We start from the raw sequence: 72,089 nt of genomic DNA on the forward strand, positions 1-72,089 counted from the left end.
GCGCCATTGGTTGAGAAGGAATATCTTCCTTCTTGACTAAATCTTGAGCCGCACCTACCAGATCTCCCCAATCGTTTTTAGCGCACAACTATACATTTCAATTGAGCGTTGATCCCCGACGGCAATTAGTCTGTATCGGCTCCGATACCTGCCTGCATTGTCACAAATTGGAGGAGTCCCACGAAATTCCGCAAGGACATCGGAGTATACAGATTACAGTCCATTGACTATTCCACTCCAATTATCCCGTGGAGGATACCCTCGTTCGCCTTGGCAATTCCCAGGACACCAATGCTTCCGGGAAATCAGTCCAACACTACGTCATGAGCCCGTTCAGAGCTCCCAAACACTCCTCCACTCACTTCGACTTCATCGTCCTTGAATTCAAGGCTTTGGGGCCGCCATTAGCCACATGTTTTCTAAGTTCCTAAGGTGGTTGGTCCATTCTCCAGATCTCCTTTACGAACGACGTAATGGCACAGACCTCTGCCTGAAAGATCGTGCACTTGTTCGGCAGTCTAACTGACGTACCGATTTCAATTGTCTCCGAGTTAACCACTAGTCCCGTCTCTGACTCCATCATGAAGCCGGCAGTGAAGACCGAGGTCTCATCCAACTCGAACACTGCATCCGCTTCCCACTGCTCTCTTCCGGGAAAGCGAATCCGGAACTCCATCTCCTGAATCGGTCTGGGGACTGGTAGTCTGAGACACTGCTCAGCATACCTCCGCCTTTTCCCAGCATGCCAAGTACCCTCAGCCTAAGCGTTACATTAACGTAACGGCCCCTAATATATACCTCAACATGTCGTTAATTCAACATCGCCTCCAGACTCTTCTGCGGTGTGGATCTTAACGCCCAGGTGATCCTAACGTAGGCCTGTCTATGTACCTATCGAAGTTCTTTGGCCCTTGTCGACTTCTCCACAGCCTTACATCATACTTGTGCCCCATATGCCTGCACTAGGCTCGGAATGGCCGCATACATCCAGTATCTTATACATATGGTATTGGGTTGAACCTCAACCTATTTCTCGTAGCTCATCTCAATAGCCTCCACAGTAAACTTTCCATAATTTCGCTGACCGTCGACAGAAATCTGCATCGAATCAATAGCACGACGTCGTCCGCATATGCAATTATTTTTACGCCTTCTTCTGTTGAGATCCAACAGGACTTCGTTTATCACAAGGTTCCAGAGAATCGGCGACAACACTCCGCCTTGAGGTGTTCCCCTTGTCACCTGCCTTCTGACCACACTCTCTCCAAGTACGAATTAATAATCCTGCCACGAAGCATATTATCCGGCAGCCGTAAGACACGAAGGTGGACCCCGTGCGGTTCAGGGCGAAGACTATTGACCCTGTATCCATGTTATGTCATTATGCCCCCTCAATATAGAGGAAAGCCGCCATCGTGTACTCCTTTTGTTGGAGAGACATTTTGACCTCTCACACAAATTCATGTAGAGATGTCTTCCCCGACCTCCCCTTTAAAGTATGCATGTTGAACTACATCCATATGGCAGCTTATCCATCTGGCAGCTATATCCATCTGGCAGCTATATCCATCTGGCAGCTATATCCATCTGTGCCATGTCAAAGAGATTAGCAAAACTCGCTGTGCCAAATTTCAGCGAAATCGGGTAATAAACACTGCTTTTATGGGCCCAAAAACTTAAATCGGGAGATCAGTAGGTATGGAAGCTATAAACATACAGCCCGTTCTAGACCATACTCGATACGAATGTCGAGGGGCCTGACGCAACACAAAATTTTAGCGAAATCGGCTAATTGGCTTTAATGGGCCTAAAAATTTAATTAGCCACATCAGTCTGCATGGGAGCTAGGAACAGCAGGGATACTGGCCTTCTATTAATGAACCCTCTCCGATGTAATCTTAAACACAATGGCAAGGTGCCATTGTGTCCAAATGTCGTGTCGCAGAGCGCCACCACTTGGTACAGAATTTTTGCATGCCCGAATACCTTACTAATGTCGCCAGCATTAATGAGGGGATAACAGCCGCCGTCTTTTTGTGATTTTGTTTGAAATAATTTTCCCATCTTTGGAATCATTGACAGCCTTTTCCTTGTCACCTGAACCAAAAATTCTTCATGGCTCCTTTTTATCACTTAATTAACATTTGAACTGTAAAAAGACATTTCTATTTTATGCGAACAAGTGGGGTGCGGGAATGACATAAATACATAGACTGGATAACTGTGTCAATTACCTGTCTAATGAAATTTAATTCATATCCCTTTCAGTCATTTCATCGTCCGGTTTCATTCTATCTAATGCGATTACATCTGCCAATGGCCGGAGGGTGGTGTGGTGGGGTAATAAAATAAAAGTACGATGTGTGACGTTCGTATTATGCATTAAATGGGAGCAAAAACAAAGTCAGGGGAAAGTCAATATTTTAGCTGGAAAATAAAATTATAATTTCTTCTGCTTCTTTAGCCACCGCTCACATACACTAGCACTAAGAGCCATATAAATTCACGTATACGATTTAATCCTTTTCAATTAAATTTCCATTTTAAATTTAATTATTTTCTACTTCCTTTTGCTTTATGTGTTAACAGTAGCTCCATCGGTGTGTGTGTGTGTGTGTGTGCGTGTCTGTATTATGCTGGTTTTGTCAGTAGAAAACAAAAATATGTTACACCTATACACTAATCACCCACATACAGACGAGAGAGAGATAGAGAGAGAATGATTCCCTCTTTTTATGTTGGTGTAGGCACTAAACTACAAGTGCTCTTTCTAGCTCATTGTTCATATCTTAGATTTTATACTAGAGCCACAAATTCTATGGGTGTATAATTTACTGGCAAGTCATATAAATGAGAATATTACAAATGTATACAGTCGAGTGGGTCGAAAATAAATTGGTATTGTAAAAAACTACAAAATAGGACTAAGGGTTAATTTGAAATTTGAAATTTATCCATGGATTTGAAATTTATCCCCTCACTAAACCTGGCGACATATGTGAGTTATTCAGCCATGCAAAGCCTTTCTACGAAGAACTATACCATGTTCCTTTATGGGAACATGGTACATACCATGTTCCTTTAAAAGGATAATTTGTGTGATCACTGAAGGCTTTAAAGATTTTTGACATGCCTACTAAATGACAGATGTCAATAAAATCTTTCATTTCTCCAACTAGATCTGTAACTGGTTATTTTTACTTACTTCCTTTACTTTACTTACCTTTTTTACGAGGTCTTATCAAAAAATAATCGTTATTTGAAAATTTTTCAAAAAGAAATTATTTAATCACCAATGACTATCTTGACCGCTTCAAAGTAATCCCCCTCGTATATATTTCTGATCGTCATAAAATTTTAAGACGGTTTAACGATTTCCGTGTGTCTATCCGTCCGTCTGGCCGTCTGTCAGCTGTTCTCACGCAACAGACTTCAAAAATTAAGAGTTCGGGCTCCAATTTTTTAGATCGGTATTTTTTTAATACGCAGGTTATGTTCTTAAACGGATAAAATCGGATCCTTTTTGGATATAAGGGGCATATGGACCCATCCGCCAATTAGGGGTCTGAAGCCCACTAAAGGTGCATTCATTATCCGATTTCGCTGAAATTTAAAACATTGAATTTTGCTAAGCCTCGCATCATCCCACCAGAATATAGTCCAGAGCGGACCATATCTAGATATAGCTGCCATAAAGATCGATCTGCCGATTTAGGGTTTAAACCCATAAAAACCGGATTTATTACCTGATTTTGGGGAAATTTGAAATAGTGAGTTGCTTTGAGCCTCCCGTCATCCTACCTGAATATCGTTCAGAACGGACAATATTTAGATGTATCTGAAATTTAGACCGATCTGCCGATTTGGTGTCTTTATTCGACAAAAGCCGCATTTTTTTACAAGATTTCGCTGAAATTTGAAACATTGAGTTTTATTAAGCCTCCTTCCCGAATATGGTCCAGATCTGACCATATTTAGATATAGCTGTCATAGACCGATCTGCCGATTTAGGGTCTTTATCCGGTAAAAGCCAGATTTATTACCTGACTTCGCTTAAATTGTTAACAGTGGGTTGTTTGGGGCTCCCGTCATCCTATCCGAATATGGTCCACATCGGTCCATATTTAAATATAGTTGTCAAAGACACTGATCTGCCGATTTAGGGTCTTGAGCCCTTATATGCTCCATTAACTAACCGAATTCTCCGATATCCAAACTAAAAATGATCCATATATAGCCAATTTCGCTGAAATTTAGAACAGTGGGATGGACTAAGCCTCCCGTTGTTTAATTCGGAAATGCTCCATATGGGATTATATTTCGATTTAGCTGCCATATACAAAAATTGACGTCATAGGATCTAAACCCCGTAAAATGCGCATTTATTTTCCGATTTCGCTGAAACTATAAACAGTGGGTCGTAATAAAACTCCCTTATTGTAAACCACCGAAAAAATTTATGTCCCAATGTGATAAATTTTGCAACTTTTTAAGGAAACACTCCCTTTAGTGAAAAATATCTTCTTTCGTATTGGGGATGTTTTATGTTAAATGGTAGGTTAATAAGTGCCGCATTAAGGAGTGTATTGAGAAGTCTCACGGATGTTGGGCACTATGTATACGGCTAGGAATGGGGCCTGAATCGGAGGATAGTCCACTGGCTCTACAGGAGAGTGATCAGACCATGCTGTCTTGGAATAAGCGGAGCGATGAGGACCACGCCCACTAGGGCACTGGAGACTCCACTAGATATCCGACCCATTGACATATAGATTATGTGTGAGGCAGCCACTGCGACTTTGAGACTTAAGGCGATGGGAGAATGGATTGAGCATGGGAGCAGCTCATACCATAGCGGTATAATCGAGGCGACGATAGAAAACCTGAAAGGAAGGGAAGAAGTTTCCGATCGGATACCTGAGATGAACCTTGAAGTCGAGTGCGAGGCACTGCAGCGACAGCACCGATTGGATTGGATTGGATTGCCATCCGGAAGATCATGTTACACGGATGGATCATCTAGAAGAAAGAGTGGTGCTGGGAGTCTACATTGAGAACCCAGGTACTGAGATCTGTTTTAGACTGGGTGCCGGGCCATAATGGAGTAAGGGGAAATGAAAGGGCGGACGCTTTGGCGGTGTAGGCCAAAGGACTGCGGTCAATAAATTTGGTTAACCCGAAGACTTTCAGGTCGACGCAGTCCGAGTTAAGGGAGTGGGCGATGAATGCGCATGCAATTCTGTGGAGCAGCGAAACGGTTGGAGGACGGCGAAAATCCTTTAGGGGGATCCAGATCGTCGGAAGACAATGCTATTACTGAAAGGAGGTAAGAAGGAGGTCGTATAGTTATTAGAATGATAACGGGACACACAGGACTACGAGCTCACTTATGTAATTGTCATTGCCCGGATTTCGCGTCTAACAGATACCCACACTTTGGTCAAAATTGCAAATTTTGCCCATTAACATTCCACTAAGGAACAAGGGCAAACTTCTCACATATCATTGAGTGCAGTCCGATCCAAGTTTAAGCTCAATAATAATGGGCCTACTTTTTTTTTTTTCTGATAGTCTCTGATAGTCTCGCCAGGATTCAACCCAGGCGCTCAGCGTCGTAGGTGGACATGCTTACCTTTGCGCCACTTAGGTGGGGACACAATACCAGCCATAAACCAACATAGGTGCGTGGCATGGAAAACAACTAAGGATTTTTTAAGTAGTACGGAATTCTTAACTTAAATATTTTCTTTTTCGAGGTTACTTTTTAGAGCGCATAATAAGGGTGAGGTGTATGTCTATATTAGCATAGGGCAGATTAAAATCTCCACCGTCTTTTCAACTTAACCTAACCCAATCCAGGTTAATAAATCCTTAATTTTTGCTTGTTATTAAAGACTAAAATCTAAAATGAAGTTCAAAATATCGTTGAAAGTAAAGATTTGGCCTTGAGACAAGACAATAGGAATTGCAGTTAAAGACGCAAACTAGCCTTAAAAATAGGAGCGTCTTAAAATTTTTAATTTTTTTGTAGTTTAATATGGTAAGTTTAAAAAAAGAATTTTTTAAAATATTATAATTGGTCAGTCAACTATGAAGTAAAATAAGAATCAATCAGCGATTAAAATTTGAAACGGATTGTTATGCCCGTTAGTAAGTAAGAAATTAAATTTAAAGACAGCATCTTCACTTTTGATTCGTTGACTCGCTATTCATCCTACTCATAAAGAAAAATCTTAAATTTTGAGCCAACTTTTTTTCAGTGTATATAGACCTAACTGCCGATTAAGTCTATAGCCTTTATTTTTAGTCTTTATCGTCCGATATCGCAGAAACTTGAAACAGTCTGTTGTCCGTCATCTATCCAGAATTGTATACTACCGACTGTTCTTCCAATTTAGGGTATTAAATTCGTAAAAAGCTGATGTATTTCCCGATTTCGTTGAAACTGTGACTCGTGTAGGAGTTCTCGGCACCTGAATCAAATATGATAAGACCAGCCGCTATTTAGATATAACTATGGATGTGGTAGTGGAGTAGCAGTAAACAAGTAAAAGCCTGAATCTTATACACCCTTATAAGAATTGCGCCCTCTAGAGGCTCAAGAAGTAAAGACCCAAGATCGGTTTATACGGTTTATGTGGCAGCTATATTAAAACATGAACCGATATGGCCCATTTAAAATCCCAACCGAACTACACTAATAATAAGTATTTGTGCAAAATTTCAAGCTGCTAGCTTTATTCCTTCGAAAGTTAGCGTGCTTTCGACAGTCAGACGGACGGACGTGCCTAGATCGACGTAAAATGTCACGACGATCAAGAATATATATACTCTATGGGGTCTCAGATGAATATTTCGAGTAGTTACAAACAGAATGACGGAATTAGTATACCCCCATACTATGGTGGATGGTATAAAAAGGATGATAAATATACCCATGGTTGTTGGTATCCAAAGTCCGCCACGGCTGAACTTAATACGTTTTTTTTATACCCTCTACCATAAGATGGGGGGTATACTAATTTCGTCATTCTGTTTGTAACTACTCGAAATATTCGTCTGAGACCCCATAAAGTATATATATTCTTGATTGTCGTGACATTTTATGTCGATCTAGCCATGTCCGTCCGTCTGTCCGTCCGTCCGTCTGTCCGTCCGTCCGTCTGTCTGTCGAAAGCACGCTAACTTCCGAAGGAGTAAAGCTAGCCGCTTTAAATTTTGCACAAATACTTCTTATTAGTGTAGGTCGGTTGGTATTGTAAATGGGCCATATCGGTCCATGTTTTGATATAGCTGCCATATAAACCGATCTTGGGTCTTGACTTCTTGAGCCTCTGGAGTGCGCAATTCTTATCCGATTGGAATGAAATTTTGTACGGTGTGTTTTTTTATGATATCCAACAACTGTGTCAGGTATGGTTCAAATCGGTCCATAACCTGATATAGCTGCCATATAAACCGATCTTGGGTCTTGACTTCTTGAGCCTCTAGAGGGCGCAAGAAGTAACCGATTGAAATGGAATTTCGCACGACGTGTTTTGTTATGATATCAAACAACTGTGCCAAGTATGGTTCAAATCGGTCCATAACCTGATATAGCTGCCATATAAACCGATCTTGGGTCTTGACTTCTTGAGCCTCTAGAGGGCGCAATTCTATCCGATTGAAATGGAATTTTTGGCACCAAGTATTTCGTTATGGATTCTAACAACTGTGCTAAGTATGGTTGAAATCGGTCCATAACCTGATATAGCTGTCATATAAACAGATCTGGGGATTTGACTTCTTGAGCTTCTAGAGGGCGCAATTCCTATCCGATTTGGCTGAAATTTTGCATGACATATTTTATTTTTACTTTCAACAACTGTGTCAAATAAAGTTCAAATCGGTTCATAACCTGATATAGCTGCCATATAAACCGATCTGGGATCTTGACTTCTTGACCCCTAGAAGTCGCAATTATTATCCGATATGCCTGAAATTTTGTACGACGGATCCTCTCATGACCATCAACAAACGTGTTTATTATGGTCTGAATCGGTCTATAGCCCGATACAGATCCCATATAAATCGTTCTCTCTATTTTACTTCGTGAGCCCCAATGGGCGCAATTCTTATACGAATTGGCTGAAATTTTACACAGGTCTCCAACATATAATTTAATTGTGGTCCGAACCGGACCATATCTTGATATCGTTTTAATAGCAGAGCAACTCTTTTCTTATATCCTTTTTTGCCTAAGAAGAGATGCCGGGAAAAGAACTCGACAAATGCGATCCATGGTGGAGGGTATATAAGATTCGACCCGGCCGAACTTAGCACGCTTTTACTTGTTTTGCTTTAAAATAATTTCTTCAAGTTTTCTGGGTGATTGGTTACTAACCCGACGCCCAACCATCTTTTTTTAGTTTTACGGGTAAACTCGTGGCACGTTTTAGCTCACTACATTTAGCGCATATTAAAGATTACTAACCGGGTAACACCGCGAGAATATTTGTATCCACATTTGAGTTGAAGGAAGACCAATATAAGCCTTGATTACGCCAACTTAAAAGCAATCAGAACCATTGTTGGGTTTCCAACAACCCCAAGTCATCCTTCAATGTTTTTATTGGCGCAAGAATTGTTAACTCTGATATTTCTCAGATTCCAAAATCACACCTATCTTGTTTTAAAGTATTATGCCATCAGAATCAAGAAAAAAAGAGAAAGGCAAACATCAGATATGTAAAGAAAATGATTTTTGTTCAATCTTGGCCGAGAGTGTAACATACTGTAACTATATAGATTACTATGATCCAGTCTGTTAGCACCATGCAAAAAGAAGAAATCTCTCATAATCTCAAAAAACAAAAGGAAAGGAGATTAATTCTTTAAATTTTACTAAAAATTAGATTTTTTCCCTTTTACTTGCTTTATTTCTTTCTTGCTGCGCCACAAAAGGAAAATACTCTTGAGAAAATAGTTTCAGCCATTTCTTTTTCAGTGATTTGTCGAAGAGAAAAAGGCATGTGTCCATTTTGACAGATCCCACCAATCGCAATCTAGGAAACCAATCAATGTTATTAACAGCAACACATTTTCTACCTAACTAAAATTTTTTTTTTTTGTTTTTCGATTTGTAGTAGAAACAGAAAAACTTACGATCTGCAGCCGGATAATATCAGATTGTAGGAAATTTTTAAAATTATTTATAAGTCTGTCTTCTTGATTGTTCTAACCCCACTTATTACACATACTTCGATATGTCTGCGGTAGATGCCAAAGGTAAAATTTTCCCTTTGCTCTACTGGTTTCCACTTTTATCCTCTGCAAAAGGTTCATTCCGCTTGTTACGTTTGGCAACTGTGCCATTTGAAACCAAACATAGACACATAGCAATGGCCCCTTAGGGAAGACCAGAAAGATAGACATGTTCCAAACAACAACATCAACATCTTTACAAACAATTCTCCCTTACACACACTTGCCATACACACACAATTCTAGCAATGACAGTAATTATTCTTCAGTGCATCAGATTTCAATAGAAATGCGCAACATATCATCGTCCGTACATTCGTATCCCCCATCTGAAGTGTATGTTGGCTGTTAGCATCACAGATAGATACCCCATCTAAAATACACCACAAAGTCTAGAGTTGCTTTTTCATTTTTGGTTTTTCGTATTTAGTATCCTTGCCATTCTATGTATTCTGTAAAACGCTTAGAGTACATTTAAGTCTTTTATGGCACATTTAGTTTGACTTTCTCCCCATGGTTAAAACTCTTGCTGTAATTCTTTGAATGGCAAAACATATTTTAATTGAAGGATTTTAGCCATTGCTTTTGTGAATTAAAAGCTAAAATATTTTGAAAGTTGAACATACTGAGTAGAAGGAAATTGCCTTGTTTTAAGTATAAGAGAGGTTGATGTATTAACAAAACCGTATGGCTTATTTGCTATCAATGTAAGCGGAAAATATTTTGGGTTTCAGTGGTATCAAAAAAAGAAAAGTATCTTTGTATTTAAAAAAACACTTAAAAAAATGTCAATGTCTTTTGCTCCCTGGAACAAGACAAATTTCAGAGATGTTTTCAAAAGCAATCTGTCTGGCGTAGTTGTTGTGCATTGAAGAGGATTGCGTAACGCCATGAGGAACCGAAAATTCTTGGGAGATTTTTCTATTCCCCATATATAGTAAGCGATCTGCACTCTCTGGTGGACTGGTGCAATGTTTATCTTAAGAAGTGCAAGAAGTTATTTCTTTTCAGAGTTAGACATATTCTAGGTGACTATTATACAGGTTCTTATTAATGCGATAACGTAGATTCCTTCACTTATCATGGTGTTATTTTGGATGGGAGATTACATTTTAATTTGCATATTTACTCGTGCATCAATAAGGGAAAGTCTTTATTGAATTTTATAAAACGGTGGTCCAGGGAGTTTAATGATCCTTATGAGACCAAGCGTTTGTTTATAAGTTAAGTCCGGCCTACATTGGAATACGGTTGTGTGGTTTGGAATCCATTCTACAAGTGATACTCAGATACGATTGAATCAGTCCAGGTACAATTTCTTCTTTTTGTGCTTAAGGGCTTACCATGGAGTTCGACTAAATTTCTTTCCTCTACGAGAATCGCTTGAAATTTATTGACTTACCAACGCTCAAAAGGAGGCGCTTGATCCTTAGGGCCGCATTTATTGTGAAAATATTGCGTGGTCAGATTGATCCCCAATTCTTAACTTGCGAATAAAGTTTTAATATTCCTCTCCGAACTACTCGGCATTATATACCTCTTAGACACCTATAGTGAGATCTAATTCCGAATTAAACAATCCGTTTCGCTCTTTGTGTGATGTATATAACAAATTGTATAGTAGTATATCCTTGACCGATCCTATTCTTGTAATAAATAATTTTATGCTTCTCCTGTAGTTTGTTGTAGAAGTTGGCAGAGAAGATTGTTCATCTTATTGTCCTTTCAGTGTTGTGTAATATCTATGTTGCCTTAGATGTTGATGTTTGACTGGCTGTGAAATTTCTGTAACTAGTATTATCCTAACCCTCTACTGAACCCTCCATAGTTCGAACTATGGGATGTACGCATCCCTACGTAATGGGAGGTGGCCCCCTCGTTCGGCCGGATCGAATCTTGGTTTCCTACCACCATAGACTCGGTTAAAAATGTACTTATAAAGGGTGATTTTGAATGAGTTTGCCCCTGTTCCTTAGTGGAATGTTCATGGACAAAATTTGCATTTGTGATTTTGATTAGTGATTGGTGATTTTTGAGCTATTATCTTATTGGCCACACTGATTTAACCAGCTCACGCATGTTTCGTGTTTTGTTTCACTGTCAAACATCTTCAGTTTAGTCTATAATATAACCATGAATCGTCTTACAAAAGAACCACACTTGAAAATGTTTTGAAATTTGTTATAAAAAAGCGTGCTCTGTTAAGAAAGTTCATCGCGCGCTTCTTCCATTTTACGACAAGGCTCATGGGCTCATTGGATACATAAATAAGCAGAATTGTCGATTTTGGAATGAAGATCAGCCAGTGGCATTGCAAGAGCTACCAATGCATCCAGAAAAGTCACAGTTTGGTGCGGTTTATGGGGTGGTGGCATCATTGGACCGTACTTCTTCAAAGATGATGCGAATCGTAACGTAGCTGTGAATGGTGAACGCTACCGAGAGATGATATCCATCTTTTTTTTTTTTTGCCCAAAATGCAAGAGCTTTGCTTGCATGACATGTGGTTTCAGCAAGACGGTGCCACATGCCATACAGTACGGATTTATTGAGAGGCGAGTTCGGTGAACATTTTATTTCACGTTCGGGACCGGTCAATTGGCCGCCTAGATCATGCGATTTAACGCCTTTAGACTATTTTTTTGGGGGGCTATGTTTAAGCTCATGTCTATACAGACAAGCCCGCTTCAAGTGACGCATTGGAAGACAACATTGATGTATTTATTCGTGATATACCAGCCGAAATGTTGGAAAAAGTATGCCAAAATTGGATTAAACGGATGGACCATTTGAGGCGCAGTCACTGTCGATATTTGCATGGAATAATCTTCAAACATTAAATTATATGGACCCTACTATCGATTCAAATAAAAATTTCATGAATTTTTCTGAATTTTAAGTTGTTTTTTTTTTTTTTTTGAAAACTTTCCTATAGTTCAAAAAAAAATCATCCTTTACTAACTCAGTTCGTATTTGAATGATTTTGCATTCGTATTTGAATACACCTTGCTAATGGCAATCGAATGGCTAAATATCTGAAAATACCCCGTGAAGGATGCTAAATATTTTGAAAAGCGAGATCAAGACTAAGCCTTACAAAGTGCAAATATCAGCAATATCATACGTCGCACTGTAGAATGGAATCAAAAAGGCATTAAGTTTGGCCAGGCCGAACTTTGGATACCCACCACCATGGATATATTTATCATCTTATTTTATTACAACTCCACTTCCATATCCAAAGTTATATCCAAATATAAGCTGCTCCGATCTCCGACTTTAGGAAAACTGCTCGACTCCGACTCCGGTCACTTAAACATGCTATATATTATACCTACTACTAAAGAGTGTTGGTAATACCCAACCTAGTCAATATTGGTATCACATGAAAGGTATTGGCGAGTAGATTACGAATGTGTAAAAACAAAAAATTAAAATTGGACCTGCGAAAGACCAATGGAATCTTGATGATTTTGAGCCCTCTTTACCCCTAGGCAATAAGTGTACCAAAAGAAAGCTATTGGGTTGCCCAAAAAATAATTGCGGATTTTTAAAAGAAAGTAGATACATTTTTAATAAAACTTAGAATGGACTTTAATCAAATATACTTTTTTTACAGTTTTTTTTTCTAAAGCAAGCTAAAAGTAACAGCTAATAACTGACAGAAGAAAAAATGCAATTGCAGTCACAAGCTGTGAAAAAATTTGTCAACGCCGACTATATGAAAAATCCGCAATTACTTTTTGGGCAACCCAATATTATGCAGTAGATAATGAAACCACAATTTTCATTTTTATTCAAAGTTTAGGATGAAGAGGAGGAGAAGGATGATGATGAGTATGAAGACATAACATCGTGGGTATTAAGGGAGTCCACTATAAATTTACCCCTGAGCTCATTAAAATGTGAACACCACATTCACATGGAAATCCCTGGGTAGGTTAGGTTAGTTTTAAGTTGCAGCCTGCCATCAGACTCACTTGAACGTTTTCGTCCATTGTGATATCACAGGAACAGAAGAAGGAAGATGGCTTCTAGTTTCTATCTTTGAACTATCCAGTTCGCTTTAAAAAGCGCTAGAACTTGCAAATGTTGACATCCGATAAATCAAGCAGGTTCTCCTAAAGTGGAACTCCTTCTGACTGGCAGTGCGGGACACACACACAGAAGGTGTTCCATAGTTTCCTCTTCTTGAATGTCTTCACAGCTTCTGCAAAAGTCGTTACTGGCAACCTTCAGTCTGTCAGCGATTAGACAGTGACCTATCATGACTGACATAATGACGGAGGAGACCACTTCAAGTCTAGTTTAGACCACATAGTTTTGGAATGCTCACAGCCCCACTTTGTGAGCATCTATCATTCGTTATCCTTCTGACCTGGTTTTGAAAACTTAGCTAGAGGCAAACCCTGGAATGTAAGGTAGTTCCTAGTCTGGAAAGCTCGTCCGCTTTACAATTCCCAGGGATATCTCTGTGGCCCAGCACCCAGAAGACGTGAATTTTGAACTATTCAGCCATCTCGTTGAGAGATCTGTGACAGTCGAGGGCGATTTTGTGTCCAGAAATACGTTTTGCCGAGATTTAATGGCTACCTGTCTGTCTGAGAAGATATTTATGCCAATCGTCGTAATGACATTATATCTAGGCCATTCCACCACTACTTAATTGCAAGAATTTCTGCTTGATACACACTGCAGTGGTCGGGTAACCTTTTCGATATGACCAGTTCTAGATCTTTCGAGTACACCTCAAAGCCCAGCTGGTCGTTTAGTTTAGAACCATCCGTATAGAAGTTACATAGACTTCTATACGGATGGTTCTGTTACCAGGGATATCGTAGTTCCAATCGGTTCTATCTGGAATAGTGGTACAGTACTTTTCATCAAAAAGCGGCTCAGGTAGGGTATAATCCACACTGCCTGGAAGATCGGATATTGTATCAAGAATAACACAGTGTCCGTAGCCGCCACATGACCAAGGAGAAAACTCCCTTCGCCTCACGGCAGTGTTTGCAGCAATTTGTTTAGCCACAATGTCCAGGACTTTAAATGTAGCATTAAATTCATTGCATCAGATAGTGTCGTCCTCTGTGCGGCTGTGATGTACAAACAAGCTATCATTTGGATCCGATTTACTATTGAACAGTAGGTGGACTTTTGAAGTGCCGTCCACTAGACCATAACACCATATAGCATTATAGGTCTGACAACTGCAGTATATACCCAGTTCATGATGCGCGGTCTAAACCTCCAACTTTTATCAATGGCTCTCTTGCGGGTGTAAAGGGCAAGAGTTGCCTTTCTTGCCTTTCCAAAATGTTGGATTTGAAGTTCAATTTCCTATTCAACAAAACACCCAGGTATTTTTCGCATTCTGTGAATGGAACATTCTCTCCTCCTAAGGAGACAGGTACCACTGTAGGTAAATAGTATCTCCTTCTAAAAAGAACTACTTCTGTTATCTCTGTTGCACATAGAGCATCCTGAACTATATATCTTAGAGTGCTAGAAAAGTTTCCTCTAACCGTCGAAATATGGTTGAGTGTGAATCATTTCCGGTAAAAAGGGCAATAATTGAGGCTTTTTGAGGCTTAACAGTCTAGAAGTAAAATTGGAAGTTTGATGTATATGGAAGCTATTTAGGTTGGCTCGATTTGGACCGTACTTGGCAGGAATATTGTAAGTCAAATGTCTTGATAGATATAAAGAAGAAGGTTTGCCCATGTTATTTCAATGTACTGAATTTGACTATGTAATTCAAATTGCAGATTGTCACCACAATTGATACATAGTGGGCACCCAACTAAAGTTTTTGGTTGTATTGTATAATGTTGTCGGAAATATTTTAACATTTAAACAATTCTATAAAACCAACTGGAATGCTAGTTATATTAATTCTATGGATAATTAATTTAATATCTAACCATGAAAAGGCAAAATCTACCCCAATTTCAACCACACCATTGTCAATTATGGTTTGGTTCGTTGTTATTATTTGTTTACCATGTATGGTTGTTTTTTCATGGTAGCACATAAATTAAATTGTCATTAATTAAAAAAAAATGGTTTAAAGTAAACAGGTTATGACCTATCTGTTTCTCTTCTCTCTCCCTCGCACTGTTGTTGCCCTTCATTCCCTCTTCACCACCAAACCCCCAAACAAATTGTGTTAATAAAGTAATTAAATAAATATTAATGTATACGCAAGAGGACAAAATATGTCACATTGTCAATAAGATTTGTAAACCCAAAGCTTTTATGACAGCCCGTCAGCTAGCCAGCCAGGATATAAAACATACGCTCGTGTGTATGCTCTTGGTTTGTATTGTGATAAAATTGTTTGCTTTAATGGCAAAGACTTGTAGAACATTGAAAAACTTAATTATATATTCAGGATTTTAGTATTGTATTATGAAATTTTTGAAAAGGCTACTTAAGGTATAAGCTTTCAAATATAACTAAATATATATTCAAATAAATCCAAGCACTGATATTATCTAATATAAGCCGCTTAGATGTGCAAATTATTTGATTTATTATTAAATATTCTCAGGCTATGGCTTTGATGGCTTACAAATTCTTTATAGTATTTGCATAATTTGTTGTGCAATCTTCAATTTGCCCAAAACAGAAAGTTTAGCACTTTATATTTTTGAGATTACAAATTTACTATTTGAAAGCCTTTGCATTAGTGCTTATGGATATGCAGAGAGAGGCATGACTAATGAACGTCTCACAGTGGGCCAAATGGCAAAAAAATTGGAAATAAGTCTACAACTTTTTATCTGTTGATTTTAGCCATACAAAATGTTCTAGACATTTGTAGAGGAGGACATAGGCTTTCAGAAAAGTGCTGTTGTTGGTCCATATCTTTAATACAGGGTGAGCTACAGGGTGTCAAAGTTGACCACTTTTGACTTCTCCAAGCTTCTGGGGGCCATAACTTTTGATCTACTCAACCGATTTACATGATTTAGGACTCTAGAGAAAGAGCTTGACAAGATCTAAAAAACTTATGCATAAAGTACCATGCCATCGTGTACTGTTAAGGAGTTATGAATTGTTTAATTTTAAAATATGAAAATTTGGCCTTGGTTTTTTTCAGTGTTTTTTTAATAACTCCGTCAATTTTAAAGCTATAAACTTCATACTTCACACAAATTATGCCAGCATATGTGTGCATAAAATACAAAAGGAATCACGTGAATATCTTTGGCGGTTTAAAAATGGCATCGTTTTCAATATGAAAAATATTTTTTTTGTCAAAAAATTGCAAAATTTTTCAAAAAAGATACTCCCATTTCCTTTAAGTTTTCGCAAACTTTGGCCGTCAAAGCATTATCATTTCTTTCCATTTTCACAAAGTCGAGGTATTAAGAAAAGTTTTAAGTGCTAATTTGGCTAATTTCGATATCAAACAACACCGTTATCTTAAGACCAAAATGGCCAATTTTTTTACTAAACTTCAAAAGTTTCTCACTGGAAAAAAAGTTCCACGGGGATTTTTTCGCTTTTTTTGAACTTAAATGAAAGCTTAAAATGTTCCCAACATTTTAAGGTATGTCTCGCCATATCCTAGCCATAAATGAGATCGTAGCGATCAAAATACTGAAAAAAGTCAATTTTCAAGTAGTGCTATATTCATTGCTAAAAAACAAGTATTACGTCACATTTTATTGCAAAGATGTTAAATAAACTTTTATTTGGTAACACTTCTTCTACAAAACACAAAAAGAATCATGGAAATATCTCTATTCTATTCCATTTTATGGAACCGGCAATAAAAAAGTCAATTTTTCAAAAAAGTCGAATTTCCCAAATTTTGTTTTTGTTGTCCTAATTGCACATGACACACTATAGCCATATTTACGCAACATACCTTATCGTAAAGGAAATTTTCATACCTTTCCAACGATGTATAAAACATTTCTCAACTCGGATTCTATCTACTCTAAAATTCATTTACACTTCATTAAACTCTATATAAAAATGTCTATTTGTGAAATGGAACCTTATATGGGGCCTACACTAAAACATTGATAGATTTGCCCAGGGTTTACAATACAAATGTGTTAGAATAAAAAAAGGTCTCCTGCCAAAGTTTAAAAAAATTGGAATAAAAATATGTGTTTTAGAGCGAAAACACTTCGCATCGGCGTGCGTTTGTATAGTACCTACATCTATTTTTAATGTAAGCTGATGATTTTTGAATAAAAAGTAACCTAGAAATATACCTGCATATATATATATATTTGTGTTAAGATTTGATGCAGACAAATGTTACCTGTTTCGCTATGTCGAATTCCCAGGAAATCCACCGTATCAATGAATGTGAAAAAACCTACCCATAAAAAATTCATTGTCATTTTTTTTAACCAAATTCGAGTCCAGGTAAATAATTATAGAAGAGTAAGTAAAAAGAGGCACTTTGGACCCCTTTTTACGATTGCGTCTGATACCTGAAATGGGTCATTAATTGTGAATATATTGCATAAATATTTGAACAAAATCCAAATTTTCTTCATTATATTTTGTAGAGGCGTAAAGGACATTTATAAGTTATGGAAGTCATATAATGAATTAAAAAGAAGATTCAGTGTTAGTTACCTACACTCAGAGAAATTTGTTAGGAAAAACAGCAAAAATGTTTGCTGTAACAGCAGAAAGTCAGCTAAAATGGGATAGCAGTAATTTGTAGCTTAAATAGCAAATACTTCTGTTGTTTTTAAATTTAAAAAAACTCAAAAATGGTTTCAATATATCAAAAAAAAGAAATTTATTTTCCGTCTTATCTTGACAAATATCTTAATAAATTACAGAACAGGATTTTAAATTAAGATACGTATCCGTCTTTACAATAGTATTGTATAGCTTGCGCCTACTCTGCGAGTCGCAGTGAGCAAAGAGCTCACACTAAAAATGTCTTTGCCAGGTGATAACGTATGCTATGCGGTGTGAAGGAGTGAGTTAGCCGCAGTACCCGTTGTTTCGTTCGGCCAGGCCGAATCTTATATACCTTCCACCATGTATCGCATTTGTCGAGTTCTTTTCCCGGCATCTCTTCTTAGGCAAAAAAGGATATAAGAAAAGAGTTGCTCTGCTATTAAAACGATATCAAGATACGGTCCGGTTCGGATCACAATTATATTATATGCTGGAGACCTGTGTAAAATTTCAGCCAATTCGTATAAGAATTGGGCCCATTGGGGCTCACGAAGTAAAATAGAGAGATCAATTTATATGGGATCTGTATCGGGCTATAGACCGATTCAGACCATAATAAACACGTTTGTTGATGGTCATGAGAGGATCCGTCGTACAAAATTTCAGGCATATCGGATAAAAATTGCGACCTCTACAGGTCAAGAAGTCAAGATCCCAGATCGGTTTATATGGCAGCTATATCAGGTTATGAACCGATTTGAACCTTATTTGATACAGTTGTTGAAAGTAAAAATAAAATACGTCATGCAAAATTTCAGCCAAATCGGATAGGAATTGCGCCCTCTAGAAGCTCAAGAAGTCAAATCCCCAGATCTGTTTATATGACAGCTATATCCGGTTATGGACCGATTTGAACCATACTCGACGCAGTTGTTGGATATCATAACAAAACACGTCGTGCGAAATTCCATTCCATTCGGATAAGAATTGCGCCCTCTAGAGGCTCAAGAAGTCAAGACCCAAGATCGGTTTATATGGCAGCTATATCAGGTTATGGACCGATTTCAACCATACTTGGCACAGGTGTTGGATATAATAACAAAACACGTCGTGCGAAATTCCATTCCATTCGGATAAGAATTGCGCCCTCTAGAGGCTCAAGAAGTCAAGACCCAAGATCGGTTTATATGGCAGCTATATCAAAACATGGACCGATATGGCCCATTTACAATACCAACCGACCTACACTAATAAGAAGTATTTGTGCAAAATTTCAAGTGGCTAGCTTTACTCCTTCGGAAGTTAGCGTGCTTTCGACAGACAGACGGACGGACGGACGGACGGACGGACAGACGGACGGACGGACAGACGGACGGACATGGCTAGATCGACATAAAATGTCACGACGATCAAGAATATATATACTTTATGGGGTCTCAGACGAATATTTCGAGTAGTTACAAACAGAATGACGAAATTAGTATACCCCCCATCTTATGGTGGAGGGTATTAAAAGGCTGCTGATAAAAGCAAACATTGTCCGCTGACTGTACGCAGGTAATTATGCCACAATGACAGCAGTTATTCAGCATTTTCCACAGGATACGACGAGAGGCCACCGTAGCGCAGAGGTAAGCATGTCCGACTGCAACGCTGAACGCCTGGGTTTGAATCTTGGGGATAAATATTCGGCGGTGGTTATCCCCTCCTAATGCTGTCGACATTTGTGAGGTACTATGTCCAGTAAAAAACTTTTCCTTAAAAGAGCTGTCGCACTGCGGTACGCCGTTCGGACTCGGCTATAAAAAGCTGCCCCTTATCATTGAGCATAAACTTAAATCGGAGAAGAATTGCGCCCTCCAGAGGCTCAAGAGGTATAATCAGATCAGTTTATATGGGAGCTATATCACGTAATGGACCGATTCAGACCATTCTTCTCAAGAATTTTGGAGGCCATAGTAGAAATCATTGTGCGAAATTCAGCCAAATCGGCTGAAGTACATTCGAGAGATCGGTTTATATGGGAGCTCATTGAGAAATTTTCCTCCGTTTCTTAATGGAATGTTCATGGTCAACATTTGCCGAAGATACTGAAATCTAGAAACACGGAATTTACGTTAAGGTAGATTCCAAACAAATAATTCACCCGGACCTGATGGAATATTTCTGACATTACCACAAAAGGAGGCAGACTATCTGGCGGCCCATCTGGCCACTATATTTACAGCCTTCCTAGGACTGGCGTAGATTCAGAAAGCCAGACAGGCAGCATGAATGGTGTTTATGTACAAGCCCGGCAAAGTAAGCTAAGCGGTATGAAAGTTCTATAGACCTATAAACCTAATGTTTTTATACACTCCACCGTAGGATGGGGGATATACTGATTTAGTCATTCCGTTTGTAACAGCTCCAAATATTGATCACTGGATCTATAAAGTATAAATGTAACCACATCTAAGTATAACTTATCTAACCATATTGAACTAACCATGTCCGTCAGCCCGTCTGTAGAAACCAGGATAGTGGTCGAACGGATAAAGCAAGCTACTTAAAACTTTGCACACAAACTTCTTGTTGATGTTGGTGGTTGGGGATTGCAAATGGGTCATATCGGCTCAGATTTGGATATAGCCCCCATATAAACTGACCCATCAAAATGACTTCTTTAGCCCCAAGAGGGCGCAATTATTACTTGATTTGGCCGCACAATGATTTCTACTTAACCTTCATCATTCGTGTCAAGTAAAGTCTGAATCGGTCCATAACCTTATATAGCTCCCATATAAAACGATCTCTCGAATGTACTTCAGCCGATTTGGCTGAATATTCGCACAATGATTTCTACTATGACCTCCAAAATTCCTGAGAAGAATGGTCTGAATTGGACCATAACCTGATATATCTTCCATATAAACCGTTCTCCCGAATGTACTTCTTTGAACTTTAGAATGCCGAATGATTATCCGATTTGGCTGAAATTTTGCACGAAGACTTCTACTATGACCTCCAAAATTCGTGCTAAGTATAGTTTGAATCGGTCCATAACCTGATATAGCTCCAACAACAATCCAAGTATGTCCCCAATTGGTGCATAATTTGATATAGCTCCATTGCAATTCTTATCCCTTATTCCTTTGTTGGCCTATTCGTTTCTATTTTTATTCCATGATAAGTAGTAGGATAACCAGCGAATAGCTTGCAAGCCTATTTCCCGGAAAGATTGGTAGAGACCACCCTTTCATGAGGTTGTGCATAAAAAAGAACATTTCTTCGACGCCAAGATGTACACTTTGGCGGTATGTATTGACATCGGGGGAGCTTTTACCAATGTGAGGACCGGCACTCTTTTGGAATCTTTAATTCAGTTCTGGGTGTAACGGGTTCATACAGACTGAATAGACCACATGATAAGAAATGGATGGATATGGATGGAAATGGATATGAAACCAGCATAAAAAGTCTGGTAAGGAACCTGACTAATAAGGGTTTGGATCTCTGCTATGGTGTGTCAAGCCGAAGCGCCATGTTACTTAATCTTCGCTATCCTTCAAGGTCAAATATTTGGTAGTGACTTTGGATATAACATTGAACTAAAAATACCACATCCATTAAGATGTTTACACTAGGCACTAGACGTAGGCTCGAAATGGAATCCTAGGATAGTCCACTGGCTTTACAGTAGCGTGATTAGACTAATACTATATTACGCCTCAGTATTTTGGTGGACTGCAATGGAGGAAAAGTTCTACAGAATCAAAGAACATGGCGTGGCCTGCCAGGGTACTGCAGACTCTTCTGGATATCTTACTCATAGACATACAGATCTATTGGGTTGCCCAAAAAGTAATTGCGGATTTTTCATATAGTCGGCGTTGACAAATTTTTTCACAGCTTGTGACTCTGTAATTGCATTCTTTCTTCTGTCAGTTATCAGCTGTTACTTTTAGCTTGCTTTAGAAAAAAATTTTAAAAAAAGTATATTTGATTAAAGTTCATTCTAAGCTTTATGAAAAATGCATTTACTTTCTTTTAAAAAATCCGCAATTACTTTTTGGGCAACCCAATAGTATGAGGCATAGCCACTAAAGTTTTGAGACTAAAGGCAATGGGTGAAGGATAAGAGCAAATCATACCACCGTGGTATAATCACAGCGTTCATAGAAAGTCGAAAAGGAATAGAAGAGGTTTCTGATTGGATAACTGAAACGACATTTGAAGCCGAGTTCAAGGCTCTTCTGCCAGCGGCAGAGTCTTGGATTGACGGAACTCTGGTATTGCCATCTGGAAGTTTATGCTACACGGCTGGGCCAAAGCTACAGGGGAGTCTGGGGTCTACATCCCAGGGACTGAGATCTACTTCCGGCTGCCTGACCATAATACAGTACTGCAGGCGGAGATGCAGGCTATCACTAAATGCGTGAGTTGGCATGATGTCAACGCAAGCAGGCCATTAGAGCTATAATAGCCAGGACGGTGTGGTCACAGACGTTCGGAACAAGGGCAGCCGACTGCGGCAAATACCAAACACGATGGTATGGTATTGTATTGGCGCATTCCGCACACTTGCCATGGTATACTACACCCGTACTACAAGTATTAATCAGAATGGCACGATCCGCTTTGTTTGGCTGCTGGGCTATACCATAGCAAAGGGTTGGAAGACGATTCCGATTGTGAGAAGACGAATCTATTAATAGGGTGAAGTAAGAAGGAGATCAGCAGTATAGCATTCGGTATCATAACGGATAACATAAGACTAGTGGCGCACTTAGGAAGAATAGGTGCAACTAGTGACAGCGTGTGTATGTCATGTGGGGAGGGATGACGAGAGGTTTGAACATTTTCTATGTCAATACCTAACTTTTGCGTCTAACAGACTCCTACACTTTGGTGAAGATATGAAACCAGGCTTGGACCAACTTGGGGCATTGCATGAAAAACTATTAAGGAATTTATAAGCAGCACGGAACTCTTCACATAGAATCTTTAAGGGTTATTCAACGGATTAACAAACGATAACTGTCTTAGTTGTATGCCCATATGACCCTATTTCGACTGGATAAATTACTAACTGAAAAGGCTTTTATAACTCACTGAAAAGGGTTTTATACCGCACATTTCGTTTTTATGTGAAACTAAAGTCGCATACATGAAAAAGGCATTTCTATCGGAAACTATCTGGGATTGAATAAATTTTCGTCAACAATAAAATTTGCCAAAAACATTTGTTGTCATTTTGGTAACGGTTATCGGTGGCTTTTCAAGATTGCCGCTGAACATTGGACTTTGTTAAAATTGGACTTTGTGAAAATTCGCTTTCAATGTCTTATCGCTGTATCGCTTAACTGAATACGAATTTCACTTATCCGAACCACGTTTAACCGAAAATGTCGGATAAGTGAAACAAAATAAATGCATTTTTAGCATATCACCTATTCGGTTGCGACTGTATTTCGAAATTTCAAAAACTGCTCTCTATCTCTCGAAGATCTCAATGATATGGCTGAACAGTTAAAGAAAAAACAACGGTGATGCATGCTTCTCCCAATGTTGGCAACATTTGTGAGGTACTATACCATGTTAAAATTTTTTTCCAAAAAGGTGTCGTACTGCGGCACGCCTATAAAAATTAGGCCCCTTATCATTGAGCTAAAACTTGAATCTTGCAGCACTCATTTAGATGTGATAAGTTTGCCCCAGTTCCTTTTATGGAATATTCATGGTCAAATTTGCAGGTACAATTTCATACACAAAACATTTGTTGTTCTTTGACCGAGCGATCATTACTTTTCGAAAAGCCGTCAGTTTGTTAAGCAGATCGGCCGAGAACGATGGTAAACTCGGAAAATCTTAATTTGTGAAACTTCGCCTTAGGTAAAACAAAGGAAAATGCTCGTATATTTAATAACAAAAATTTTTAGAGCAACAGACAAATGGCACGCCAGGCACACAAAAACACAACAAGCCACATACATTGTTTAGTAGGTATTTAAATGTGCGAAAACAACAACACCCAGGAATATAGCAGATCATAATACCAACCTATAAGGAAGTTGTTCGAAAGTGGATTAATGCTTTAAAAGGGCACATCGGATGAAAGATATATATGGGAGCTATATCTAAATCTGGACCGATTTTTTTCAAAATCAATAATGTTCGTCCTTGTACCAAAAAAAAGACCAATGCTAAATTTTGTGAAAATCGGAGAACAAATGCGACCTGTACCTTGATTACAGGTATACATGGACAGACAGACAGACGGACATAGCTAAATCGAACCAGGAAATGATTCTAAGCCGATCCGTATACTTAACGATGGGTCTAGCTCTTCTCCTTCTTAGCGTTGCAAACAAATGCTAGATTTGTGCATTTGTTTGCAACGCTAAGAAGGAGAATACCCTGTACCATAGTGGTGGTGTAGGGTATAAAAATCAATTTGTGTTTGTCGGTTTGTTTGTGTGTTCCTTATGGACTCAGAAACGGCTGAACCGATTTTCTTGAAATTTTCACATATGGTGAAAATAGGGTACTTAATTTTTTGTTATCTGAAGGGGAGGCGGACCTTCCCCCTTGCCCTAATTTTCAGAAACGCTAGATAGTGCGATTTTAGCGAAATTTTGTGTGCTCTCTTTTAGTAACCCAAAACCAAAAATGTGGTATCCAAATTTCGAATGGGGTACCTAGGGGGTCCGCCCCACTTTCAAAACCCACCAAATATATTTATAGACCAATCACGACAATATGCGACTCAAATGAAAGTTATTTGAGAGTAGAATACGAATCTAATACTCAAATGTGAAACCAGGTGTTTGGGGGTATCACCCCAACCCCCAAAACAACCCAAAACCGGTCATATTTATCGACCATGGCAATATGGGACTCAAATGAATGGTGTTTGCAAGTAGAATACGAATTTGTGGGGGTCCACCCCTTACCCCAAGACACCACCCACGCAGGACTTAATTTCTGACCATTGCAATATGGGTCTTAAACAAAAGTTATTTTGAGTGTAGAATACGAATCTGATATCCAAATGTGGGACCAAGTGTTTTGGGGGCCGCCCGCCCCAAGAACCCCCAAAGAGTACACATTTATGGTCAAAGCAATATGGGGCTCAAATGAGAAGTCTTTGGGAGTAAAGCACGAATCTTATATCAATATTCAGGAAAAGTGTCTATGGGGCTACCCCACCCCCATAACATCACCCAAATAGGAAATCTTCACTGATCATTACAATATGAGGCATAATTTTAGAGTAGAACACGTTTCTGATATGTATTTTGGAGGCCAAGCCACTGATTGGGCGACATATCCCCGAAAACACCCCCCAAACCGGTCATGTTTGCCGTTTATAAAAATATGGGGCTCAAATGATATGTATTTCCGAGTAGACCACGAATCAGCTATCAACATTCGGGACCATGACAACCCCCAAATAGGACGTATTTGCTCACTAAACATTTTGGGTCTTCACGGCAGTGGAGCTCAATATTGACAGTTTTTAGGGCCCATACCCCAAACCGGACGTATTTGCTGACCTTTGAAATAAGAGGTTTAAATAAAAGGTATTTGATATTAGAAAACGAATTTGATATCCAATTTCGAGGCCAATGGCAATTTGTTCAAATAAATGATATATGAGAATAGAACGGCTAAGTGTTTGGGGACCACCCCACTTCCCAAAACTAAATCGAGCATATTTACCGAACATGTCGATGTGAGGCTCGATTATTAGGGAGTAGAGCACGAAATTGATACCCAATTTAGAGACCAATTTTCTGGGGATCTACCCTTTCCTAAAATACCCTTCAAATACCAATTATTTACTGACTATCACAATATGGAGATCCAATAAAGGTATTTGGGAGTAGAATACGAATCTGATATCCATACGTGGATATATTTGGGGCACCCTTCCCTAAAACGCCCCCTAAAGGTAAAAAATTTACCAACCATGCCAATAAGTGGCTCAAATGATAGGTATTTGGGATTAGAAAACGAATTTGATAACCAATTTCGGGGCCAAGTGTTTGGGGTACGCCTCATCCTATAAACTCCTCTTGAGCCTATGACAATATGAGGTTTAAATAAATGGCATTTGAGAGAAGAGCACGATGCTGATATTTTTTTCAGGACCAAGTGCCGGGGGGCCACCTCACCCTCGAAAACATTCCTAACAAAGGTATTTACCGATCATGACAATATGGGGCTCCCACTGCCAGAATCCCCATGAGAATATCAGGCTCAAATAAAGCCTTTAGGAATGTTGTATATCTAACATTCAAACTAAGATGACCCTTAAACCGCCAAGCGGTTTAGATAAAGGCATTTATATTGTCCTACTGTTAGTCAAGCGATACACAAATACTATTTTCATAGCATGGTATTTCACTAAAAGCTCTTTAATTTATGAAACAATTTATATCAAGGATAATTTTGTTTCATATAAAGTCAAAGAAGTCGCAGAGGAGCGGGCCCGGTTTAGCTGGTTATTTATAAATATTTATGAAAAATTAAATGTACACAAATTTGTATTTGCCACAAACTCTTGCATGAATTTGTCACAAAAAAACATGTTCTTCTCTGTAACAAAATCTCAAAATTTTTCACAAAAGAAGTATACTTGTCGAAAATTTCCTTTATGGAGAACGAATATCTTTTTTGTGTGTATCTCTCACATTCCAGAGAACCGGGATTCCACAACATTATACCAAGGGGCAATGGCTCACAGATGGACACCAATTAAGGATTATGGTCGCTCCAAGATTTTGTGTCCAAGACTATCACTTTGCTATCTTTAGCTTAAAGAGAAGACAAACCTGTCGTGTCCGCCATGACAAGTGAGATCGTCTGATAAATTTAAGGTTATAAGAAACGATTTCTTTACGATGTCGAAGAAGAGGATATATGGAACACTAGCTATATACTTCCCTCACACTGGTATTGGCCACAATACCTTAACCTTACCTACTCAGCAACATTCTTGCAAGATTTCCGCTTTATTTTTACTACCCACATACTTTACCACTCAAGAGATACGACAATGTTTAATACATGCAATGGACTATTTACTTATTTAATATATTCCGTTTTCGTGTGGAGAACTTTGATGACATTTCATAGATTCCCATTATCTATTATCAGTCATTATACAATTTATTGAAATCTATGGACATTTACCTAAATTCCGTTAGAATTATTCCATTTGAGGAATAAATTAATGTTATACATAACTATCTACATACAATATTCGATTATCGATTTTCTGATATTATGCCACCCCTGGGCATATTCTATTTTATTTCTTAGCATGATGGTACATTAGGGTCAGCTTTGCTAACAACAGAATTAGCGTTAAATTATGTACGATAAGAGGACGTTTATATAGCAGAAAATGTTGTTGTTTTAGATATTTTATGAATTTTTCACAATTTTATCAAATTGGAAACTATATTCTTAAAATTTAGTTACGATTATTTTTTCTTTGAAGTGAGTCGGGCTAACAACCAAGATAATTATGTACAATATATAGGGAAGATTTGATTATTGAAGAGTTGAATTATTAAAAAAAAAATTAATTTTCCCATTTTCATTATTTGCATTAATCAAACACCAAGGGGGGTTGATTAGAAAAGAGAAATGGTTACTTTGAGTTTTGAAAAAAAAAAATGCAGTTTTTCAGGCAAATCAGTAAATAAATATCATATCACATCTCTCGAAATATAAGATATCATAGACATTTTCTTCGAATTTTGTGGTACGTAGAATATTTCGTTTAATTTATGTTTCATGAAAAATGTTTCAATATTTTGTATTCTTTCATGAATTGTTTTATTGAACAATACAAAAATATTTTCATAAGTTCATTTCCACCCTAATGACTTTGATAACAATTGATAATCCCTTAACCTGCATATGTATGTTCATATGAATTCTTGTCTGTGTCTGTTTGCATTCTATTTGTGGTAAATATATGATTTACTAATGAAATAGTTTTAGGCTCAAACTCTATAACATATCCTTAGGGTGAATTTCGATAGTTTATTCAATCTTATTACCATACCCATAGCCACAATTAGATCTACATTACCTCAACAACTGCTGAGTGTATGCGTGTAAGAATACCTGCGTTATAAATGGCAATAGCATGCCATTTTTCGTGTATGAAAAGTATTCCTATTCAGGCCTTTTAGAAAAACTTGAAAACGGGACAATACAGGTGCGCATTCCCAACATTGTTTTGTGGAACAGATGGAAACTCAAATCAATGATTGTTGAACGATTATTTCATATAACCATATTTCATATAATGAAGCATGCCCTCAATGATAAGGTATATCCATTTATTAGTCGGCTTGAAATACAAGACTCTGGCACCTCCCTTTAAAGATGTATCATACGGTTGACAGCCATCCAAAATGTCAGCAGAGACTACATTTTTTTAGGTTTTTTCACCAGTGTTGACTCCAGAAATTCAGCCTTATGGGATATAACGTTATAGCCCAGTAAACCAATTTGCGGATGTCAGACATTTCTATACAAATTCTTATCTCTTCCGATAAGATCTTATCGAATTCGTTTCGAATTCTCTTTGATTTTCTGATGGATTTTCCTTCCGATAGTTCTAAAAGTATTCTGAACGTCTTTTCGCAGGAGCGTTTTCGTTCGTTCGAAAGGAACTCCTAACGATTTATGGAGTGCTTGTCTGTAAGAACTTTTTTTCCGATAGTTCTGAAAGAATTCTGAACGATGTCTGAAAGTCCTGTCGTATGGTTTTTTTATTTAAAATTTTCTTTCGACAGTTGGGTATGAATTCTGAACGATATCTGAACGCCTTGCATTTTTTTTACATTTTTTTACATTTTTTTTTTTAATTTTTTCTTCCAGCACATCGGGAAGACTTCTGATCAATTTCTGGACTGTTTGCCTGCAGGAATTTTTGTACCGACAGTTTTGAAAGAGTTCTGAACGATGCCTGAATGTCCTGACATCTGTGTTTTCTTCCAAAACATTGAGAAGACTTCTGAAAGATTTCTGGACTGTTTGCCTGTAGGAATTTTTGTTCCGACAGTTTTGAAAGAGTTCTAAACGATGTCTAAACGTCCTGTCATCCGTGTTTTCTTTATTTTTTCTTACGACAGTTTGCTATGAATTCGGAACGATATCTGAACTCTGTGTCGGATGTTTTTGTCTTTTGTGCTTGCTTTTTCACATACTTATTTGTTTGAACTGTTATGAATTCTGTTGGAATTCGGAACGAATACTGAGCTCTGTGTCGGATTTTTTTTTTTTAAATTTTTTTTTGTGGAATTTTTTTTACCGGTCGGAATTATTTTCCCGGCAGTTAGGAAGGTATTCTGAGCGATGTCTGAACTCATTGTCAAATGTTTCTGTTTTTCGTTCCGAAGTTGTATCAAACAAAATGAAAATTTGCAAATTTTGCCCATGAACATTCCACTAAGGAACAGTGGCATCAACTACTTCATATATTTTTCGTTAAGAATTCGTATCCGAATTCGGATAAATTTTCAGACTTACGTGCAGACTTCTGACCGAATTCTGAACGTTTGGTTCACTAGGCTTCTACATCACAGATACTTATACTCCTACATCACAGATACTAACGGACCAATAGCATCCCTGTATCATCCCAGCTAACAAAATTTTCCGATTTCGGTCCGACAATATCCGATGTCTTACCAACATCGTAACTAAAAACGAGAGACATGGTTGTCATGTTGTCGGAACGACACGGTTGAGGGAAATCTGATGCATTTACCGCCATATCGTACCGATATCGGGCCGATTTCGGAGCAAAATTCCAGGGAAATTTGGATAGGAAATTTTACGTCGAACCGAATTCGTGGACGAATTCAATCCGATTTATTGACGAATATCTTACAAAATGCGGACGATTTTGCCGACGAATTGGTCCGTTTTCGTACCGAATTCTTGACGAATGTCTTACAACTGATCAAACAAAACAAAAACTCCAAAGCAATAGTTAACGGCACAATACGCAATTCCAAAAAAAAAAAAAACACGCGGTAACGAAATGTTGCTAGCAAAAATAAAAATGAATCAAACAAAACATTTCTCCGAACGCCGTTCAGAAATCGTTACGATTTCGTTCCTTAATGATGGAACTGAAATTTTGCACTTGGTATTCTGTTATGACTTTCAACAACTGTGCCAATTACGGTCAAGAACCTGATGTTCCTCCCATATAAACCGATCTCCCGATTTGATTTCTCGAGCCGCTGGAAGCCTCAATTTTCATCCGATTTGTCTGAAATTTTGCACATAGTATTCTGTTATGACTCCCAACAACGGAGCCCAGTACGGTCCAAATCGGTGTATAACCTGATATGGCTCCCATATAAACCGATCTCCCGATTTGACTTCCTGAGCCCTTGGAATCAGCATTTTTTTTTCGATTGGGCTGAAATTCGCACGCTTGTCCCAAGTAAAGCTTAAATCTATGTATAACCTGATATAGATCCCATATAAGCCGGGCTTCTTGAGCCCTTACAAGCCGCGATTTTTATTCGATTTGGCGTAAATTTGCATTTAGTGTTCTGTTATGACTCTGAATATTATGACAGTTGTGCCAAGTACGGTCAAGAACCTGATGTAGCTCCCATATAAACCGATCTCCCGATTTGACTTCTCGAGCCCCTGGAAGCCTCAATTTTCATCCGATTTGGCTGAAATTTGGACATAGTATTCTGTTATGACTCCTAACAATGGAGCCCAGTACGGTCCAATTCGGCCTATAACTAAATATAGCTCCCATATTTAAGCAGAAAAATTAGATTAAAATTATGTTCAATGTTTTCTTTTTTTTTTTTTTGATTCATTAGGGGGTGAAATAATCAATAACGGTTTGGTACTAAAACCAGTAACGATCTGTTGCTGAAACCAATAACAGATTGGTATTAAAACCAAAACCAGTTTGGAAATAAGGCTAGTACCAAATGGTATTAATCATTTTATGTTTTATCCATACCATCCGGTGTTGTTTTGCTTTGCTATCAATACCGTATGGTAGTGAAATGAGCACGTTTGGTATCAACTTTTCTTTGGGTGTACTGACTTCTGAATGACAAGCTCATATAATATATCTATAGCAAAAATCGTGGGCTTGGATACAATTTGTTTGTAGTTCTGGTGGCAAGCGCAAGAGTATAAGTTTACTATTGTCATTTCCTGCAGGGACATTCTACTCATAGGGTGATTACCACCACTTCAGTTGGGCTAAGGCTGCCGTCGTGCAAGGAAAGCCACTGCAAATATGCGAGAACTTCGGTAACAGCTACCCTAACGCAGCCTAGCTCGTCCCAGGTAGTAGTGTACAGGGAAGCTGCTAGTATGATGCAGCCATAGTACCCAGACAATCGTAGGCAGAGTAATGAAACTGGTTCTCAACGGCCATAGATCCCAGGAATCATCGTTGTAGAGTACGGGGAATCTACACGTATGATACAACCATAGATCCCAGAAATTTGGATTGCACTAACTCATCCATGACTTACCATCAAGACAAAGTTCTTTTTTGGAAGAGAGGCATTCTATTCTGAACCTCACGTTAACTAGTTGATTCGCGGCTGCTGTGTTTTGTTGTAACTTGCCTGGTCTCTTTAAAAGTTTTGCTGAATAAATTTAGAAGTAAATTTTAAGCCTGAATGTAATAAAAGTGTGGTATAGGCTTATGAAACTACTTTAAACCTTGGAACCCGCTAGGCTTACCCCGGGAAAAATTATTTATAAACTTCAATTGGATATACGTATAGCCTGATAATAGCAATATGGAACGCAAATGAAAGGTAGATTACGAATGGTATGATTAAATTACGATTAGCCCTAAAGAGGAATAAGATTGCAGGCCCGGAAGAAATAACAAAGACTTGAAACTTTTTCATCTTAACTCTTTTACGACATTGTTCACAACCGGAAGCTACGCAAGTTGTGTATGTAAACAATGTGGAACATATTTCAACTATTGGAGCCAAGATGCACCCATGAGACCTAGAAGTTTAATTTATAATTATAAGGACATTTTTGTTCTGTGTATCATAAAAGAAGGCACAGCCGAGGGTGTTTGGGTGAGTTAGTAAACGTTAACGTGTTTACAGAACACCCGCAAGAAATATGACTTGTGCATGCGGATAGGTTATTTCATTACTTCTATAAGGCCTTATATTGACAGTGCCTTACATACATATACCCCATTGCAATCAAGTGGCAACATTGGAAAAGTGGTTACAAATATTTTAGATGATATCACGAGCAATTATCTATGATAGAAACAACATGAATGCGTGTCCGTATCCTTGCTGGTTTTTTTCGACAAACTCACGCATACATATCCTGAACTAATATCTTTACATTGGTTAAATACCGGAATCTTAAGATAACATCCAACATGTTAAAGCATTCCGAACAGAAATAATGACTGAAGGTCGTAAAATGATGTCTATTCAGGTAATAGTTTGAGGAGTTTACAATGTTTATATAATGAATTAAAAAGAAGATTCAGTGTTAGTTACCTACACTCAGAGAAATTTGTTAGGAAAAACAGCAAAAATGTTTGCTGTAACAGCAGAAAGTCAGCTAAAATGGGATAGCAGTAATTTGTAGCTTAAATAGCAAATACTTCTGTTGTTTTTAAATTTAAAAAAACTCAAAAATGGTTTCAATATATCAAAAAAAAGAAATTTATTTTCCGTCTTATCTTGACAAATATCTTAATAAATTACAGAACAGGATTTTAAATTAAGATACGTATCCGTCTTTACAATAGTATTGTATACCACATTTAGCTTGCGCCTACTCTGCGAGTCGCAGTGAGCAAAGAGCTCACACTAAAAATGTCTTTGCCAGGTGATAACGTATGCTATGCGGTGTGAAGGAGTGAGTTAGCCGCAGTACCCGTTGTTTCGTTCGGCCAGGCCGAATCTTATATACCTTCCACCATGTATCGCATTTGTCTAGTTCTTTTCCCGGTAGCTCTTTTTAGGCAAACATATGATAAAAGAAAAACATTGCTATGATATTGGATCTATATAAACTTATGGTCCGATGTTTTGGACCATAATTGAACTGAATGTTGAAGACCATAATAGAAGTCGTTGTGTAAAAATTCAGCCAATTCGAATAAAAATTGCACCCTTTAGAGGCTCAAAAGTAAAATAGGGAGATCGTTTTATATGGGAGCTGGGTCGGGCTATAGACCGAATCAGACCATAATTTACACGTATGCTGAGGGTCATGAGAGGAGTTGTTGTAAAAAAGTTAAGCCAAATTGGATAATAATTGCTTCCTGTAGAGGCTCAAGAACTCGAAATCCCAGATCGGTTTATATGGCAGCTATATCAGGTTATGGACCAATTAAAATCATATTTGCCACAACTGTTGGAAGTCATAACAAAACACTTCTTGCAAAATTTCAGCCAAATCGGATAATGATTGCGCCCTCTAGGTGCTCAAGAAGTCAATATCCCAGATCGATTTATATAACAGCAATATCAGGTTATGGACCGATATGAACCACACTTAGCACTGCTTTTGGAAATCATAAAAAAACACCTCATGGAAAATTTCAGCCAAAACGGGTGAGAATTGCGACCTCTAGAGGCTCAAGAAGTCAAGATCCCAGATCGGTTTATATGGCAGCTATATCTGGTTATGGATAGATTTAAACCATACTCGGCTCAGTTATTAGAAGTCATGACAAAACACCTCATGCAAAATTTCAGCCATAGGATAGGAATTGCGCCCTCTAGAGGCTCAAGAAGGCATGCTCCCAGATCGATTTATATGGCAGCTTAGCACCTATTGGAAATCATAACAAAACTCCTCATGGAAAATTTCAGCCAAAACGGGTGAGAATTGCGCCCTCTAGTGACTCAAGAAGACAAGATCCAAGATCGGTTTATATGGCAGCTATATCAGAACATCAACCGATATAGCCCATTTACAATCCCAACCGACCAACATTAATAAGAAGTATTCCTTCGAAAGTTAGCGTGCTTTCGACAGACAGACGGATGGACGGACGGACATGGCTTGATCGCCTTAGAAGGTCATGACGATCATGAATATTTATACTTTATAGGGTCTCAGAGGAATATTTCGAGGAGTTATAAACAGAATGACGAAATTTGTATACCCCCATCCTATTTAAATATTTGTTGGCGTTATTTTACCTTAATTAACTGTTTAAACCTGTAATTAACCTATTTCTATTATTTCTTTTCTATTTTCAGGTAAGAAGCCAATCAAATTTGCATATCAGAATAATAGTGAAGATAATCACATTGAAGGTAGGCCACAACAAATATTTGTTTGATAACAAAAAGGCTTTGGCTTAATGACTTTCTTTTCCTTTGGATAAATTAAAAAAATCTCGAAAGATCGACACGCCAGAAGCTTTGATTTGTGGCTAAAAAAAAGTATCCATGCATGAATTTTTAACCCAAGACCCTGAAGTGAAATTTTTGAAATTTATGATAAGATAATAAGGCTATCGTAGCTCTGGGGTTAGCATGTTCACCTATGACTCTGAACGGCTGGGTCCAGGATTCGAACCCAGGCGTTCAGAGTCATAGAAAAAAACAAATCAGCGGTGTTATCTCCTCCTAAAGCTTACGACATTTGTGAGGTACTTTACAATGTAAAAACTCCTCCCCAAAGAGGTTGTTGTTATAGCAACATTTTCATGTGAAGGTGGCGAACCTCGTCAAGCTTCTGTAGGTGAGCAAGCTCGTTCCGGTCCATAGGACCGATCGCCGCGGGAACAAGGTGGCCATTGTTTATTTAAAAGCGCCAACAACTTGTCCGGTCATATGAAGCATCATAGGCACTCAGTATTTGGGCATGAGCCGGTGCCGCCGGGCCTCTCACTGAGACTCCTTGTTCGGTACCGCTGATTGTCCGCGAATGCCGTTGCAGCTACTCCGTATGAAGCATTCCACTATCCGCAATCTGTGAACGCTCCCAACTAAGTTTTTAGTGATAACGAAGAACACCACACAAATTAGAGCTCAAAGTTCCAGCCTGTGTAATACTATCCTAAGGTTCGTTTGTTCTTCTCCGCTTTTTTACAATTAATGAAAATTTGGTTAAGACAGGGATATTGGCTTGTGACCCCTGAAAGTATGCAACGTTATCACAACATAAGTTAGTATTTAGACATTTCTCTTCTGCTTCATTTTATTTGCAAACTTCTATGCGGAGCACACTCAACAAAAGAAATTGTCCACTTTGATTCAGTTCTAACAGCTTTAAAAGGATTTGTGGATTTATGCAGTTTGTATGTTTTGCTGTCTCCTAAAAGTATGCACTATTTAAACAAAACTTAGTGTTGAAAAACTGATTTTTATTCGACTCTATGTATTTGTATTTTTATTTTAAGGATTTCTTAGTATTTATCCTTAACCAATTGTATTCTTTTTCTACCCCCCAATAGATTTTGTCCTCTACCACCCCCTTTTGCGTTATCATAGCTTAAATAGCTCCCTTGAAAATCTATCACTATAAACTAAAGTATGGTATAACTACCATTTGTTTTCCTGGATTTTTTCTGTCATTCTTAAGACCTTCTGCTGTTATTGTTGTTGTGTCTGAAAGCCAGCTCACCGAGAACAAAAACTCCTCCATTCAATGTGCTTAGCAAAAACACCCCCAAAGGATACATGCAGCAAAGGATTAAATTCTCATTGTCATTGAGCCAAGGCAAGGCAATACGGATTTTTTCGCCTTCGTTTTTCACAAAAATCTAAAGGCTCCCTCTCTCTCTCTCGCTCTTCTTGAACGAAAAAACAGTGTAGTGGACAACAGAAATTTATTAGGTTCGAGGGTTATAAACATCTTAGTTTATAAATAATGGAAGAGTTTTATGAAAATAGTATGCGTTAAAGAAATTTTCTTTTCTAAGGGAAGGGGTGGGGTTTGAGGGGGAGGACTAAGTTGTTGCCATTTGCTTTCTGAAACACGAGATGATAGTTTTATGGCCTGCCTTATTTTATTTTCATTTTAAATCATTCGAGGATTATTTAAAGTGAAATATTATAAATGTAACGTGTTTTGAGGATTAAGGAAACCCTTTAAGTTAGTTGCCAAAGCTTAAGGAAAAGAGGGGAAATTGTTGTTGCGGAGCGTAATTCTAGCCTTAAAAAAATAAGCACAGACTTTAAAATCTTTATGTATATAAAAGTGTAATGTTACTGACTAGTATTCGCCCAGAAGAATTGACTTAACCAATAAATTGCACAAAGGTCACTCTTGGTACGAAGGGGTGAGATAAGGCTAGATTTTTTTAAAAATCGAACTAGAACATACTAGAGTTAGAGAGTTACTTAATAAGCATTGTTGTTACCTTTCTTTCAACACTCAATTGTCTGTTTACAACAACAGTAGTTAAGTAAAAATACGAGAAAAACCCGTTAGATGCAAGACGTATACTAACTGAGGACGCCCCATCAAAAAGCGTGGCATAATCAGCGTTGCCACTACAAAAAAATTCCGGCCAAAATTTTTCAAAAAACCTACCAAATTTCCTCCCAGCCGAGCAAAATTCAAAATTCACGCAATCTTCTTGTAGCAGTCATTATTTACTTAACAATTTATAATATAACATAAAACAAATAAAAACGTATTAAATTGGGCCGCGCCACATTTTATCCAAATGTTGCAAATTTGACCATTAACATTCCATTAAGGTACTGTGGCAAACTTCTCACATCTCAATGAATGCTGTCCGATTCAATTTTAAGCTCAATGATAAGGGGCTTCCTTCTTATAGACGAGTCCGAACGGTGTGCCGTAGTGCGACATCTCTTTGGGGAGAAGTTTTACAAACGTTGGGAGGGGATAACCAACGATAAAATTTTTTTTTGATATTCCCGCCAGTATTCGAACCCGGGCATGCTAACTTCTGTTCTCTCCTCTCCCGTCCCCTACTATCAAGTTCGCTTAATTTGAATCCCGTATTCCGAAGGGCCGGCGTTAATGGGAGTTTTGTGGCTGGTCTGGTACTAGTCCTCAAAGCCGTTTAGTTTAGAACCATACGTAAAGAAGTGTATGTAACTTCTGTAACCAGGGATAGGGATATAGTTCCAATCGGTTCTATCTGGAATAGTGGTACAGTAATTTTTATCAGAAAGTGGCTCAGGTAGGGTGTAATCCATACTGCCTAGAACATCGGATATTGTATCAAGGATAACATAGTGTCTGTAGCCGCCACATGACCAACGAGAAAGCTCCCTTATCCTCACGGCAGTGGTCGCTGCAATTTGGGTAGCCACAGTGTCCAGAGGCATAAGATGTAGCATTAAATAGGCATAGACAGTGCGATGAGGACCACGCCCACTAGTGCACTGGAGACTTTTCTAGATATCCGACCCATAAGGATTAAGGCGATGGATTGTGAGGATTGAGGCGATGGAAGAATGGATAGAGGATAGGTGCAGGTCATACCATCGCGATATAATCGAGGTGACGATAGCAAACCTGAAAAGAATGGTAGAGGTTTCCGCAAACATCTTTACGGTCAGTAAAGAAGCCATCATGGCAATAACGATCCGGACGGTAAGGTCACGAACAGTCTTCGAGTGTAAGAAGGAGATTAATGACTTCTTTGAGGATGGCACGATCCGCATCGTTCGGGTGCCGGGCCATAGCGGAGTAAGGGGGATTGAAAAAGCATACGATTTAGCAGCGAAGACCAATCAATAAGCTTGGTTAACCCGAAGCCTTTCACTTAATTCGGACTGCGTTTAAGGGCGTGGGCGACGAATGCGCATGCAACACCGTAGAAGGATTTTGTAAGTAGCATAGAATTCCAAACTTAGATTTTCTTTTTCGAGGTTATTTTTTAATACTTAAAGCTCACAATAAGACGATTATTGGCTAAGGTGTATTTCCATAGTAGGATGGGACGGATAAATATCCGCATACTCTTTTTATAGCCACCACCAAAGGATTCATTCCGAAATATTCATTTCCGACCCTATAAAGTATGTATATTCTTGATCAGCTTAAAAATGTAAGACGATCTAGCCATGTCCGTCCTTCTGTCTGTTGAAGTCACAGATTCGTTTTTTCCCTAAAGAGGTTAAGTTCGACGATGGGCTATATCGGACTTTATCTTCATATAGACCGATCCGCCGATTTAGGGTCTTAGGCCCATAAAATCACATTTATTATCCGATTTTGCTGAAATTTGGGACAGTAAGTTGTGTTTGGCCCTTCGAAATCCATCTTTAATTTGGCCAAGATCGGTCCAGATTTGGATATAGCTGCCATATAGAACGATCCTCCGATTTAGGGTCCTAGGCGCATAAAAGCCACATTTATTATCCGATTTTGCTGAAATTTGGGACAATGAGTTGTTTTAGGCGCTTCGACATCCTTCTTCAATTTGGCACAGATTGGTCAAGATTTGAATATAGCTGCCAAATAGACCGATCTCTCGATTTATGGCCTTACCCCCAAAAAAGGCGCATTTATTGTCCGACGTCGTCGAAATTTGGGACAGTGAGTGAAGTTAAGCCCCTCGACATACTTCTGCAATATCGCACAGATCTGTCCAGATTTGGATATAGCTGCCATATAGACCGATCTCTAGAATTAAGGTTTTGGGTCCATAAAAGGCGCATTTACTGTCCTATGTCGCCGAAATTGAGGATAGTGAGTTGTGTTAGGCCCTTTGATATTCTTCTTCAATTTGGCTTAGATCGGTCCAGATTTGGATATAGCTGCCATATAGACCGATCTCTCGATTTAAGGTTTTGAGGCCATAAAAGACGAATTTATTGTCGTATTTCGCCAAATTCGGTACAGTGAGTTGTGTTAGGCTCTTCGACATTTTCCTGCAACTTGGCCCAAATCGGTTCAGATTTGGATATAGCTGCCATATAGACCGATATCCCCATTTGAAGTCTTGGCCCCATAAAAGGCGAATTTATAATCCGATTCCACTGAAATTTGGGACAGTGACTTATGTTAAGCTTTTCGACATCCGTGTCGTATATGGTTCAGATTGCTACTAAAAGGATCCATATTTTGTTATACTCTATTGAACAGTGACTTGTATTTATTAGTATTTGGTCCAAATCGGAACATATTTCGATATAGCTGCTATGGGACATAAGGTTTGCATTTTTCATCGGATTTTGACGAATTACCCGAGGTGGTGTGTATCCAAAGTTCTGCCGGCCAAACTTAACGCCATTTTACTTTTAAACTTAACCTAACCGCCCACACCCAAAACCCTCTTCAACGAGCACATAGACCCATTCCAATGACAAAGGATGGTTGAAGAGTTATAATCTGGAGTAAGCATGGGGGCGGCTAAACAATCCTCAAAAAAACACGTGGGCCGATCGACATAATATGGAGTGGAATACGAGTCTAAAAAAAAATCAAGTGTCTGAGATCCCCCAAATCTCCTCCAAACGCGCATGCGGAACGAAATGGACAATGTAGGACTTAAATAAATGGACGGGTATATGTATCTGGGATAGCCACAAATCCCCATTAATGGACATGGAGGCCAATCGGCCTACGATTGAAATCGAAATTTCGTATTCGTCTGCCCAAAACAATAGTAACTCAACCATCGGTAGTTGTAGTTTTCGCTTGTTATGGTGTTGCCTACATAGAGTGCAAAACTTTTGCATTTTCTGAGTCGTGCTAAGTCTACGGTGTAGAATGCAGCAATCTACAGTAGCTGTCATCAATTCATAGGTATCTACAAAAAAAAGTGACGTACACTGAATGTTAAGTATGTTCGTTAACACAAATATTTAGGTAAACTGTGCGTTGGAGGCCACCGTAGCGCAGAGGTTAGCAAGTCCGCCTATGACGCTGAACGACTGGGGTCGAATCCTGGCGAGAACATCAGAAAAATTTTCAGCGGTGGTTTTCCCTTCCTAATGGTGGCAACATTTGTGAGGTACTATACCATGTAAAACTTCTCTCCAAAGGGGTGTCGCACTGCGTCACGCCGTTCGGACTCGGCTACAAAAAGGAGGCCCCTTTTCATTGATCTTAAACTTGAATCGGACTGCACTCATTGATATGTGAGAAGTTTGCCCCTGTTCCTTAGTGGTATGTTCATGGGCAAAATTTGCAATTTTTGCCCGTTAGTTCGCTCATCAAACAAAAAGCAAATTTTGGTTGAATGTCTGGAAATCTGTGTTTATTTGACAGTCCTATAAAAGAAATAAAATGTTAATTGGAATTTTAAAATAAATTCAATTAAAATTTGTTTTTTTTTTTGCTTTGTATGTTCCGCATATGAACGTGTTCGATTAAAAATGCAACACTTTGAAAGGATTGGGGCGGCATTTGCAAAATGTTGTTCCGTAGAAATACAATATTATCTAGAACCGAAATCATCATAAGAAATAGTGGAGTACGAATCATACTCCCAAAGTAAGGTAGGGCTTTTGTATTGGATATAGTATGTATTTTAATAACACATTCGATAAAGTAATTTCAATCCGAGAAGACCCATCGATCTGGATGCCAGTCTCATAACATTTAAAGAAACATTCAATTTTAAATAGCCACTTTAGGGTGTAACGCTTTGACCGTGTATTCCGAATAGACTCAAAAACGGCTGAACGGATTCTCATGAAATTTTTTATGCACCAAATGGACATGTACACCGAACGCCAAATGGACAAGATGGCACTCAAATTAAGGTATTAGAGAGTAGAATCCGAAAATTATACAAAACTTTGGGTTAATTCCCGAAGGGTCGCCCTTGTTTAGAAGGCTTTTCAATCGTATTAGGTGTGATGGCTTCAAGGGCCGTGCGTTGGTATGTTGTATTTGAATCGTATTTATTGCGAAATTGCCTCTATGATACAATTACTACATTAACCACGCCCGACAACCCTGACTAGTAGCTGTACTTTTCCCAATGCATGTGTTTTTCGTGTAATGACAGTTTTTTTGTGTGTAACATTACACTACTTCCACGACGCACATGATTCTGTGCATCTGTTGGAAGTTGTATTGATGGCCTCGGACGCTAGACAACGGCAACGGCTCTCGCTGTTGCTCCGTGTGCCCAGGTTCAAATCCCGGCCTATAGCTCTATCTATAAAGAAATTTTCAAAATGGTGTCAATTTTTGTACTAAAATGTTCGAATTGTGAAAACCCCATTTAGTCGCCCATCATATATTTATAAGTTTCACCTATAAGCCAAATTACAAACATCTAGCTCAATCTGCACAGAAAGTACCAAATGGTACTAATAGTGGTACGTAATGTACGAATTGTAAAAAGATCATAGTCAGCGATCATATTTTTCCTAGTTTTACCTGAATGCCAAATTCCAGACCTTGAGCTTCGTCTTTAGAGAAAGTACCAAATGGTACCAATTTTGGTGCCAAAATCTGCGATTGTTGAATATATCATTTAGCCACCCATCATATATTTCTTAGTTGTACCTACATGCCAAATTTCACCTCTAGCTCCATCTGAACAGAAAGTACCAAATGGTACCCAAATGTACGAATTTTCAATAGAACATTTAGTCACCCATCATATATTTCTTAGTTGTACCCACGTGCCAAATTTCAGACCTCAATAGAAAGTACTAAATGGTACAAATTTTGGTACCAAAATGTACGAACTTTGAATACATTATTAAATCATCCATTATTTATTTCTTAGTTGTACCTACATGCCAAGGAGGCCACCGCAGCGCAGAGGTTAGCATGTCCGCCTATGACGCTGAACGCCTGGGTTCGAATCCTGGCGAGACCATCAGAAAAAATTTTCAGCGATGGTTTTCCCCTCCTAATGCTGGCAAAATTTGTGAGGTACAATGCCACCTTGAACTTCTCTCCAAAGAGGTGTCGTACTGGGGCACGCCGTTCAGACTCGGCTATAAAAAGGAGGCCCCTTATCATTGAGCTTATACTTGAATCGGACTGCACTCATTGATGTGTGAGAAGTTTGCCCCTGTTCCTTAGTGAAATGTTCATGTGAAAAAAAATCATTCCACCTACATGTTAAATTTCAAACCTCTAGATCAATCTGCACAAAAAAGTACCAAATGGTACTAATATTGGTACCGTAATTTACGAATTGTAAAAAGATCATAGTCATACTTTTCCTAGTGGTACCTGAATGCCAAATTTCAGATCTAGAGCTCCATCTGTCAAGAATGTATAGAATGGTAACCATTTCGGTACCAAAATGTACAAAGTTTGAACAGACCATTTTGTCATCCATCATATATTTCCTAGTTGTACCTACACGACAAATTTCAGAGCTCTAGTTCCGTCTGCAAAGAAAGTACCAAATGGTACAAAATGCTATACTAAACGTACGTTTTCTCCCGTTTCAAGCACTATTTTTTCTTTTCATCCACATCCTTTTGTATCCATTCACCCTGCACAAAGTTACCCCTTTCGTACCTTTTTGATACCTTTATAGTACCTAGATGCACAAATTTCTTAAAACTTTCTTATGGTCACCCAATTAAAGTTGCCATAGTGTACCTAAGTTCCAAAATTCAGAGCTCTAGTCCAATTTACAAAGAAAGTACTACATAGTGCCAATTGTGGTACTAAACGTACAATTTCTCCCACTTCCGGTACGATTTTCGAAAATGTTTGTCACCGAACCCCCTTTTTTTCGAAACGCTCTTTAATTTGAGCCCAAAAACATAATTCTAGCCCTCTCCGTTCGCGCTGGGCAAATATGTACCATTTCGTACTTTTTGATACTTTTTGCTACCTAAACATACGAATGTCGCCAAATCCAGCCTTATCGCGCACCTTTGACCCAAGACCAATATTCATACAGAATTTCATGATTCTAGCTTTAGTCGTTTGGGCTGGGCGATGGGTCCTTAAAAGATGCATTTACTTTTCGATTTCTCTGAAATTGGGCTCAGTGGGCTATGTTTGGATTTTGGTTCAGATCTGTCTATATTTGGATTTAGCTGCCATATATACCTATCTACCGTTTTTTTTAAGTTCATTGACCCATAATAGGTACAATTAAAAAAATTATTTATCTTTTAAAAATTAATTTTTTTTTTAAATTAATTTGTTCTAAGAAATAAATTTTTTCTAAAAACTAATTTTTTTCAAAAATTTATTTTTTTTTTCAATATTTCGTTAAAAAAATACTACTTCAACAGAATCGAGGGTCAGGCGATAAGGAGCAAGGCGCAAATTTTTCACATGGCCTTAACTGATGCCAAAAATATGTATCTTCACTTCCCTACAGTTTTATTGTTAAACCCTCCACCATAGGATGGGGGTATACTAATTTCGTCATTCCGTGAGTGACTCTTCACCATTGGATGGGGTGAAATATTGATCTGATATATTCTAGAATATCTTCTATTCTAAAACAATTAAGCTACGTCCGTCCCTCTGACTGTCTGCAAAAAAGCACGCAAACCTTCGAACGAGTGGTGCCAGGCGCTTTAACTTTTAATTTTGGACAAATACATCCTTATAGTCTAGGTCGGATCGAATTTTAAATGGGCCAAATCGCTCCATGTTTTGATATAGCTCCCATATAACCAATCTCCCGATCTTCACCCTCTATTCATATTCGTTTTGGCTGAAATTTTGCACGTGTTGTTTTGATTTGCAACAACTGTGCCACGTATGATTCAAATCAGTCCATTACTCGATATAGCTGCCATACAAAACTATCGCCCGATTTTACATCTTGAGCCTCTAGAGGACCCAATTAATATCTGATTTGGCTGAAATCTTCAACGTGGTATATTTTTCATAACTTCATACGGCCCCAATATGTTTGAAAGTGGTATTCAAAGAACTTATCCCATACGATACATGGTACAGAGTGTATAAAATTTGGCCCGGCCGAACTTAGCGCTCCTTCACTTATTCTTATAAAAGATTTTGTTTTTTATTTCATATTTAATTTGGCCATTTTTCGGTGTTTACATTTAACCCAATTTGTTTGTTTAAAAAGATTCTTTAGTTTACATTTTGTCCGGACTTCAATTCGAAACCGTTGTCTTGGAAGGGTCCAGTCACCTTATCATTGACTTGGCATCACAACCTCATTTTGTTTACAATAATGATTTTCTGCAAACAATTATAATTATTTTTTTTTATTTTATATTTTATATTGTTTGTTGTGTACAAGAACAAAATAATGGCGAATGGTGGTAGGGAGCTTTGGAGAATTGTGAGAAAAAGGCTATAAAAACTGTATACACAGAAAAATCATAAAATCCTTATCTTTACACAAACAATGTATTTATAAAAATTGTTTACTGCAAATAAAGCAAATGACCATAAAAAGGAAAAAAAATGAAGCGGTTGAGGCGGTGGTGGTGGTAGTAGTTGTAGTAGGAAGGAAAAGAATTATAAAATGTAAGAAATGTATAGAAGGATTTTATACATCAAAACAAGTGCTGGCCAAGTGGATTTTTTTCCTTTTTTACACTCTCTGCCTTTTCCCTGTCCTGGATTCTTTAGAGAACAACACACTTGTTTCCACACGCATTCAGTTTCACCTCAAGGCTCAAGGACGTTGAATGATTTTAAACAACAGGAACTCGTATTTTTTTAAGCTGCTGTCACTAGGTCAAAAAGCAGATGTAAAGCTTTCCAAGCGTTTTGAGAAAAAGCCTTTCTATCCTTTTTTTTGATGAATGACCTGTCGGGGCTTTGACAGATATGAAAAGATTTTTATTAAAATATTTCAGTTGTCGGTGAAGTATGTTTTTGTTAAATATTCAATAAAGGACATGCAAGAAAAAAGGTATGAAGTTAGGACGGGCCGAGCTTTGGATACCCACCACCTTGCTTATATAAATGATCCACCTTTCGTCATAAACTTGAATCATTTATGAACATTAGTAGCTATATCGAAATATGGTACGATTTGGACCAAACTCAATCAACTGTTCAAGACTGTTGATCAGAACATTAGTCAATATGGCAGCTATATCTAAGCTATATCTAAATATAGTCCGGTCTCCGCAATATTCGGAAGGATATGTAAGGGTCTGATATAGGTTAAGTTAATTTAGCTTAGTTTGAAAAGAGGGTGCAGATATTAAACCGCCCCATGTCACTATGGACATACACCTAAGCCAGTAATCGGCTTCTTGTGCGCTCTAAAAACTATAAAGTAACCTCTAAAAATAAGATTTTGAGTTAGAAATTCCGTGCTTCCTACAAAATCCTAAATAGTTTTCAATACCTCTCCCCTAAGTTGGTTCATGTCTGGTATTGTGTCTTCACCTAAGTGCTGGTATCTGTTAGACGCGAAAGCCGGACAATGACAAAGGAAATGCTCCAGCATCTTATCATCTTCCCCGCATGCCCTACACATGCTATGACTTGCCCCACCGATTTTACATAAGTGAGCTCGTAGACCTATGTGTCCCGTTATAATACCAAACGCTACACTGACCTCCTTCTTGCTTCCTTTCCGTAATAGTCTCGTCTTCTCACGATCTGGATCCACCCATAGGATTTTCGCCGTCCTACCGACCGTTTCGCTGTTCCACAATGTTGCATGCGCATTCGTCGCCAACGCCCTTAACTCGGACTGAGCCGACCCGAAAGGCGTCGGGTTAACCAAGTTTATTGACGGCAGTCCTCTGGCCTTCACCGCCAAATCGTCTGCCCTTTAATTTCCCCTCACTCCGTTATGGCCCGGCACTCAAATTATGAGGTTTTTGGCATCCTCAGAGAAGGCGTTAATCTCCTTCTTACACTGCAAGACTGTTCGTGACCTTACCGTCTTGGTTGTTATTGCCCTTTTGGAAATTTTACTGTCGGCAAAGATGTTTACACGCGACGTCCTCGCGTTAGCACCACACCACTTCATGCATTCCGTGATCGCCCGGATATCCGCCTGCAGAACCGTATTATGGTCAGGCAGTCTAAAACAGATCTCAATCCCAGGGTTCTCAATGTAGACTTCCAGGCCTACTTTGCCCTCTAGCTTTGATCCGTCCGTGTAACATGATCTTGCAGATGACAATACTAGGGTTCCGTCAATCCAAGACTGTGCCGATGGCAGCAATGCCTCGCACTCGACTTCAAGGTTCATATCAGGTATCCGATCGGAGACCTCTCCACTTGCTTCCAGGTTTCCTATCGTCGCCTCGATTATACCGCGATGCTATGTGCTGCTCCCATCTTCAATCCATTCTCCCATCGCCTTGGCTGCCTCACACTTATTCTGTATGTCAATGGGTAGGATATCCAGAATAGTCTCCAGTGCTCTAGTGGGCGTGGTCTTCATCGCTCCGCCTATGCCATTCAACATGTTCTTGTTGCACTTTTTCTCCATAGCAGTCCACCAAACTACTGAGGCTTAAGTAAGTATTGGTCTAATCACGCTCCTATAGAGCCAATGGACTCTCCTCGGATTCCGGCCCATTTCGAATCTACGGCCCGTCTACATAGTGCCCAACATCTGTGAGCCTTCTCAGTACGCTCCTGAATGTGACACTTTCAATTCACCTTCCTGTCTAAGATCACACCTAAGTATTTGACTTTGTCATATATCGAAATAGTCTAAATGAGGAAACGTGGTACGTTGAATTGGCCCACTTTCGTCTTCCTCGTGAACAGGCATATTTTAATCTTCTCTGGGTTAACATTGATACCTCTGGGTCTAGCCCAGTCATATCTAGGAACCTTTCGGCCCTTCTGCATAGCTCGTTCGGATCCTTACCCCTTAGAAGTATTATAGCATCGTCTGCGTAGCACACGAGTTCAAATCTCTCCTCGGCCAGCATCCGTAATAGGTCATTTATGGTGGTCACACATAGGATAAAATGCCTCCCCTGTGGCGTGCTTTGTGCCACTTTTTCCCTTATATTTATGCCATGGGACATACAATTTATCCACCTATTCCTTAGCATATGGTTTATCCAGACTCTAAGACCGGGTCCACCAGGTACTGGTCCAAGGATTGGATCAGTTTGTCGATCCGCACATTGTGAAAAGCCCCCATGATGGCATTTCTACATTTAAGTACTAAAAAGTACCAAAAATTACGAAATGGTGCATATTTGCCCAGAGCGAACGGAGTGGGCTAGAATTATGTTCTTGGGCTCAAATTAAAGAGAGTTTCGAAAAAATGAGTTTCGGTGACAAACATTTTGGAAAACCGTTCCGGAATGAGAAACGGTACGTTTAGTACCGCTATTGGTACTATTTGGTACTTTCCTTGTAAATTGAACTAGAGCTATGCATTTTTGATCTTAGGTCCACTATGGCAACTCTAATTGGGTGACTATAGGAGTTTTAAGAAATTTGTACATCTAGGTACTAAAAAGGTATCAAAAATGTACGAAATGGGTGAACTTTGTACAGGGCGGATGGATGTGGTAGAATTTTAAAAGTTTACTTAAAAGACAACAGGATGTGGCTGAAAAGAAAAAATAGAGCTGGAAATGGGAGAAAACGTACGTTTAGTACCACAATTGGTACCATTTGATACTTTCTTTACAGATGGAGGGAGAGATCTGAAATTTAACGTGTAGATACAACTAGGAAATATATAATGGGTACCAAAATGGTCTGTTCAAAATTCGTACATTTTGGTACCGAAATTGTTACCATTCTGTAATTTTTTTACAGATGTAGCTCTAGGTATGAAATTTGGCAATCAGCTACAACTAGGAAAAGTATGATGGGTGGTTGGTTTTTTGGTACTTTTTGAGCAGATTTAGCTAGAGTTCTGAAATTTTACAAGCTGGTGAAACTTAGAAATATATGATGGGCGACTAATTGATTTTTTCACAATGTTCTATTTGGTGCCAAAACTGATATTATTTGGTACTTTCTTTATAGATTGAGTTAAAGTTCCGTAATTTGGCATGTAGTTGCATCTAAGAAATAAATGATGGATGACTAAATTATCTATTCAAAGTTCTTACATTTAGATACCAATATTAGTACCATTTGGTACTTTCTTTACAGATGGAGCTAGAGGTCTGAAATTTGGCATACAGGTACAATTAGTTCAAATATGATGGGATAACTCCACCATTTTTATACCAATTGGTACTTTCTTTTCAGATGGAGCTAGACATCTGAAATTTTGTATGTATATAGAAGAAGGCAATATATAATGGATGACTTAATGAACCATTCAAAATCCGTACATTTTGGTACCAAAAACATACAAAATGGTGCTTTCTTTACAAATTGAGCTAAAGCGCTTAAAAGTGGGATTCATTTATGCCTTGACAATATATATTGGGCGGCTTAATGATTTTTCCGATGTATTGTTATTCTCGGTGTTATTTGGTACTCTCTTTACAGAAGGGGACAGATTTCTGAAATTTTATACGCAATTATTACAGAACTTCATAAGCTTTTAAATGTTTTTTGCTATACTATTCTCTGAGCAGAAAGCATTAAACAATGGTCTAAAGCCGGAAAATATCCTGCAATGGAATGTCAATATGGTTTTAAAACCAAATAAAGAAAGCGCAAACAGGCATTACCTTTTTTAACGAAAAAATCGCATTTGTCGAGCTCTTACCACGGTATCTCTTTTTAGGCAAACAACGGATAAAAGAAAGGAATTGCTATGTTATTGTTACAATATCAAGTTATAGTTTATTTCGGATCATAATTAAACTGAATATTGGAGACCATGGTAGAAGTCATGGTGTAAAATTTCAACCAAATTTAGTATGAATTGCGCACTTTGGGGGCTGAAGAAGTAAAATAGGGAGATCGGTTTATAGGAGAGCTTTATTAGACTATAAACCGATACATGCCATATTCGACACGTATATTAAAGGTCATGAGAGAAGCCGTTGTACAAAATTTCAGCCAAATCGGATAATACTTGCGTCCTTTAGAGGCTCAAGAAGTCAAGATCCCATATCGGTTTATATGGCAGCTATATCATGTTATGAACCGATTTGAACTATTCACGGCACAGTTGTTGAAAGTAATAAGAAATCACCTCATGCAAAATTGCAGCTAAATCGGATAATAATTGCGCCCTCTAGTGGCTCAAGAAATCAAGACCCCAGATCGGTTTATACGGCAGCTATATCAGCTTATGGACCGATTTGAACCCTTCTTAATACAGTTGTTGGAAGTCATAACAAAACACGTCATGCAATATTTCAGCCAAATCGGATAGAAATTGCTCCCAGTAGAGGGTCAAGAAGTCAAGATCCCATATCGGTTTATATAGCAGCTATATCAGGTTATGGACCCATTTGAACCCACAGTTGTTGAAAGTCATAACAAAACACGTCATCCAATATTTCAGCCAAATCAAATGGGAATTGCGCCCTGTAGAGGCTCACGAAGTCAAGACCCCAGATCGGTTTATAAAGCAGCTATATCAGGTTATGGACCGATTTAAATTATTCTTGGCACAGTTGTTGAAAGTCATAGTAAAACAACTCATGCAAAATTTCAGTCAAATCGGATAAGAAGTGCGCCCTCAAGCGGCTCAAGAAGTCAAGACCGAAGATCGGTTTATATGCTAGCTATATCAAAACGTGGACCGATATATCCCATTTACAATCCCAACCGACCTACACTAATAAGAAGTATTTGTGCAAGTATTTTGTATGTGGGGCCTTAGACGATTATTTCGAGGAGTTACAAACAGAATGACGAAATTAGTATACCCCTATCCTATGGCGGAGGGTAGAAAAATTGTTAGTAAAATTTTTTGGATACTATAAAAGATATCCCGCACATTTAGGCATGTTTTTTGAAGGGCTTTTTTAAGCACTTTTTAGGCAACAAATTTTAAAATCGGACCGTAAATGCGCAGTTGGAAATCCGGAGGACCTAGTGACGCTATTGGTTCCATATTTAACTATAGCTGAAGATTATGTGATGACTTACTTCCGGATCCTTGTAACGAAGTTTGACAAGGTGGACGATTTATTGCTAAAGTTAAATCGTCTACAAATCGTACAATCCCCCTCATATTATCCAGTTTATATGTCATCAGCAGAGTACGCTGCGACCCAACGTTTCAGTCTAGACAAGGGTGATAAGTTGCAGTTGTCTTAAAAAGGTGTGACTAGCTGCAATATTATGGTGATCATAGTGTGACAAGGTCAAGGTGTCAGAAATTCAAAATAAATTTGGTACATTTATATCAAAATTGTCAAAAGATAAGGAACCTATTTTGGAGAAAAACATTGAAATAAGAATATTTCATAATAACGAAATCTCTCTTGCAAATTTCTACTAAATTTCCTTGCTTTGTCTAAAAATTTACCACTATTCAACAAAGACACGCCATCTGTTGGGCTTCAACCAGTATACTATAACTCTCTGTGTGTTATAACAACTTTGGTGTATAAACTAAAGTTTCACCAGTATTTAAGGATATTTTCAAAAAGCTTTCGTGCAGTTATAACACATTTCATTTTATCAAGCTCACCACATTCCATCTTTAATGTTTTTAAGTAAAAGCTTTTTTTCTATGTTTTAGGCATAATTATCTAAAGCTTTTCACTGTAATAGTCCCAAAATTCGATGTTAGTTAAATAATTTTGATACAAAGTTAACCCTAGGAACTATGGTATAGTACAAAACCTGTGGTATAGGTAATGTACTAAAAACTTTATTTCTGCTATACAATCTTCCATTGAGCTTTTATCTTCTTCCATTGAGCTTTGAGGATAAACATCGTGAAAAGGTGTTTTTTAAACATTGTTTTGTGGAAGTATAATTACGAGATATGTGTATTCCAATATTGTGTTTATGTTAACGTCTGGAAGAAAAAACAGTCAAGAGCTTTTACGATAATTACATTGTATCAATAAATCAATCAGCTTTGATTATTTAATGGATACTTAGGCAAAGAGATGTGTAGAATTTTTATCTAAAATTAACAAATATTAATAAAAAATTACAGGCAATACCTCTGTACTTCTGAAGCATTCCCTGTTCCTTAATGGAATGTTCATGGGAATTTAGTAGTAATAAAAAAAATTACAAAAGTTTTCGGTTCAATGTCGCTTACAAAATAAAGTATGTTCTGTCTACCTTCATATAAAAATTTTATAAAGTCCTTTTGTGTTTAACATAGTCTTCGTTGTGCATCCTTTTGGCCATGTACATTCAGTTAAGCTAATAGGGGTAGATTTGTTACAACTCTGCTAAATGTTTTTATCGTAGGTTTTTTTGTCGATGTTGTTACAGTTTCCCCATTTACAATATATCGTATGACTATGCCCTCTCTACTTCTTTGGACGATGACGACCTCTTTCGTCTATTTTAGCAACTCATTTCTCACAATTACTTACAGCGTTATGTAATTTGAAATAACAGTTTTTAGCAGTTCTCTATTTTAAGCAAAGAGGGCGTAAAACTCTTAAAGAGTTCCATATCATGCGAATTAACAGTCTTTAGCAGTTCACTGTTATAAGCAAAGGGGGTGTAAATCTTTTAAAAAAATGTTGCTATTATTGTGGGGCATGTAAAAACTTGTCGAAATATTCCATTTATAGGATAAAAGTATTTTTGGGGGAAGTTTTGAAGTTAACATAAAGGGGTAGTTATGTTCTCCGCCAACTTGTTCAACGGAAGAAGGTATATATAGGAAAAGTCTTACAGTTCCAAGGAGTGGTTGGGTAACTTTACAACCATGACTATCTATTAATTTCGCTGGTTAGCAGTTTGTCGGCAAAGAATTTTTATGGAAAAGCGACTAAAACTCTGTCAAAGAAAAAAAAAACTTCGGACACATAAAATAGCTGATACATTTAATCTAATTAGAAGAAATTGGGTGCTAAGTATCAAATTCTTATTTTTCAGGCATATAAAGTTTCATATGATTTTTATTTTAATTCTCCTTCGAGACTAGATTAATAAACGAACAAAGAAATCTTCGACAAAAATCTTTTGATTTAATTCGTCTTGAAAAGGTAATAAACAAAAATTAATTATCCTAACTTAAAATATTACCAGACTCATCGCTGACGCTTCTGTATTCATTCTGCGCGCATTCTGTATGTAACACCTCGAAATATGCGTCTAAGACCCCATAAAGTATATATATTCTTGTCCGTGCGTCTGCCTACCTGTCGAAAGCATGCTAACTTTCGAAGGAGAAAAGGTAGACGCTTGAAATTTTGCACAAATACTTTTTATTAGTTGGTTGGGATTGTAAATGGGCCAAATCGGTCCATGTTTTGATATAGCTGCCATATAAACCGATCTTGGGTCTTGACTTCTTGAGCGTAAGTGGGCGCAAATCTCCTCCGATTTGAATGAAATTTTGCACGTGGTGTTTTGGTATCACTTTCAACAACTGTGCTAAATATGGCTAAAATCGGTTGATAACTTGATATAGCTGCCATATAAACCGATCTGTTGTCTTGACTTCTTGAGTCAATAGAGCGCGCAATTCTCATCCGATTTGGCTGTAATTTTGCACGTGGTGTTTTGGTATCACTTCCAACAACTGGGCTAACTATGATTCAAATCGGTTCATAACCTGGCATAGCTGCCATATAAACCTATCTTGTATCTTGACTTCTTGAGCCGCTGGAGGTCAAAATTCTCATCCGACTTGGTGGAAATTAAGCATGAGGTATTTTTTTATGGCTTCCAACAACTGTGCTTAGTATAGCGCAAATCGGTACATAACCTTGCAACAAATGTGCTAACTATGATTCAAATCGGTTCATAACCTGGCATAGCTGCCATATAAACCTATCTTGTATCTTGACTTCTTGAGCCGCTGGAGGTCACAATTCTCATCCGATTTGGCTGAAATTTGTCATGAGATGTTTTGTTATGACTTCCAACAACTGTGCTTAGTATGGCGCAAATCGGTACATAACCTGATATTGCTATCATATAAATCGATCTGGGATTTTGACTTGAGCCTCTAGTGTTCGCAATTCTCATCCGATTTAGCAGAAATTTTGTACAACGGCTTCTTCCATGACCTTCATCATACGTGTCCAATGTGGCATCAATCGATCTATAGCTTTATACAGGTCCCATATAAACCGATCTCCTGATTTTTCTCCTTGAGTCCCTACAAAGCGCAATTCTTATCCGAATGGACTGGAATATTTCCCAATGACTTCTACAATGTTCAGCATTCAATTAGTTTATGGTCCGAATCGGACTATAAATTTATATAGCTTCCATAGCATAACAGTTCTTATTAATTTTTCTTTGTTTGCCCAAAAAGAGATACCGCGCAAAGAACTCGACAAATGCTATCCATGGTGGAGTGTATATAGATTAGGCCCGGCTCTTACTTGTTTACACTGACATTCTTAATATATACCGTAGAGTCGGGATAAAGTGAACTAATTTTTGCACTGCTTGTTCAATTCACTTCACTCAACAGTTCGCTCTTACCAGGTTGGGAAAAACTTAGTTCGGGTTTTAATATAATGATCAACATTGTTTATTCAATTTGGAGTGGACACAAAAAAAATCTTTTATAGGTGTATATTTTTTACACATTTATAGTTTTCATGTTTTCATAGTCTGTGGTATTGTCTTCTGCCCATTTAATTGCCTTTTCGAAAATGTTCACTGCTTTCTTGGCAGATATCGCCTCTTCTGACACATCAAAACCACTAACCTCCTCATCGTCATCTGAAGAAAGAATTATATTCTCCTCTAAGACTGGTAAATATATATGTTATTTCACTGATTGATTTCGTCGTCGGTATACATGGTCTAAAAAGTGGTTTACATTTTGATTAAGTTCATACACAAGATAAAACTCTAAAAATACTTACATCCGCAACAACATTTCTCAAAAGATCTCTTTTCTTATCAATTTCAATTTGACGTTCTTGCAGCAATTCTCCCTCATTACATTAAAAGGTATGTATTCTTCCTCATCACCGCCAATAGATGTATTGAAACAGTCCCCTAAAACTGAATGCCTGCACTTTTCTATAATATTTGGGGTAAGATCTTACCATGCCAACATTAATAAAGAAACTGAGTTTCAAAAATTCTTCAACATTTTCCTTCCCAACCGCACTTCGAAGAAGATTTTCTTTTTAATTGAGTTTTGTAATGCGTATAACATTCTGATCCATGGGTTGAATAGGTGGTGTTACATTTGGCGGTATATAGACAGCGAATATTGAACCATCAACACGTTCTCGGGAGGGTGACATGATGCGTTATCCAGAATTAAAATGGCGTTTTAAGTGAAACCTTTTGCTTTCAAGTTTTCTTGAACCTAAAACGTTTTGCTTAGACATTGACTATTTATTCTTATATAAGTTAATCATACATATGTACCTGGGGAACGAATGAATTGTAAAACCAATCATAGTCAACTGGAACATTGAAAGATTTAAAACATCGGGGTTTTTTTGCGTGTCCAATGATTAGTGGCTTTACTTTATGAAGACCAGTGGCGTTTGTGCAAGCAATGAATGTAATTCTTGCCTTTTAAATTTTTCGTCTAGATGCTATTTTCTCTTCCAATAGAGAACTGACTCATCAGCGTTATAAATTTTATCTTTGAATAATCCCAACTCTCCAATGAGGGACTCTAATCTGCTTTTAAACGGTTCTACTGCTTCTTTATCGAACGAAAGCTTTAACATGTCTTCATTTACTGGTAAATTTTTTCGCCGTTATTGTAAAACCAGTCGTATATTGCCTTTTCGACGCAAGGATATTCCGATTTTTTAAGGTTTTTCTTTTAAGTGCACTTGCGTTTTGACATAGAATTCCACTTTTTATTTAATTTTGATTGTTGATTTTGCCACTCCATGTTTTATGGCAAGTTGGGATGCTCCAATTCCGTCTGCAAGATCTTTAATAATTTCTTGCTTTAATTTAAGGGAGAGGCATTTCTTAGGCTTGTGAGAAATCATATTCTTGCTTCCGCACTCGATAAGATCACAAAAAAAACTAACGGTTTTTGGGTAACTAGCACAAAATTCAATTCAATATTAAAGAATTGTGTATGTACTCCAGCAAAAAGTAACTTGAGTTCATATATGTCGTATATTTTTGAGTTTGGACAAACCGATCTTCCGATTTAAGTTTTTATTCCCAGAAATAAGCCTTTTCTAGCCATTTACGCCTTTACCGTAAGTTGCATACACCCCCGAATATCTGAGTGTGTACCAGATCTAAATATATTTGTATGCAGCTGCCATATAGCCCTATTTTCCGATTGAAGGCATTGAAGAGGTGAATTTTAAACCGGTGCCTTAACACCGGTACCAGCTACTGTGAATATAAGACCTTATACACTTTTTTCTAAAATTTAAGGCAGTGAGACGCCATGTATCAGTATTTGACCCCAGAAAGTCCATGGTTATATTCTGCACTCTTAACAAATACACACAGATAAAAATAATTAAAAAAAAAAACAACTTTTGTTGAAAAAACGACGACGAAATTTGTTAATTTTCATGCAACAATTTTTTTGAATTTCAATGACCCAAAGTACAAAGTTGTTGTTGAAAGGCACCCTTAGCAAACCAACATATAACATCAACAATATGTCCATAAGCAAGACAAAAACCATTAAACCAGCCACCGTATATGCTTTGCTGCACAGCTTCGGTGTGGTGGTGGTTTTATTTTCTTTCGCGATGCTTTTCTTCTTCGTTTACTGCTATGCTCTCAATTTTTTCTCTTCTACACTCTCCCTCTCTCTCTCTCTACTAATACCCTAAAATCAAATTTTCTTAATTTTGCCGCCGCGTGATTGGAGCTCTTGATTTCATGTTCTGTAGTCTTGCACGCATCCTCAAGCCTACCGACATTACTTTAAATAACTCAATAAGCATTATTGCACAGTAATAAATGCCTCAATAAAATTCGATTTAAAAAAAAATAAAAACAACTATTAAATAGTAACAAAGTAATTTTTTTGGCCGGCCGGGGGATTCGATCTTGAGTTTGCAAGTACTTAATGGCATAGATGTTTTGTGTGCTACATGGTAGCACGTGTATTTGAACTCAACAAAAGAATGCGTTGAAAATTCACAAAATTTTTCTACAAACCTACTTAAACATATAGTCTTCAATTCAATGCTAAAATTCGTTGAGAATTTAAAGTTTCACATACAAATTCGGTAGTTGGTTTTTTCTTAGAGTTTCTTTTCTGTGATGAATCGACAAGAAATGAAATAATTTTGAGTTATCCGGAACAATTTTTTCAGTAATCAACTTGGTATTAATGTATTGGAAAAATCTACCAAAAATTGAGGCCAGCCTACCAACATACCAAGAGAATAAAAACCTACCAATTTTTTGTAGGAACCTACCGAAAACGGCAACACTGGTTATGATACATAAAAATATAGTAAAAACCTTCCATATTTCAATAATAATTTTGTTTCTTGGATATACCTATGGCGAGATTAAAAAAAAAAAATCAACTTCCGAGTTTACCGTCCGCCGCAGAACGCTTTCGAATCCTGGCGAGAACATCGGATAAAACGGTGGTTGGTGACTTTGGGGAACATTTAAAAAATTTTCCCCAAAGAGGTGTTGCACTGCGGGACGCCGTTTGGACTCGGCTATAGGAAAAGAGTATAAACTTGAATCGGAAAGCACTGATTGATATGTGAGAAGTTTAACCCTGCTCGATTTCTGGTGTTTTTAAAAAATAGGGTAATGATAAGTGCTTTTTAGGGAAGGGATGGCACCTCAGCCATTTCGACTCAAATATGGACATCAAATTCGTGCTGCACATCCAAATCTTTTTCATTTGAGCCCCATATTGCCATGGCCGGTAAATATGAACCTTTTGGAGGGTGTTTTGTGGATGGGGCGGCCACCGGCACTTTGCACTAAAAAAATATATCAAATTCGTTCTTTATTCCCAACGGAGATGAAGTTCAGTTTAGGGGGTGCTTTAGGGCGTACCCCAAAACACTTGGCTCCAAAATTGGATATCAAATTCGTTTTCTACTCTCAAATACCTTTCATTTAAGTACCATATTGTCATAATGGGTCAAATAATCCATTTGACGTATCTTTAGGAGGAAAAGCGCCACCTAGACTTGAACGCAAAATTTAATGTAATAATGTAATCTATTGCCTAATACTTTTCAGTTGACTCCCATATTGACATGAACTTCGATTGTTTAGAGGAGTTTTGGGGTTGGGGAGGCCCGCTGGGTACTTGGACACAAATTTTAATACCATATTCGTTTTCTGGTTTCCAATACCTTTCATTTGATACCCTTGTTGTATCCATCGGACCACTTTCGGATATGGGTAGCGTTTTTGGGGTAAGGGGGAGGGTCCGCCTCCACCCGATATCTAAAAATTATATAACATATGTTTCCTTTCAGGCAAACGTACACAATCTATAAAACTTTTAAGAAAATCGGTTCAGCCAAGTAACATATAGTCATAATGGGTCTAATGGCGTTTTTGAGGGGTGGCGTGATTCCCTATACTTCGATTTGATTTTATATGCCAGATTCGAAATCCACTCCTGAATACCTTTCATTTGAGCCCCATATTGAAATGAACGTCCAATATGTCTGTTTGGGGGAGTTTTGGGGTTGGGGCGTCCCGATGGGTACTTAGACTCATATTTTAAGACCATATTCGTATTCTACTCTCCAATACCTTTCATATGATACCTATATTGTCCCGATCGATCCACTTTTGATTTTGGGTTGTGTTTTTGGCATAAGGGGAAGGATCCGTCCTCCTTCCGATATCGAAAAGTTATATAGCCTTCCAGACCAACTTACACAATATGCGAAAATTTCGTGAAAATGTGTTCCGCCGTTTCTCAGTCTATACGGAACAAACAAACCGAGTCCCATATATCCGTGATTGGCTAATGTGGCCTTTTTGAACGTTTTCGTGGGGGTGGGGTAACCCCTTGTACATCGACATGAATTTGTATGCCAGATTCGTTATCTACACTCGCATACTTTTCATTTGATAACATATTGTCCTTATCGGTCCACTTTAGATTTTGGGTGGTGTTTTTGGGGTAACGATTGAGGGTCCGCCGTTTTTGGCCGTTTTTGTGGGGGTGGAGTGACCCTCTATACTACCATATGAATTTGTATGCCAGATTCGTTATCTACTCCCGCATACTTTTCATTTGATACCCATATTGTCCTTATCGGTCCACTTTTGATTTTGGGTGGTGTTTTTGGGGTAACGGTGGAGGGTCCGCCCCCTTTCGTTATCAATAAATTATAAAGCCTATACCTACTTCTTGACCATATTTGTGATCTACTCCCGAATACCTTTCATTTGAGTCCCATATTGTCATGATCGTCAAATAAACCTATTTTAAGAGGTTTTGGGGCTGGGGGCTCCCCGGATACTTGGACCGAAATTTTATTATGAAATTCGTACTCTACTCTTGAATACCTTTCATTTGAATCCCATATTGTCCCGATTGGTCCACTTTTATTTTTGGGCTGTACTTTTGTGGTAAGGGGGAGGGTCCGCCCCCCTCCCTCCTAGTTGTCGCTTGCATTCGGATATAGAATTTTGCAAATCAAGAAGAAGTACCCAATATTATTTGGAAATATTTATTCTTAATAAATATTTGTGAAAGGTTTGTACTTTTTCTTGTTACACATATTTGTTTTTTTTTTTTCTTTTTCGAATTTCTCCAATTTTCCAAGTCGTCTCTTTCCTTAATTCCCCCAATGAGATGGCATTACCTCAATTAATGTAAGATTTCCTTTACTTAGCAGTTTTTCATTTGCTTAGCACAGGTGGATAGACGGAGTTTATATTAAAATAATTTGAATCCCTGTTGCTCGCAAGTAAGGAAACCAAGAAGAAATAAAGACAATATCCAATCTCTAAGGTATTTGCAAGGGCTGTCTTTTTGTTGGCGTTTACACTTTTTTTTTTTTTGTGCATCGCTTTGATACACGAGCAGTGCAAAAGAGGTATCCTTGTAGTGTTTTATGAATATGGGAACCCCAAACGACTGAACTATCTTTGCACCTGGAGACCACATATGCACTATGATGTGTTTTGTTGCAAACTCTTTGCCTCACTTATATGTAATTGAGCACATCTATGTGTGTGTGTGTGTGTGTGTGTGTGTGATGGCAATGGATACTGCATTGTTTTTATGTGTGACGTGAGTGAGACTCTTCTGTGTAATCCCCATGAAGGTAACACATTTTATTTGTTTTTGCCTTTTTGCACTGTGCCTACTCCCATTGCGTTGCATATGAAAAATGTTGTCCTTTTTTTGTTGCACCAATGTTTTACTTTTGCACCACCGAGTAGATTTTAATGCTAATGAGTAGAAAATTAGAAATATGGCTCCTATGGGCGGACTGACGACGTTGCAGCAGTTGTCACAAAAATGCCAACGCTAAACCAGACAGTGTAGCGGTGGCAGTATAACAGCTCTACATGTTTCTGCCTAGATAGGAAACGAAAGAATAAAATTTGAGCTTCATAACGCTCCAAAAGGCACTAATTTATATAATGAGTGAGTTTTTAAGCTTAGTTTTTTTTTCTTTAATATTATAATACACACTTAGTTTTCGGAATCGATAAATTAGTCTTTGCCATTTAGTTATTAAAGATAGATTCATGTAAATGGTGGCCATGGCTCTGGTTCAAACGATCCATTCGATAGATCCCATGTTGCTATATTACCGTTGACTATAACGTTTCTTCCAAAGACGTCTTTGAATAAAAATTTACCAGCCCCTAAGTAAACAATGTATTTCCATAGAGCTCTTGTCACAGCACACTATGGGCGTTTCCAAACTTTGTAAATTAGTATTTCTTTTCAAAAAATGTTAACCATGATCTTGAAAACAAGTAAAAAGGCGTTAAGTTCGGCCGGGCCGAACATTGAATACCCACCACCTCGAGTAGATATGTAAACCACCTTTCGTCAAAATCCTGTGAAAAATGCATTCCTTATGCCCCATAGCAGCTATATCGAAATATGTTCCGATTTGGACCAAATACTAATAACCACAAGTATTATTGTGTAATACAATTTATTGGTCTTTTTAGTAGCTATATCTAAAAATAAACCGATCTGAAACATATCCGACACTGATGTCGAAAAGCCTTACATAAGTCACTGTGTGATTACAGTGAAATCGGATTATAAATGCTCCTTTTATGAGGCCAAAACTTTAAATCGAGACAACGGTCTACATGGCAGCTATATCCAAATCTGAACCGAGTTGGGCTAAGTTGCAAAGAAATGTCGAAGAGCCTAACACAACTCACTGTATTATGTGTGAAACCCTTGGATATATGCGCCTTTTATGGGCGCAAGACCTTTAATCGAGAGATCGGTCTATATGGCAGCTATATGCAAATCTTGTTCGACCTAAGCTAAATTGCAGAAATATGTCGAGGGGCTTAACTTAACTCACTGTCCCACATTTCGGCGACTTCGGACAATAAATGCGGCTCTTATGGCCCCAAAACCTTAAATCGTGAGATCGGTCTATATAGCAGCTATATTAAAATCTGGACCGATCTGGGCAAAATTGAAGAAGGATGTCGAAGGGCTTTAAACAACTCACTGTCCCGAATTTTGGCAAAATCCGACAATAAATGCGCCTTTTATGGGCGCAAGATGTTTAATCGAGAGATCGGTCTATATGGGATATATTTCCAAATCTGGTCCGATCTGGCCCAAGTTGAAAAAAGATGTCAAAGGGCCTACCACAACTCACTGACCCAAATTTCAGAAAAATCTGATAATAAATGTGGCTTTTTTGGGCCTAAGACCCTAAATCGGCGGATCGGTCTATATGGCAGCTATATCCAAATCTGGACCGATCTAGGTCAAATTGAAGAAGGATGTCGAAGGGCCTTGCACTACTCACTGTCCCAAATTTCGGCGACATCGGACAATAAATACGCCTTTTATGGGCGCAAGACCTTCAATCGAGATATCGGTCTATATGGCAGATCTGGACCGATCTGGCTCAAGTTGAAAAAAGATGTCGAAGGGCCTATCCCATATCACTGTCCCAAATTTCAGCAAAATCGGATAATAAATGAAGCTTTTATACGTCTAAGACACTAAATTGGCGGATCGGTCTATATGGAGGCTAAATCGAGGCTATATGAAGATATAGTCTGATATAGCCCATCTTCGAAATTTACCTGCTTATGGACAAAAAAAGAATCTGTGAAAATTTTCAGCTCAATATCTCTCTTTTTAAAGACTGTAGCGTGATTGCAACAGACAGACGGACAGACATGGCTAGATGGTCTTAGATTTTTACGCTGATCAAGAATATATGAATATGCCCTCATCCTTCGGTGGTGGGTATAAAAATCGATTCAGGTTTAGATTTAGCTTTCATATATATCTTTTGTCCGATATATACTATTATGGCTATAGAACCCAAAATTTTGCTCTGCTTTTTTCAAAAATTAGCAGGAGACATTCTATTTGATAACGCAATGTGTGTTCAAAATTTCATGTCAATCGAATCAGATTTATTGGGTTGCCCAAAAAGTAATTGCGGATTTTTCATATAGTCGTCGTTGAAAAATTTTTTCACAGCTGGTGACTCTGTAATTGCATTCTTTCTTTGGTCAGATAGCTTGCTTTTAGCTTGCTTTAGAAAAAAAGTGTAAAAAAAAGTATATTTGATTAAAGTTCATTCTAAGTTTTATTAAAAATGCATTTACTTTCTTTTAAAAAATCCGCAATTACTTTTTGGGCAACTCATAGATATAGTTTTCATATATGTCTTTTATCCGACATGCGGTTTTTTTAGCTGCAGTAGCCACAATTTTCGCCCGATCATAACAAAAATTCTACTACTTCTACGGTGAAAATCGAGCCTCCAGATTTGACTCGCTGTTTTTCTCAGACTTTTGTCACATATTTTTCGATATAACAGCCAAACCATTGAGATTTTCCATCCAATACCCGGATAAAAATTGTAGCCAAGACAATATTTAAGAACTTTGTAGTACATCGCAAAGGCATTGGAATGCTGCTTCAGCCAGTTTTGGCCTTGCGAAAGTACACATTTTCTTAAAAAAATATTGAAAAATTACCATTTTCAGTTGTTCATAGATTCGGCAGTCCCAACAATTTTACAAAATGCCGAGGTTATGACTCCCCAAGGTGAAAAGTGTTCTGTTAAAAACCTACGTCCAAACTGAGATGTAAGTAGACGACATGGGGATAAGAGCAGAGACTATGGGGGACATATCGAAGCTTTTGGTTAAGACGAATTTATCACAGGATGCATCGAATTTTTCACTGTATGCATCGAATGCAAACGGAGACACCAGAATCTAAAACCAATGGGTTTAATCAAGGGCTCATCTTTACGGACTTGATGGTATAGGAAGCCTTTAGGGCCTTCCAGACTTTTAGTCACCCTCACCTAATGAAATATTTCCGGAGTTACTACCGAAGAAGGCAAACTACCTGGCGACTCATCTGAACGCTATTTTCATAGTGTGGGCTTACATATACTTCGTAAACCTGGCAGGAGGCAAGAGCGGTACTTATACCCAAGCCTGGCAAGGCCAAAAACCTGCAGAACTACTTAAAGGAACGTATTGTTGATACTATGGTAAAAAGTAGGATACCCAGCCACATGCTCAAATACAAACATCATGCCTATATCAAAAGATGGTCGGTGGAGACTGCCCTTCCCGAAGTTGTATAAAAGAGAAGAATCCTTCGATACCACGACGTACACATTGGCACAAAGCACGCCACAGGGGGCATTTTATCGCCACTGCTATGGTTGACCACCTTGAATAAAATATTCAAAGGCTGACTGAGGAGGAATTTGAAACCATCCGCTACGCCTACGATGTTTAATTACTTCAAGCTCTAGGGATACGAATTAGTTGAGCAAAGTCGTTAAAATGTCTTGCAGACAGAATACGACTGGGCTTAACCTACGGTTCTGAATTTTCACCCAGAGATAACTAAAATCTGCCTATTCACAAGGTAGATGAAGGAACACCAATTTGACGTACCACGTTTCCTCAACCCAACAATTTCGATATCCAATAGCGTCAAATACTTGGGAGTGATTTGGAGAGGAAATTAAAATTGAAGTATCACATTTGGGAGCGTACCGAAAAGGCTCACATATATTGGGCACTATGCAGAAGGGCCGTAGGCTCGAAATGGGGACTGAATCCGAGGATATTCCACTGATTCTATAGGAGAATGGTAAGACCCATGCTTAACTACGCCTCAGTAGTTGTCTGGATTGCGATGGAGAAAAAGTACTACATGAGGACAAGTTAACAGGTTTAGGTAACATGTCGCCTTAGCATATGGGTGGGCGAAGGCGACTCACATTAGCAGAAAATCAAAAAAACTAATAAAAAAATATGCCGTGTGAGAAAGGGTAGAGATATCTCTTTGAAATTTGAAATTTTTAGAGCAAAGAAGTTAAAGAGATCATGTGCAAAGTTTCAAGGCCTCAGATTGCCCGGGCGCCTTTTGGCAGTCCCCTAAAGTTGGTCACCTCGGTATTTCGAAAAATTATTCGGACTGCCAAATATTGCACACGTTCTTCTTAACACCTAAGCTCTTACCATATTAAATTTCAAAGACGGAGACCACGCTCACTCACTGCCTCACACATTAAGTGTGAGGCAGTCACTGCGGCTATGAGACTTAAGGCGATGGGAGGATAGGAGATGTTCCCTATAAGATACCTCAGACAATACTTAGGTCGAGTGCGAAGCACTGCTGCCATCTGTACAGTCTTGGATTGATGGAACTCTGGTATTGCCATCTGGAGTAGCATGTTACACAAAAGGATCAAAGCGAAAGGACACAGCGAGCCTGGGTAACTATATTGAGAACCCAGGGACTGAGATGTGTTTTCGACATCCAGACCACAATATGGTTCTGTAGGCGGAGATCCGGACGAACACGGAATGCTTGAGATGTGATGGTGTTAATGCGAAGACGTCCATTGTGAACATCTTTACAAAGTTCATGCTACATGGACCCATGTGAAAGGACATAGCAATCCTGGGTGATTACATTGAAAATCCAGGGACTGAGATGTGTTTTCGACTGTAGGCGGAAATCCAGGCGAACACGGAATGCTTGAGATATGATGGTGTTAATGCAAGGACGTCCAGCGTGAACATCTTTACGAACAGTAAACGGGCCATAAGGATGGTAAGGTCACGAGCAGTCATGGAGTGTAAGAAGGAGATTAACGTCTTCTCTGAGCTTGGCAGGGTAATGAATGAGCAGACGATTTGCCATTAAAGGCCAGAGGACTGTTGTCAATACACTTGGCTAAGCGTGGTCGTCGATCGCGCTTGTAACACTGAAACAGGAAAATGGTCGGTAGAACGACGAGGCTATTAACGAAAGCAAATAAGAAGATCAGTATAGATTTCAGTATCATAACGATACACATAGAACTATGAGCTTACTTACGAATAGGTGCGGCAAGTGATAGTATGCGTAGGCCATGTGAGGAAGATGGTGAGACTTTCTGGTATTGACTTTTGTCATTGCCTGGCATTCGCGGCTAACAGACATCGACACTTAAGTGGGGACACAATGCCTGTCATAAACCTAGTTAGAAGTGACGTTTGGAAAACGATTATTCCATAAAGGTATTCTTACTCGATGTCCTCTCATTAACACCACACCACCTCACCCTTTGCGTAATCGCCGGTATCTTCACCTGCAGGACCGTATTATGGTCAGGCAGTCGAAAACAGATCTCTACCTGGTTTCTCAATATAGACCCCAGGCCCACTTTGTCCTCTAGATGTTATCCATCCGTGTAGCATGATTTTTCAGATGGCAATGCCAGACTTCCGTCGACGAAAGACTGCACCACTGGCAGCAGTGATTTGAACTCGACCCCAAGTGTTATCTCATGTTCACGATCGAAATCCTCTTCCATTCCTTCCAGGTTTCCTATCGTCACCTCGATTACACCGCAAAGGTATGACCTGCTCCTATCCTCTTCCATCTCCTTAAATCTCATTGCCGCAGTAGCTGTCATAATAAATTCAGCAGAAGACATCTTCAGCAAACAACAGACTATTCAGCAGCCAGTCTGCTGCTAACAGTCAGTAGACAGTGTTTGCTATTATCAGAAAACTTTTTTCTATGAGTGTAAACATCAATTTGCGTTTGTTCGTTTTCTTGTTTGTTTTTGTATTCCGTACAGAATCAACACCGGCTGAAGGGAGCTGCTTGAAATTTTCACAAATGATGCAGAACTGTTTTACCCGTTGAAGTCACACTACAACCCTTGAAAATTGAGATATTGAGCAGAAACTTTTGTAAAGATTCTTTTTTATTCACAAGCACATTAAGTTCGAGGATGGGCTTTATCGGACTGCATCCTGATATAGTCACCATTTCGACCGTTCTGCCGATTTAAAGTCTTAGTCTCTTAACAGTCGCATTTTTTACCCTTTATCGCCGAAAATTTACATAGTGAGTGTGTAAGGTCCCTCGACAACCGTGCCGTGTAATGTAAGTTGAATTATATTTGAATATACACTGTAAAAAAAAAATATTTCTGCCAAAGATAAGCAAACTTAATTTAAAGATTATCACTTTTTTGAGGAAACATGCCATTTGTTGAAAAATATTTTCCTTCATATCAAAGATTTTTAATTTTAAAAGGTAGTATGAAGGTTAAAATGTTGTTGAAGTTGGGAAATTGACTTTGGTACAAGACAACAGTGAACTGTAGCTTAAAACGCGAAATATCCTTATAAATAGGAGCGTCTTTTAAAGTTAATTTTTTTAGGTTTAGATGCTAAGTTTAAAAAAATAATTTGTCAATAAACAATAATTGGACAATCGTCTTTGAAGTAAAATAAGAAACAATAAAAATTTGAAAGCGATGGTCATGTCCGCTAGTAAATAGGCAATTAAATTTAAAGATTGCATATATAGCCAGCATTACCATTACTCTCATTACCAAATAACCAGAAAGGTAAGCTCATTCACAAACTATTAACTACTTATTTTTAGGCATCGTTTCTAATAACTTTTACATGGCGTTGTCCTAGGAGTCCTTTCGCACAAGCATACCAATAGTTCAAAAATAAGTACTTATGCCTAAGCATACAAGTTGTCAAAAAATAATGGCATATTATCTTAGTTGAACGTTGCTAAAAACTAACTACTTAGACTCAAACATGTTAGCGCCATTCCCCACCACCACGTTCTAAATGCTCAGTTTCTTTGACGAAGATAAATTTTATATGAATAATTCAAATTATAAATGAAATAAAAACTTTACCTTCATCGCAGCCGAGAGTTGAACCAAGATCCTTCCGTTTTCAAAGCAGACCCTCTACGCAATCATCCACATTACCATTGTTTGAATAATACACTATCTTCTCCCTTCAATTAGCTAACAACACAAAAGCACACTTTAAATCTATTTCATCAAAGATGGTCTTGTCTTTGTGTTTATGTTTGACATATTGTATATGTAAACACAATATTCTAAGACATGGGAGTGATTTTAATATTTTTGTGGCACAGAGCATACATCAGAAGATGTAGAATACAAAGGTCCCGAGTTCAAATCTAGGACCAGCAAAATGATTTTTAAATTTTTTATTTCTTTCAAATAACTCCCACAGCATGTGGAATAATCAACGGATTTGTGGAAAGTTAAAAACAATTATAAATATTTTTTATATTATTAACGCCACAGTGTTTCCTTTTTAGTGATTCTAAGTGGTGTCGCTTTGCGGCAAGCCATTCGGACGAGTCAATAAAATGGAGGACCCTTATCACTGTGATTAACCTTTTCACGAACAGCACCCATGGCTACGAGATAAGTTTGGCCGCAGTTTCTTGATGACATTTTTATCAATACCAAGGATGTAATAATGATTTTTTTTCTATTATTACAAATAAGTGCTTATTCTTGAGCTTCATCGTATGTTATATGTAATGACATTTATACTACCGGGCGCCCCGGTAGCCGAGTTGGTAGCGTGCAAGGGTCGTGGATTCGATTCCCGCTAGAAGCCCTGGTCTGTCGCTACTGTGGTATGACAATGGACTTAAAATTGTCTAAGTGAGTCTTTGAAGGATTGCCACTCTTACCTAACCTAACATAGATCGCATTCCTGTTGATAACTCGTTATATTTTAGCAGCTAGTAAATCTAAGAATAATGAGTTATCCATTATTTTACATGCCAAAAATAATGACAGGTACTTACCAAGTTTTGCAGGGTATTTTTAAGTTTTGCTTTGTTTGCTCGTTTTCATTGCCAAAATCCTGCGAATAAGAAAAAAATTTAAATTTTGGGCCAACTTTTTTCAATGTAGTTGCCATTAATGTATGCCAATCTTCCCATTTATGTTCTTGGACCAATTAACGACACATTTATAGCCCAATTTTGCTGAAATTTGGCATACCGAGATGTATTAGATCCCTTGACTTTCATAGCGAGAAAAGTCTAGATTGGATTATATTGGAATATAGCTGACATATAGACCGATCTCCCAATTTAGGGTCTAGCCCGATTTTGCTGAAATTCGAAACAGTGAGATGTTATAGAGCTGATCCACGAAACAATTTTTATTCAATAAGTATCTCGTCTGAATAGATTTCTTTGTTGGATTGCATGGCCGTATTCCGCTATAAACTTCTAATCGCTTATCACTGAACAAAAATCGCGCAAAGGACAACAATTCTCAATATAATGTAACTCTGACATATTAGCATTTTATAAATATTCCCTTTTCCTATGCTACAAGACAATTTTTATATGTTTTTATCTTTCGTGAGTTTGTGTATTTTCATTTTATTTATCAGAACATCATTTACCACTTGAAGCATATTTTTTTTGTCCATTTCATTTTTGTGTTATGACTTTATTTGTATGCAAAATTTTATGTGCTTTTCATATGGTCGATATTTTGTTGTTGTGCCATCTTTAGTCCTTTAGCGGACTCAATTGCAAATCTTTTAATGCCCAACCATATATAGATGTGAGTCATAAAATTCCAAAATTGGCATATTTCACTTAACTGGGCTAAAATGCACACACACACAAACACGAGGATAAACCACACTCCCCCCACACAATCAAGACAGATGATGTATGTTGTTAGAGTGGGTGTGTGTCGGTATGTGTGTCGGTATGCTATAGCGACTATAAAGACTTCATGTTCTTACAAATTATGATAATGGCTTGAAAAGACTTACCCGTATGCGTAAACATTTGTATGTATAAGTCTCTACAGTTTGTCAGTCAATCTCTATGTCTGTCTGTTTTGTTATGGCCAAAAGGACTCTACAAATATGGCGGATGTTGTTTAGCCGTTAATGCAATATGTTTACTAAGTTCTAGGCGGGGAGGGGAAGTATTAAGCAACAGTTATTTAGTATATGAAGGGGTAGCACACTTCCCCATTCCTCCTCCTGCTTTAAAAATTGTTGGTCATATAGCTGAGAATTTATACCCACTCACCGAGTTGCTGTTGGTATGAGTACTGCAAATGTATTGCATGATTTGTGTCGCTGGTATGGGTGAATGCGATGTAGGGGTTTGTTTGTATGAGAAATCATTTCATCCTTATGATATATAAAGCAATTCATTGTCGTTTTTCCGTTTTGGTTTACAACCAACCCATCATCATATCTCAGCCAATACTGACTGAATGCAATAGGATGTGCAAAATATAACCCAGTAACATTTTTGTTATAAAATCCACATGATAGGACTTTGGTTGTATCTATGTTTATTGCTTGTATAACTCTTGTAAAGCTGAGTGCTGTCTTTACTCAACAGCAAGGAAATTCAGCGGTTTTAAACGAAGATTCTCAATGGAACAATGATCAGCGAAAAAATCTAAGACGATCTAGCCATGTCGGTCCGTCTGTCTGTTGAAATCACGCTACTGTCTTTAAAAATAGGGATATTGAGCTGAAACTTTGCATAGATTCTTTTTTTGTCCATTAGCAGGTTAAGTTCGAAGATGGGCTATATCGGACTATATCTTGATATAGCCCCCTTATAGACCGATCCGCCGATTTAGGATCTTAGGCCCATAAAAGCCACATTTATTATCCGATTTTGCTGAAATTTAGGACAGTGAGTTGTGTTAGGCCCTTCGACATCTTTCTTTAATTTGGCCCAATTCGGTCCAGATTTGGATATAGCTCCCATATAGACCAATCTCTCGATTTAATGTCTTGGGCCCATAAATGACGCATTTATTGTCCGATTTTGCCAAAATTGGGGAGAGTGAGTTATGTTAGACCCTTCAATATCATTCTTCACCAATTTCCCGATTTAAGTTTTTGGGCCCATAAAAGGCGCATTTATTGTCCGATGTCACCGAAATTTGGGAGAGTGAGTTAATTTAATACTATCGACATACTTCTGCAATATGGCACAGATCGTTTCAGCTTTGGATATAGCTGCCTAATACACCGATCTCTCGATTTAAGATTTTGGGTCCATAAAAGCTCATTGGCATTGGGACACTGAGTTGTGTTAGGCCCTTCGACATTTCTCTTCAATTTGGCCCAGATCAGTCCAGATTTGAATATAGCTGCCAAATAGACCGATCTCTCGATTTAAGGTTTTATGCCCAAAAAGGCGCATTTATTGTCCGATGTCACCGAAATTTGGGACAGTGAGTTGTTTCTCTTCAATTTGGCCCAGATCGGTCCAGATTTGAATATAGCTGCCATATAGACCGCCATAAGGTTTTGGGCCAATAAAAAGCGCATTTATTGTCCGATGTCGCCGAAATTTGGGACATTGACTTGTGTTAGGCTCTTCGTCATTTTTCTGCAACTTGGCCCAAATCGGTCCAGATTTGGATATAGCTGCCATATAGACCGATATCTCGATTTAAAGTCTTGGGCCCATAAAAGGCGCATTTATTGTCCGATGTCGCTGAAATTTGGGACACTGAGTTCAGTTAAGCCTCTCGACATACTTCTGCAATATGGCACAGATAGGTCCAGGTTTGGATATAGCTGCCATATAGACCGATCTCTCGATTTAAGGTTTTGGGCCCATAAAAAGCGCATTTATTGTCCGATGTCGCCGAAATTTGGGACAGTGAGTTAAGTTAAGCCTCTCGACATTCTTTTGCAATATGGAACAGATCGGTCCAGATTTGGATATAGCTGCAATATAGACCGATCTCTCGATTTAAGGTTTTGACCTAAATCGGTCCAGATTTGGATATAGCTGCCATATACACCGATATCTCGATTTAAAGTATTGGCCCCATAAAAGGCGCATTTATAATACGATTTCACTGAAATTTGTCATAGTGATATATGTTAGGCCTTTCGACATACGTGTCGTACATTGTTCAGATCGGAAGGACAAAAGTCAGGCGGTGCCGGCTGTATAATACCCTACACCCCTATAAGTACAATGTGGGTGCTATATCCATTTCTGAACCAATTTTGATGGACCTCGGCGAGCAAATATGTGCAAACTGTAATAACTACATTTGCCAATGACAACATTATTGCAAATTACCCAAAATCTGACGAAAATATATATGGGAGCTATATCTAATTCTGAACCTATTTCGAGCAAACTTCTCAGATAATGTGGTAGTCGTCGAGTAAAGCCTTGTGCAAAATTTTGGCAAGATTGGTCAAACAATGCGCTTGCAGTGGCTCTTGGGGTGCAAATCTATATGCATATAAGACAGCTATATCTAAATCTGGGCCAATTTCTATGAAATTCAACAGTAATATCGAGAGGCATACGAAAATCCTTCCTGCAATATTTCGAGAGAATCGAGCACTTTCTTGCAATATTTCTCAAAATCGGGCGAACAAGATCTGAACCGATTTCAGCAAACTTCTCAGATACTGTGTCAGTCGTCGAGAAAAGCGTTTTGCAAAATGGGTCAATAAATGCGCTTGCTGTAACTCTGGGAGTGAAAATCGGGCAATACATTGGGTTGCCCAAAAAGTAATTGCGGATTTTTTAAAAGAAAGTAAATGCATTTTTAATAAAACTTAGAATGAACTTTAATCAAATATACTTTTTTTACACTTTTTTTCTAAAGCAAGCTAAAAGTAACAGCAGATAACTGTGAAAAAATTTGTCAACGACGACTGTATGAAAAATCCGCAATTACTTTTTGGGCAAACCAATATATATATGAAAGCTATATCTAAATCTGAACCAATATCATGAAAATCAAATTTCGAGAGAACCGGGTAACAAATGACCATTTATTGCATTATTACTGCAAATCGGACAAACATATATATGGGAGCTATATTGAAATCTGAACCGATATTAATGAAATTAACCTGTAATGTCAGGAGTCATAAGAAAATCCTTCCTTCTGAATTTCGAGAAAATCGGTTAACAAATGGCCATTTTATTGCAGTATTACTGCAAATCAGACGAACATATATATGGGAGCTATATTCAAATCTGAACCGATTTTTTCCAATTTCAATAGGCTTTGTCCCTAGGTCGAAAAAAAAGCCCATGCCAAATTTGAAGACGATCGGATAAAAATTGCGACCTGTAGTTTGTACACAAATTAACATGGACAGACGGACATAGCTAAATCGAATCAGAAAGTGATTCTGAGTCGATCGGTATAGTTATCCTGTACCACAGTAGTGGTGTAGGGTATTAAAAGACCAATATTTTGTTTTACACAATTCAACAATGACATGTTCTTATTAGTATTTGGTCCAAATCGGAACATATTTCGAAATAGCTGGCCTTGGGCCATAAGGATGCATTTTTCTCCGGATTTTGACGAAATGTGATTTACGTATATACCCGAGGTGGTGGGTATTCAAAATTTGGCCCGGCCTAACTTAACGCCTTTTTACTTGTTTCTTCTTATTCCACACGTTTCACTGGGTTATTCTGCCTTGTCTTGTTGAAGTGGGCTTTTTGGTTGGCTCACTTATCTTTTTTTCTTTTTTGGCTGTTGGCCTGCTGCTGGTGTATGTATTTTGGCAATATATTAAATATAATCCTTTACGTTTTAATACCACAACAATTTATGTGTTCTTTTGTAGCCCCTGCCACGTTTGCATCTTCTGTTCACTTGATGTCCTCTTTTAGTGATAACTCAGGATAAAAAGCAGTACCCGTTCTACACTTCGTTCCACGTGTGTGTGTGTGTGATTGTATTATGTTGGCTTGTGGTACAATATACAAATAAATACAACTCTGATATGTCTCATCATTCACTTCGAATGTTGTACAACATACATACATACATACATGTATGAACATA

Source organism: Stomoxys calcitrans, chromosome 3 (genome assembly GCF_963082655.1).
Source record: "Stomoxys calcitrans chromosome 3, idStoCalc2.1, whole genome shotgun sequence".
NCBI classification, from domain to species: domain Eukaryota; kingdom Metazoa; phylum Arthropoda; class Insecta; order Diptera; family Muscidae; genus Stomoxys; species Stomoxys calcitrans.